This window comes from Cupressus sempervirens, chromosome 10 (assembly GCF_028749045.1).
Source record: "Cupressus sempervirens isolate cs-2001-9-10 chromosome 10, ASM2874904v1, whole genome shotgun sequence".
Taxonomy (NCBI): domain Eukaryota; kingdom Viridiplantae; phylum Streptophyta; class Pinopsida; order Cupressales; family Cupressaceae; genus Cupressus; species Cupressus sempervirens.
This window is the reverse complement of record NC_143127.1, coordinates 715234933-715307021: the sequence shown is the minus strand read 5'-3', so window position 1 is coordinate 715307021 and position 72089 is coordinate 715234933. Positions and strand designations below refer to the sequence as shown.

General features: G+C 34.7%; 2 protein-coding genes and 1 long non-coding RNA gene across 10 annotated transcripts in view; 2 read left to right on the top strand and 1 right to left on the bottom strand.

Moving 5' to 3' along the window:
- The window catches only part of ABCG26 (ABC-2 type transporter family protein), a 6997-nt gene extending 4570 nt beyond the window's left edge, over window positions 1–2427 (bottom strand). For 3 of the 4 annotated variants that reach the window (XM_089807241.1, XM_089807243.1, XM_089807244.1), the window contains exons 1-5: window positions 1731–1944; window positions 1371–1471; window positions 707–993; window positions 446–601; window positions 1–16 (exon numbers count right to left, since the gene is read on the bottom strand). The exon at window positions 1–16 is cut by the window's left edge and continues 168 nt beyond it. In XM_089807241.1, coding sequence (XP_089663367.1) covers window positions 1–16; window positions 446–601; window positions 707–993; window positions 1371–1471; window positions 1731–1884 — 714 coding nt within the window. In that variant the 5' untranslated portion in view covers window positions 1885–1944. Of the gene's footprint in view, window positions 17–445; window positions 602–706; window positions 994–1370; window positions 1472–1730; window positions 1945–2276 lie in introns of those variants that run through there. The other variant, XM_089807242.1, reaches the window with a different exon arrangement.
- On the top strand, window positions 2092–4283 carry LOC149535825 (uncharacterized). Its single transcript, XR_016358017.1, has 3 exons — window positions 2092–2448; window positions 2765–2908; window positions 3311–4283. It is a non-coding gene; the product is annotated as an uncharacterized LOC149535825 (long non-coding RNA).
- A 36019-nt stretch (window positions 4284–40302) lies between these two features.
- LOC149535824 (sesquiterpene synthase Cad-like) lies at window positions 40303–47182 on the top strand. Of its 5 annotated transcripts, XM_089807237.1 has the most exons (9): window positions 40303–40326; window positions 40764–40907; window positions 41097–41275; window positions 41413–41501; window positions 41585–41811; window positions 42343–42441; window positions 42724–42939; window positions 43019–43157; window positions 46415–47182. In XM_089807237.1, the coding sequence occupies exons 2-6, from the start codon at window positions 40773–40775 to the stop codon at window positions 42421–42423; spliced, it is 711 nt and encodes a 236-aa protein (XP_089663363.1). In that variant the 5' UTR covers window positions 40303–40326; window positions 40764–40772; the 3' UTR covers window positions 42424–42441; window positions 42724–42939; window positions 43019–43157; window positions 46415–47182. The 5 variants fall into 5 exon arrangements, with proteins under 5 accessions (XP_089663363.1, XP_089663365.1, XP_089663362.1 ...); XM_089807239.1 differs by having other exon boundaries at window positions 40304–40907; window positions 42724–42792; XM_089807236.1 differs by having other exon boundaries at window positions 40304–40907.
- The last annotated feature ends 24907 nt before the right edge of the window (window positions 47183–72089 follow it).

Sequence of the window (72089 nt, the reverse complement as noted above, 5' to 3'; positions counted from 1 at the left end):
TCTGGTGTGCCGACATCTGATCATTAGCAACAGCCAAAAATGTGTTTTAGGAATAATATCCCCCAATTAATGAAAAAAGCTTCTTAAAAAACCTGTGAACAATTTTATTCATCGACATCCCAACTACACTACAGATAAGGATGCACGTGGAAGATTGCAGATTATTGCTTCCTACATTATAACTCTAATATGCACAAGATATATATATATATACACTAACTCTTTGCTGTGCACAGCTACAAAAAAAAACAGTGTATTCAAGAGTTGTAGGAGCTATAATCTGCAATCTAACACACCCTCATTATTGAGCGTTTGGTACAGTCTGAAATGTTGGTGAATTAAAAAAGATTTGCGTGGTGTTTTCAAGAACCGTTTCAACCAAATTCATTTCTAACACTATCAGAATTTAAATCTTAAGATATCCAAACAAGCAGCCACTGATTACCTCTCGAGACCCAAATCTGCAAGGATAGTCTCTGCTCTTAGAAGTTTTTGTTGGCGACTCATGTTGTTTGGAAGCCTCAGAAGGGCAGCAAAAACTAGTGACTCCTGGACTGTTAGTTGAGGAAACAGTATATCATCTTGAGTAACATATCCAATCCTGGGATGATTTAGGAAAGAATTGGAATTTCATTTCAGTGTCTCATAGATCTTAAAGAAAGGTACAATAGATAGACATAGAAATGGAGAAAAAATATATTTATACCTCCTCTTTAGAGCAGTGTTATATGGAATATCATTGTAAGTTATAGTTCCTTTGACATCTCCCTGCAGTCTCCCACCCACAATTTTGAGAAAAGTAGTCTTTCCACTTCCAGAGGGACCCATCAATGCAAGAATTTGTCCAGGAGCAATGCTTCCAGTGATCCCATTGACAATGCTCTTGTAATCCTGATTCTCATGGCTGTTGCCAGTAATATGACGACCACTTGAAAGTCTATTCCATATTCCTGTGGGCTTCTGGTTTTGCACTCTGTACTCCACGTCCTCAAACTACAAATGTTTTTAAGAAGAGTGAAGAAACATCTAAAACAATGCTCTGTGCAGATTTGATCAAACAAAACTTGATATGAAAACTTTCAGTTTCTGAAAAGACCAGCAATGGTATTTAGGCAGGGTATTTTTATGGACTATTTTAGTAATGTTTTTCCCCAAGAAATCAAAATTTTGCTTTTCAATTGCTATTTTTCAAAATGAACTATTCGCTTGTTTTCTTTGAAAATACATTGTATGAAAAGTAAATTCCATATCTTTCCATTCACCTACAATAGATATGTTTCTTCTCTTCTTTTGATCAGAAAAGAATCAGTTTCCTATTGTTACACTTGTTAAAAGAAGTGATTCGTTCAACTTTTCCCACAGTTAAGTACCTTGAGAAATATTGGAAGGGGAGTTGAGCTTGTGGTTTCAATATCGTAAGAAGAGTGTCTGTGGCCATTGCTTGAGCTATGAAATTGTGTTATATCTGGAACTACAAGAATAAACGTCAACATATCAGTAGTTGTACAGTTTCGACAGAATTAACACAACATTTAAACACATCCAAATCATAAACAATAACCATTTGTTCATAATGGATGACGGCAGGACAGTAAACAACCATAAATTTTAAATTTAAAGCTATCTTTCTTAATTCTCAATCATACAGCTAATATTTCTATTGTCTCTTAGTATTCAATCATAAGGCCAGTGTTTCTATTGATGCTATTTTAGAAGGGTTAAAATGCTACTGCAAGTGAAACTGCTAGTTTCAGGAATATGAAATGCCCCAGGTACGGGGAATGCTGCAGATATAGATGCCTCTTCCCTTTCTTCATCAAATGCTCTAGATTCAAATGTGCTCAATTCTGTTTCGTTGGAATCTCGTGTTTTGATATTTGTCATTTCAGCTATTTTTGCAAAGAATGTGAAAGCAACTAAATAAGAAAAAGCTGGAAGTCTGACAAGCAGAATGCACATTCCCTCACATAAAATATGGTCTTAACGCTCCCATTCCCATCTCGTCAGCAATTTCTCATGTTCATGACTTCTTCCATTTCCAACAACCAAGCAACACAATTTTCAAGTGAGTTCTGCATCCCAAAACTAAACATAACAATTCAATTGTAATTTTTCCGGCAAATTCTGGGGGGTCTTCAAAAAAAAAACTGAATATCTTGCATTTTGCATGTTTGCAACAGTGAAGATAAAATTAGAAAGATAGGGAAAGAATTCAAAAGATGGATTAGGTAATCTATTTTCCATCGACAAAGTTATTTTTAGGTTGATAAACTAACACAATTTTAGCCTCATCTCTCCGCAGTCCATCCAACAAGGTTGGTCTATTTTTATTTTTTTATGAAGGGCTCAGATCTGTGAGGCAACCCAGCGAGGCATGAGGCCTGTGAGCTACAAACCAGCGAAGGCTACCACTTGAAGATTTAGGAACCCGATACGGACCTATTGAAGGTTGGCCTATTGATCAGCATAAATATTTTAAATACATTCATCTAATAGTACAATAAATGCCAATTTTGAACTATTTTGATTGATAATTTCTTTCATTTCATTTTCATTTATTAAGAGTTATAATGTGGAGATATGAGTTTTGAATTTTTTTTATTTGTTTATGAGTTAATTTAATTTAATTTAGTTAAGAATTATTATGTGGAGAGATGTTTCAAAATGGCATTTTGCAAGTTCATGGAATTATATAACAAAAGAAGACTTATTATTTTTAGTTTATATTATTTAAGCTTATTTGTCAAATGGTTTCGCATGGCAGGCAAAGAGCTTCTAGGGTTTTTAGCGACAGAGGAACCAATGATGGCGGTGGGAATGAGGATGACTCAAATGGTTGGAGGGGCTTCTCTTTGCCCTTTCTTCGTTTTGTTGCAGGTTATTGGAGGAGGTTGCTCTGGAGTCTGAGGTTGGTTACACTCTCATTTTGGGGTTTTTTTTGCTTTCGATTCGAAGTGATATCTTTAGAGTCGACGGGGGCGGGTGGGGAGGACTGGTTTTCCCATATGTTCTGTGGTGGGAGATCCTGCTTTGGAGGCGTTGATGTTTACTTTGGGCAATGGGAGCCTTACCTGTCAAGTCCCTCTTTGCTTTTGGATCAAAATTTCCTAGGTTGTGCCTCGATCTGTAGCTTCCGCGGGTGTTTTGCCAAAGGGCTTGTTGGCTTTGGAGGCTATCTATTTCTATCTCGGATGATAGTTATGAGTTCACCCTTTCTGCATATTCTTTGCTCTATGACGCTCTATCTATTTTGCTTTGTCTGAGCCTCCCTGATCTTTCTAACTAGGATATGTTCATCTTTGCTACTCAGGCTTCTACTTGGTCTAGTTGGGACTTCTGTTGCTAATTTGGAGGGCTACGGTGTTATAATGATCTCTTATTGCCATCTTTGTGGCAAAGATGACCCTCGTTTGCCTTGGTGATTTCATAGTTGTGAGTACGTAGAATCATTTAGCTTGAATTCATAAATGGGTTCTTTTATTTTTTGGTTCTCCTTTTGGTTGTCAGGCGGATGCTGAGAGTTTTCCAGGGCTCTCCTTGGCTCCTTGTTGGTTTTGGTTACGTGAAGGTTTATTTTGTTAAGGCTTACCTTTTGCTAGAGTTTGGTGTTTCTTTGTGATCATCTAGTGGCAGACTCTGAGATCTCTTCTATTTCTTTCCCTGAAGACTTCTATAAAGATGAAGTTCCTCCTTTGGCCTCAATGACACCTCGTGGAGGTTTCTAGGCTTGAGGAGTGCTTTTTGTGGCTATTTCTTCTACACTCAGCTCATATTGAGGAGGAGGTATCATCTATTGAGGTGGTGGATAGGGCATGCCCATTCCTTATACCAATGCTTCAAAGGTGGGGAGCTTTTAGAAGTTGTCGTATTTGGGGATTTTCTTCCTCTCCATTTTCCCTATTGAGGTGGGATCCCTTACTATTGAGGTGGAAGGGAGTTTTGATGGGAGGTTGGTTTCTATCTCCTTGATTATCTATGTTGTTCTTTCTTGGTGTGTTTGGGGTTTCTCCTTTAAACCCTTTCATCTAGTTGGGCCTCTATTGTTTAGTTTTCATATGGAGGTAGATGTTGATGAGGCAATTCCTATGGCCTCCATTATAGATGAGAGCACCCCCTTTCTCCCACTCGTGCCTTGGGTATCAAGTTAAACCTCAAGTTTGGTAAGGATAGGTTATCCCTACCTATTGGTTTCAAGATGTGTACTTTCATGAGGTTGTTATCAATTGGTTAACGGTTTCAAAGGAATTCATGTTTTGGGTTGGGGGTTTCTTGCCTTTTTGCCCGATGATCCACCTTGCTATAGCTCGTGTTCTCAACCCATCAACTATTGAGGCAGCTTTTCCAATCCCAAGCTCTCGAGTCTTGGTCTGCTCTTTTGGGCCTCTATGGGAAGTTGATGCTTAGTTTTTTTCCATCTTTCTACTGTTGGCTTTTGATTGGCTTTATTTTATCGATATGTTGTTGAAAATCTTTTTGCAATTTTTCACTCATGTTGGGTTTCTGATCCCTTTCAAAATCAAGGTGCAATGGGTTTTAGGCCCCGTCAAAACCTATTTTCACTTAATAAAAAATGTGTTAATAGCTTGGGAAATACAAAATTTAAATTGTACAAACAAATAAATAAATGATATAACATTTTAAGATTCTCAATTAATCTGATTGATAGACATAAGAATTCAAAGTGCTTTTTCAAGAGATTCTATTGTTTTTAAATAATTAAAATATTAGACAGTCTAATCAAATCAGTAAAGAGTTACTTCAAATGTATACAAATTTAGAGTCTCTATATAGATTTAAAATATATATTATTACATATTACTTTTTAATGTAATTATAAAATAATAATCTAAATAAATAAAATGAAACACGCTTAAACTATAAGTAACACAAAAATGGCTTTTTAAAATAATAAAATGTAATGTGATTTAATTTTGTAGACATTACATAAAAAAAGATTGTTGTTTGTATTTAATTTGTATATTTTGATTTCTTAATGATAGATATTTAATCGACTATAATTGAGTGTTTGTTGATGAACAACCTTACCTTAATTATGTGGGATAGTCGACCTAATGTCATATTTTCATCTAGAGGAAGGAAGATTTATAATAGGGTCATTTTGTGTAAAGACCCTTAGTTGGCTCTTAACTCAATTGGTAAAATATTGATAATTTTCTTTGTTCTTTTAGTTTTGAATTTATTTAATTTTTTGATCGGTAAATGACCAAAGCCTAGAGTATATATCAATGGATATTAATTATTATTATGTGTTAAGTTTGAGACTTGAATCCAAGACATCCCATTTGAGAGGCTCACACTTTATCCTTGTGTTGTAGGCTCTTTCCTAATTCTTTTAGTTTTGAATTAAAATATGTATAACTTTGAATTTTTTTCTCTAGTAAATATACAATGCCAAAGGATAGAATAGAAATGACACACAAACTTATCTATGCTAAAATTGATAATTGTTTCACAATTCAAGGTTGCAACTTTCGACACAATAGAAATGTGCAAACACAGTAGTTTCATTGTTCACCTGATATTTGCACACTAGATAACAATTGAACTTGGAATATCAATCTCTTGTTTATCTAATTGTGATTTTTGCACAATGACAATGCTAACAAGGTAGATATAGCCAGTATATGAAACTTGAACAACCTGTAAATTAATAATGTTATGACATGCCCAATCCAACTCCCAGCTGGCCAAGTGACATCAATTGCCCTCTCCAAGCATGTGAGGCAAATTGAATACAACTCCCTCTTAGTTAGATCACAACCCTCAAATAATGTTGCTAAAGCCACAAATAGTAACTTGCCTTCCTAAAAACAATCACAAACCTCCAATAATTTTAATGCAGGGTCTCCCTAACATCAACACATGCCTCAATGAGTACTTGTAGGCCCCAAAAGATACAATCCATGTCTTCAATTTTTTATTGTTTCTTGTCTAGGAGATAAAATGCTACCTTAACAGTTATGACAACCAATGAAAACACCAAATTTTGCCCAGTACATAGGACAATAACTCACCCAATCATAGACCAAATCCCAATCAGTAATGTGGGTGTTGATAAGACAATAACAGTCCATCTTGACACATCGAAGCCTCGATAGTGAATTAAAGAAATCATCAACCACTCTAGATTTGCTACCAAATTATTGACTCATTAGTCATAGTGAAAATAATTGGAGAAGCCACCGACAAATACCCATAATACTCAAACTCCAATCTCCACTATACTTGAACAATGGAGAAATGCCTCAAATCAAACCCTTATACCTCAACAAGGGAATGAGATTGAAAAATTAGAAAACTTTTTCAAGAAAGCAACAAAGAAAATTAGACAATTGGATGATTTTTCTCTCACAATGGGCTCATATTCATAACACCAAACGACACTTAGCTTCTTCGTCACACCTTTCACTTAAGAAGCTTATCAACACAATACCATTTTATAACATTAAGTATTATAAAGTGTCATTATAATAATGAAACTTTGATTATTAATTATTAATATATACCCATCCAATAAATAGCTTCATCTAATGCAAGTGATGACCAACTACACTACCAAATATGACAATTGTCCAGAATATAATTACTATAAATAGAAAGTCCATAATAGAGACCCTCAAATCTCATTGTCAACTCGCGAAGGTCATTGTGTTGAACTAGATCAATTGTCTATAGACACACAAAATAGGGACATTACAGTCCTCCCTCCCCAAGATTGCTCATCCTTAAGCAATTTAGCAACACACCAAAATCTCAACCTATCCCCCATATGAAGAAACATGTGACATCCTTGTCATCACTGAACCAACTATATGTTAATAACATCATTAGATTCAACAACATAATCTAAAGCATAGACCTAGAACTTGTGTTGATGATGTAGCAATCAAGGTATCACCATAAAACAATTCCATAGGAGACCTGAACATACCCTCCTACACTATATCCTTTCATCTATCCTGCCAACAATCCAATTTAGCCACACAAAAAAACTACACCCAATGCAAATCATCAACATGTGAGTAAGATATAAGACTATAAACACTCATCATTGTATATACTTGATGCAGGAGCATCTTGGGTACATTGGCAATCTTGTATCAACCAAAGAGATTTCCTTTCATTATTCTTGTTTGTTGTTTCAAGAATGGTTATTGTTGTTTGTGTTTTCTAATGAAGGGTTATCCCCTTAATACCATGACAAAAAACAACCACAAATGTGGAATTACAAATTTACAATATGCAAACCCACGTGGGTGCCTTCCTTGCAATAATTTGCAAGATAGAGCTATGACTATCACCCAAAATTGCCCTAGACAACCTACGGGCCTTCCTTATATATGCATATTTTACCACATGAGGAGGTTCTAGACACTAAGCTCTAACCCTTGAGGTTGATCAACCTAATATTATATCATGTCATCACACTTTATTACATAAGATCGACTCAAGACAATTTATGAATTACATTTTTGGATGGGTCCACTTCTAGAGACCATAACTAGAAAATTGTTGACCTGATGGGCTATTATAACCCCACTCTAGAATCATCAACAATGATCTACATCATTTAGCTATGCAAGCATCCATCATTTGAGGTTTCCCTTTGTTTCGGAGCCATTTAGGCCTTCATCGCTAGATCGAAAGTTTGGATAGCCAAAATTCATACCAAAAATCTGCACTAACTGCATCAATACATATGATATAACAATAAAACTCATCTAGCAAGATGATACAAAGATGAACCTCCACATATGAGATTGGAACAATTTGAGCACATAATATCAACTTACTAATATTAGCAAGCTCCCACAAATAGAAACTTTGTACAGGAATAGCCCTTATTAAAAATATTAAAACTAGAAAACTGGAAATAGAAATATTTTTGGGTGATGCAAGATTGTCCTTACACACAAGATGCTCCTACATCAGATACCTAGGGTAATTTGAGAAGTGGCCTTATCACATCTCATGTAATCAAAGGAAAACCAAGACAGTTCACCTCCTTTCATGCTAGCTATGATGAATCCTCTATTGGCTTCTCTTTCCATTTGACCATATACTCTTCATATGTTTTGTTCCTTGTGTTTCTTCCCACATGATTGTCTAATATCTCCTCAACCTCCTTTGTAGCTGAAGTAGATGTCAGAATACTCCACAATGTTTTGCAACTTCATATCCATCACCTCCTTCATAATATTTTGTCAAATCTAAAATGTTAAACAATGGTGAAATATTCAATTCAGCTGGCAACTTTACTTCATAGGCATTTTCAGAAATCATGGTGTTTCACTATCTTGCATGGTCCAAACTTTTTCATTGTTAGCTTGTTATATGTATGCATTAGAAATCTATCCTTCCTCAAATGAACCCTAACTTCATCTCCAATTTGAAATTCCATATACCTCATTTTCACATCTGCCTTGGCCTGATATTATGTATTCATTTTTGTAATGTGCTTCCTCACCACCTCATGGATGTTCTTCAAATGCTCAACAAAATCTTCTGCTTCAACACTACTTGTCTCTCCTTTATCCAACTGCCTCAATTTAGAATCATTTTTGGTACTCCCATATACAATCTAGAATGGTGATTTATCAATACTCTTATTGACAAAATTAGTATATGAAAATTTTGCCTATAGTAAAATCAATTCTTGATCTTTTGGTTTATCTGCAACCAAGCATCTTAGTGAATTCCCCAAACTAAGGTTTACAACTTTTGTTTCTCCATCAATTTATGGATGATGGGATGAATTGAATTTCAAATATATGTTCAATTTCTTCCACAATGTACGCTAGAAATACCCATCAAACCTGGTATCTTGATAAGAAACTATGCTCTTTAGAAGACCATGTAGTCTTACCACTTCTCTAATAAACAACTCCACCACACGAACATCATCACTAGTCTTTTTGCAGGGAATGAAATGTGCCAATTTTGAAAAAAATTCAACCACCACAACTATTGAACCATGCCCTCGCTATGTCCTTGGTAAACCAAGAACAAAATCCATGCTGACATCTTCACATGGCTTCTCAAATACAAGTAATGGATGATACAACCCTATATTTTTCTTCACTCATTTTTCCATCTGACATACTCTATAACTTTGCACAAACTTCTTGACATCTTGTTGCAATTGTGGCCAATAATGATTTCCAACAACTAAAGAAATGGTTTTGTCTCTACCGAAGTGTCAAGCCAATCCTCCACTATGCTTCTCCTTGATGAGATTCTCTCTCATTCAACTTATAGATATGCAAATTGACTTCCCTTGAACAACATACCATCTTGGATTATGAAATCGAACCACTTTGTCTTGTCAAGTGTAACAAGTTCTGCACAAGCTTTCCAAGCCTCACCAAAATTAGGATCCTTCAGATACAAATTCTTGAGTTACTTGAACTCAACCACCTCAATTTTCATTTACATTAGAAAAAGTTGTCTTCTACTAAGAGCATCTATAACTCTATTATACTTCTCACTCCTATGTTTCAAAAAAAAAGTATAACTCTGCAAAAACTCAATCCACTTCAAATGCCTTTCATTCAATTTTCCTTGACTATTCAAATATTGCAAATCTTGATGACCAATATACAAAACAATCTTAAACTATTTCTTATTTCCTCTCATTGTTTCAATGAAAGGTCCACAAATACTGCTAAAACCTTTTATAAACTTTTTGTAAAAACTAACCAGTCCATCAAAAGATCTTACTGTTGTTGCACTGCTTGGAGTTGGTCATTTCTTACCAAAGATCAAAATACCATCTAGGTAAATAATGACAAACTTACCTAGAAACTCCTTCAACACCTCATTTATGTGCCTCATGAAAGTGTTCGGTGCATTGGTTAGTCCAAAAGGCCTGACTAACCACTTGTACAATCATTCTCTTGTCTTCAATGCAATCTTCCACTCATTTGCTTCTCTGATGCAAATTTGATGGTACTCACTCTTCATATCTATCTTTGTGAAATACACAGGTCCACTCAAATAGTCCATAATATCATCCATCCATGACAACAAAAAAATTGATACTTCATTGTAATCTTGTTGATAGCTTATGAATTTGTACACATCCTCTATTCACCATTCTTCTTAGGTGCCAATACTGTTGGTACAACACATGGACCTAGACTCTCTTGAATCAACCCCTTCTATAACAACTCATGAACTTATTTGTTCAAATCTTCACTTTCTGTTGGTGTCATTCAGTGCATTGCCTTGCTTGGCAAATTGACTCTTGGGATCAAGTCCATTGAGTGACTGATCTTCCTTACTTGGGGTAATCCATCACGTACATTATCTAGCACAATATCTACAAACTCTTACAAAAAATTTACAACTTCTACATGTACCTCCTCTACTTCTTCTTTACCAACTTTTGGAATTAGAACAAACCACATATGCTCACACCTCATATCCTTGAGAAACTTCTTTCCATAAAAAAAACATATTCTGGCAGCACTACATACCTTTTCTTTTTTCTCCTTCAAAGGCTTCAACTTATGTTTCACTCCACCCTTTGTTAGAGTGTAGGTATTTGCACGCCCCTCATCTTGGTAGCTTCTAATATTGAACTTCACTAGGAATTTCTCATTGGCGATGACCTTTTGGTCATCTTGCACCCAAATAATATGGTATGAATGTGGGCATTTCTACCTCTAGAGATTTATCTTCATGGCCATATTTTTTGACACTAGATTGTGATTTCTTTCACCATCAATGATCACATCACAATACTTATCTTCACATTTGTACCTTGTGTGAAAAAAATTTCCTCCTTTGATTAGGTTCACTCTCACCACTCAACAAGACTCTTCTATTAACTAGGACTTTTCCTTTTTAAACATCATAAGAATGTGATGATTTGACATCTTCATCAACATGCACTACTTTGGCCTAGCCTTCACTTCTTCTATTAGTCCTTCCTTTGTGTTGGGAAAGCTCAAATGCTTTATGCCCTTCTTCTACGCATTAAAAACATTTTCCACAGAGACCTCCTCTTCCAGATCCTTTCATTCTTCCTCTTCCTCTATGATCTCTATTGTTATCATCATGAAAATGATTGGAGTTATTTCCCCTCTAGTTTTAACTACTTTTGATGACCTCATCATTGTTCTTTTGATCATCATTTTGACCTTCCTAAGATCATCCACCAAATCTTCCACTGTGCGTCTAATATTATTTTTGTTATCAAACTTTGTGTTCATCTTTTCCTCAACTCTTAGGGAAAGCTAACACATTTCCTTAGTACTAGTCATTTGAACCAGGCTCAACTCATCTTGAATGTTTGGCTTCAACCCATTAAGGTAACAGAAAAAGTTCTCCTTATCAGCTTATGCATGGTTAGTTCTAATAAGAATTAAGTAGAACTCCTTAGCATACTCTTGAACAAACTGTTCTGCTTTCTTCAACCCTTGCATATTATTTAGCAGATCATGAAGCTCATAATCCACGAGAATGAATTTTCACTTCAATTTAGCTATCATCTAGTTTCATCTTCTAATTTTGTCCTTCCCTCTTCTAATTATCTCCAATTGAGTCTCCTGCCACCAGATCTTCACATGACCCTTCAGTTTGGCCTTTTCAAATGTGACACTGTCTAGATATTCAATATCTTCATACTCAAAGTATACCTCCAATTAATTGATCCAATCAATCAATTCTTCTAGGTTGAGATTTCACGAAAATGTGGGAACCTCAAACTTAGGTCTTTTTTTAATCTAAGAAATTGCCCTAAAAAGCCTCTCTTCTTATGGATTTAGAATTGTTTCTTCTTCAACACTTGCTTCTTCTTCTCCTTCATTCTCACTTTCCTCTCTTATGGCAATTTTCCTCTGCAATTTTGTTCTTTCAATGTTTGCATTTGTCTCTAGAGGGCTCTAAAAGCCTTAGGTGTAACACCTACGACTCTTCCACGATGCTCTTTTTATTGAAACATTTTTGCACTTTCGTTGAAACCTTAGCACAAATTACCTCACAATTAGCGACTTGTCCATACACTCAACTCAAACTAATGTCCTAGTGTAAACTGCCTCCCAATTGGTGATCTATTTGAGCACTCAGGATCTCCAACTCTGATACCACTTAATCAAGGTTGCTCCACTTAATGCTACAAAAAATAATGAAAATAAAGAACAACACAAATTGAGAGAACAAAATATGAGCTTCTTATTATCGCTACAAATATGAAATTATAGAATTACAATATGTGAACCCACATGGGCATCTTCCTTACAACAATCTGTGAGATAGAGTTGTGACTATCACCCTGAGCTTCCCTAGACAACCTAGGGCCTTCCTTATATAGTCACTTTTTACCATGCGAGAAGGTTCTAGACACTAAGCCCTAACTCTTGAGGTCAAACATCTCATATTATATCATCTCATTACAATTTACTACATAATATCAACTCAAGACGATTTACAAATCACATTTTTGGATGGGTCCACTTCCCGAGCCAATAACTAGCCAACCATTGACTCGATGGGTTATTACAACCCCATTTTGAAATCCTCGGCTAGTGATTTACAATGAATGATTGTGCAAACATCTAGCAATCATGGTTTCACCTTGTTTTGGAGCCATTTAGACCTTCATCGCTAGACCTAAAGTTTGTATAAACAAAATTCATACTAAAAATCTACACTAATTGCATAAATACATATGATATGACAATAAAACTCATTTGACAGGTTGATATGTCAAAGATAAACCTCCACATATGAGACTAGAACAATATGAGAACATAGTATCTGTATATGAGCAATGTTAGTATGCTAATAGAAACCAAATTTAAATAAAGCTTCTACAAACTAAACAAAATTCATAAACTTCAAGATAGACTAAGATGAGCTCTCAATTGAGAATATGAGCCATTAATGGGCTCTCTCAATAAGAATCTCTCTTGTTGAGTGGCTTTGTCTAAATAGATAGGATGTATGCTCAAGCTTATGCTTCAAAAAGGGCTTCAAATGGAGTTGGAATTTGGGTGTGAGTGTATGGTTTTGATGTAAAATGGCTTCTTAAAATGGCATTATGACTTTACTTCATGGATTGTGTTGTTTTGCAAAGGGGAAGGATCCAATTTATAGGCAAGAGGCTTGAGGGATTGAGGGCTAAGATGCAAAAATGGGGAAAAGCTCATGGAGGGCTCAGATTGCATGAGAGGAGAGCACATGGATTGTGCTTCCTTACAGCCAATCAGGGAGTGACACATGTCACAGGGTGAGAGGATGGAGGAAAGGGGAAGGATGAGTCAACAAAGGAGGCTCAAGGGATAAAATCTTCATAAAGACCCTCATAATGGCTTGTAAGAGCAATGAAAGGGCTTGGAAGAGTCATTAATGGCCTAGTGGGCTTCATAAAGTTTTATGGTTGGGATATTTTGAGGGAGATGAGAGAAATTTCAACTTCGGCTTGATTAGGAAGGTTTTAAGCTTGCTTAGGATTGTGCAAATGATTAGAGGATGGATTAGGATGGTTTAGGATTAGTTTAGGGATAGGCAAGTGGATGGCATTTAATGAGGGTGGATGAAGGAGGAGATATTTGTTAACTTTGGCTTGGGTTACTAAGTCTTAACCCATGTTCAGGGAATGTGACAAGGTTAGGAGGGGATTAGGATTAGGTTTTAAAGACATCTTCTAGAAGAGTCTAGACTTTGGATGAGGATAAAGACTTTCTAGAAGAGTCTACAACTTCTTAGGATGATGATGAAGACTTTCTAGAAGAGTCTACAACTTCTTAGGATGAGGATAAATTAGATTTTAGGAAATAAATAAAGTTTTATTTATTTCAAGGGTTTGGGTTGAGGAGATATTTATTAAAAAACATTTAATAAACATGAGGATTAATGTTTAATCTTAATTAAATATTTTGAGTTGGGATTAGGGGTAAGAAATGATGGGATTAGCCTTTAATCAAAATTAAAGAAGGATTAGAAGATTTTGGAAGAGGTTAGTGGTCTTAAGGAAATTGGCCAAGTTTTGGGTAAAAAATAAAATTTTTATTTATTTTGAGTTTTTTGGTCAATTTATTAATTAAATAATTAATAAATAAGGAAATAATGTTTAAATAAGATTTAAACATTTTTGGGAGGGATTCCTTAATTAAATATTTTTAATTAAGATAAAGGGATTTAATGGCATAAAAATAAATTAATTAATTAATAAATAAATGATGATGTCATCAGGAATTTTTTTAGAGAATAAAAATACTTTATTTTCTAAAAGATTTAGGTGTCTACATTTTGCCCCTCTTTGATGTGATGCCGCAAGTGGCATGGCATCAAAGATAAGAAAATAAGATGCCCAAGGCTAGACCAAAAGAGGAGAGAATGGACTGCGAGATGCCCCCTCAAGAAGGCGACGGGGAGAGAAAGCGAGGCTCGATGGCTTCTTGAAAAGTACAAGAATCCGAGATGAGAAAGGAGACTCAAATTGGCTTAAGAGAAGAGGTTTAGTTAGCTCAAACTCTCACTACGGGAGAATGATAAAGGGAGAATCAGAGGCACTTGAGGAAGCAAGCTTAAGATCTCAGGGATTGTAGAGGATGAAGGAGCGGAGCGTTATAAAAAGGAATCCAAGATAGGGAGATGGATGATGGGATGATAAAGCTGATGCAATAGGATTTCAAAGAGTCAGATTGGCAGAAGATGGGTTTCGGATATCCCTAGGACTAGGATTGTGGAGCTCGAAAGATGAGGCTTGGTGGATTGATTGGATTGGTGGATCCCTAAGACTAGGATTGTGGATCCCTAAAGCTAAAAGTGTAGATTGATTCAAAGAGATATTGATGCATAAGCTGGGGTAGGAGAGACAGATGCTACATATGGATGGGGGATAATGGAGATGAAGGGAAACCATTGGAGCTTTTTTTTTTAGCAGGGGGATACTTCAAAGAGAAGTACCACCATGTAGTTGAGCACTAGATTTGCTATAGGACTGTTGGTTAATTGCCAAGGTTACCAAGAACATCAAGGTCTTTTCACGAACTATCCAGAGGACTGACAGACTAACTTGAAACAAACACACAAGGATTGCCCCAACATCACACATGAATCCCAGAGGAAGCAGCGTGGAATTGACACTGGGTAACCCACAAGCAAAAAAGAAAAATAAACAAAAGACCTAATCAAGACCTTACGTTCAGATTGCCCCATTCAGGGTATACCATGATATGGAAGATCGTGGCAACCTTGAGGAGGGAACAAAAAGATTGTTTGGAAAAGATACTTCAAGACCCAAAAGGGAAGATTCCAAATCAAAAGAAAGAAAAAATCCAAAAGAGAACCATTTGCCAACAAGATGGGTGGGACGAGCTACTAACGGACCAAGATCAGACATGAGGAAAGCTATATCCTACAAGGATCTATCAGAGAGCGCCTAAGCTAATGGATCTGGATGAGTGATGTGTCTGGCAAGCTGAACTAAGAAGGATAACACTTTGGTGATAGGAGATCTAGCTAAAGGATGCATTGGAATAGCTAACCCAGGGTTGTGCGATGTGTGCAAGATGCTGACCAAGGAGAAACTGACACGAAAGCTGGATAGATACAATGGTACTTAGCTAAAGAGGATGTACAAGCTGACGGACCAAGATATGTTACAAATGTACAAGGTTTTTTCATGTTTTGGTTTTTGTGAGATGGAAATGTTCGTGAAGGGTGGGATGTCTGCAATAGTTGATAGGAAGATAGGTAGATGGTTTGCGAAAAGCTTAAAGAAAATGGGATTCTTTGTGTGCATGTGATAGGATACAAGCTAGGATACAAGATTTGGCATATAATACAAGTTGGAATATGGTACAAGCTTTGGACAAGATTTGGATATACAAGCTATGATACAAGGGATGATACAAGATTTACAAGCTGGGGTACAAGATTTACAAGCTGAGGTACAAGATTTACAAGGTGTACAGGAGGTATTTACAAGCTTCATTAGATTTTGGATATTTGGTTGGAACACCAAGGGAACAAGAAAGTGTGTTATGGGATGGTGGGTGAATGGATGAGGGATAGGATAGTGATAGATAATGGATTAGTCTTAGTACACAAGGCGCCTAAATTACCAGGTTTTCACCAAAGTACCTATCCAAGGTGCTTGAATTGCCAAGTTTTCACCATTGGACGCTTAATTTCTCTTTACTATTTTTTTTGTATTTTTCAAAAGCTGGGTATACCAAGGATCTTCAAGCATAGAACTTCTTGAGATGAATGATGTTAGTAGGATCATTCAAGAGTTCTCCTTCTGGTGTAGATAGCTGATAGGCTCCAGAGCCAAAGGATGCAGTGACAACATAAGGACCAAGCCATGTAGGTTCAAACTTTCCTTTCTTTTCTCGATCAGCTTGGACTTTCATATTTTCTTTGAGGACCATGTCGCCTGGCTGAAAGTGTCATGGGAGCACCTTCTTGTTGAAATTCCTTTTGAGACGATTTTGATAGACTGTGAGATGATCATAGGCTTGTTGTCTCTTCTCGTCTAAGAGATCTAGCTGGGTGAGCCGAGCTACTCTGTATTCTTCATCTGATATTTGCCCCTGCAAAGATATGCGCAAGGAGGGAAGTTCAACCTCTATGGGTAGTACCGCTTCGGCACCATAGACTAGGGAGTATGGAGTTGTTCCTGTAGATGTATGGAAGGAGGTTTGATAGGCCCATAGGGCTAGATTTATTTGTAGGTGCCAATCACGGCCAAAATTATTGACAACTTTCTTTAGGATTTTGAGGAGGGTTTTGTTAGTTGCCTTTGCCTGGCCATTACCCTGTGGGAAATATGGTCTAGAAAAGTGGTGATGGATGTGGAGGGAAGTGCATAATTCTTCCATGTTGAGATTTTCAAAGTTACCTCCGTGGTCGGTGAAGATGGTGGATGGGATGCCGAAGCGGCAAACAATGTGGTACAAGATGAACTTGGAGACCTGAACTCCTGTAGCTGAGACTAGGGGGACTGCTTCCATCCACTTAGTGAAATAGTCTATAGCTGTTATTATCCATTTATGTCCATCAGATGAGAGAGGTGTGATAGTTCCAACTAGATCAAGGCCCCAACAAGCGAAAGGCCAAGGTGGTGCAATAGGTTGTAGATCCTGTGCTAGAGCATGCATGAGATTTGCGTGCTACTGACATGGGATACACTTTCTGAAAAAGTCACAGGAGTCTTCTTCAATGGTAGGCCAATAGTAGCCTTCTCTAAGGATTTGTCATGCTAGGACAATACCACTCGTGTGGGCATCGCAAAGTCCAAAATGTACTTCTTTTAATGCCATCATGGCCTTATTTTTATCTAAACATCGAGAGAGATAGAGTATCCTAATAACCTCGATGATATAGGGTATTGGCTATGATAACATAGCGGGATGATTTTCGGATGAGGTTCTGGCGTTGGGTACGTGTGAGGTGAGGGGATATGATACCATCGTTAAGGTAAGCGTGAATCTCATGGTACCAAGGGGATTGGGGACCAACCAAGATACAAACACGGTTTGAATCATCATTCACATAGGCAAGTGTGAGGAGATGCTCGACTAAAAACTCATACTGCATAGTCGCTTGGGGAATTTCCAAGAGTGAGCCGATAGTAGCCATAGCATCTGCTGCTTTGTTTTTCATTAGAGGCACTTGTGTAAATTGAAGCTTTGTAAAATGTTGGGTTAGCTGATCAACTAGATCTTTGTAGGGTAATAGCTTTTCATCTTTGGTTTGATATTCATTTAGGGCTTGCTTGATGATGAGCTGAGAATCGCCAAAGATTTGTAACTCAGTGATGTTCCATTCTGTAGCTATCTTTAATCCTGCTATGAGAGCCTCATATTCAGCTATATTGTTGGTGCTAGGGAATTGTAGCTTGAAGGTTTTTGGAATGTAATCTCCTTGAGGTGTGACCAACAATATTCCTGCCCCTGATCCACGAGATGTGTGTGAGCCATCAAAATAAAGTTTCCATGGGGGTTGTTCTTCAATTAGACAGACATGTTCATCTGGAAATTCTGTTATCAAAGGATATGTATCTACTAGAGGTGCATCAACTAGGTGATCTGCTATAGCTTGCCCTTTGATTGCCTTTCTGTCCACATACTGGATGTCAAATTCGCTAAGGAGCATAACCCATTTGGCCAAACGGCCTGTAGTGTTGTTCTAGAGAGCATATACTTGAGAGGGTTGATCTTGGAGACTAGTTGGATGGTATGACTTAGCATGTAGTGGCGAAGCTTTTGAGTTGAGAAAACAACTACCAAACAAACTTTTTCCATAGGAGTATAATTGAGTTCATAACCAACTAGGGTTCTACTGATGTAGTAGATGGCTCTTTCTCTGCCGTAGTCATCGAGCTATGCTAGAAGTGCCCCTAGAGCAGTAAGTGTTGCTGATATGTACAAGATCAAGGGACGTTCAGGAACTAGTGGAACCAAGATAGGGGGATTGGCGAGATACTGCTTGAGCTAATTGAAGCTGCGTTGACATAAAGGATCCCACTTGAAGTTTTCATCCTTCTTCAGTAAATGTGCAAATGGTGTACACTTATCTGCAAGCTGGGAGATGAAGCGTCGAACAGATTGAAGCTTTCCCTAAAGAGAGTGAAGCTGTCACAGTGTCTAGGGAGGAGGCATGTCTAAGATAGCCTTGGCCTTCTTGGGGTCGATCTCTATACCTCGTTTAGAAACTATAAAGCCTAGAAGCTTGCCAGATGTGACCCCAAAAACACATTTCTTGGGATTCAGCATGAGATGATATTTGGCTAACCTATCAAAGACTTTCTCTAGGTCAGAAAGATGATCCATGAAGGTGTGAGATTTAACCAAGATATCATCCACATAATCCTCCAAAATGCTATGAATGAGATCATGAAAAATGGTTGTCATAGCTCTTTGATAGGTAGCCCCAGCATTCTTTAGGCCAAAAGGCATCATGTTGTAACAAAAGGTTCCCCAAGGGGTAGTGAATGTTGTCTTATGTTGATCCTCTTCTGCAATCTTGATTTGATTGTACCTAGAAAATCCATCCATGAGGGACAAAATTTCATGTCTAGCTGTAAGATCTACAATCATATCTATGTTGGGCAAGGGAAAATCATCTTTTGGACAAGCTTTGTTAAGATCTCTAAAATCAGTGCAGATTCTAATGTCACTAGAAGGTTTAGTGATGGGGACCATGTTGGAGATCCACTCTAAGTAGTCGGTAGGTCGGATAACCTTAGCAGCTAACATTCTTTCTAATTCAGCTTTGACCATTAATGCCACCTTGGGGTGCATTTTTCTAAGCTTTTGTCTGACAGGTTTGATCTTTGGATCGACTGCAAGATGATGAACTACAAGCTTTGGATCCAGCCATGGCATGTCCTGATATGACCATGCAAATCGGCCAATGTTCTCTCGTAAGACCTCAAAGAGGAGGTCAGCTTGGTCTTGTGATAGGGATGCAACAATGTGAACAAGTCTGGAGATCTCTGAAGAACTGATGTTGACTTCTCTAGTATCCTCAATTAGAATAGAAGACACCTCTAGTCAATTATCTTGAGGAGGCAATGCTAAATCCTCATGTTCTACTTGTGACTCTAGATTTTCTTGCTGAGGGGCTCTCTTCTCTGCCTTAGCTAGTCTCGAATTTACCCTAGTTCTAGTTTTGGGTCTATTAGAACTAGGTTGGGATTTTCTCCAAAATACCCCTTGGGATCTAGCTTATAGATATATGTTGAGTCTAGCTTTGTTTTCTTGTGAGGAGTTTCGGCTCCCATGAATCTCAGAAGTGCTTCCTCTGATGTGAACTCATCAATGTGTATGACGCTTGGTTGGTCCCAATCTATGAGTTGTGGATGGGCGAGTGGTAGGTCAATGAAATGGATGGATAGTTCTTGGAGAACAGAGTTTTCGAGGAAGATTTGGTCTGGGATATTTTCATAGGCTCTCTTTTCAACTTCCTCAGGAATGTCTTCAATTTTGACAAGGTCACGGTGAATGTTTGAAAAAGTGTGATTGTTAACATTGGTGCCCCTAGTTGTGGGTATGCCAAAGCCAAGACCTGACTTTGATTCCCACTTGTGTGCGTCGATGGGGCACTGCATGCCTCTTTCTTCTGGTCTTAGACAATCACCTTGATAGTTCCATTTGTTAGTGATGAGCTTATGTTCTTGGGGATACTTCTAGCTAAAGTGATCAAGGTGTGCTTGATTTCTTGGAGGTGCATCCTTATGTAACCAATTATTGATATCTAGAGTGAGCTCCTCATGAAGAGGGATTTTTGATGATACAAAGGTTGTTGGGCCAAACTATTTGTATGGAGGAGGTGGAATCTCCTTAGCTTTGTGATATGTCGGTCGTCCATGGGCATGTGGATCAAGTGGGAGTGCCCCGACAGCAAATGCATCTGACAGACTATACTCTCCACAATGTTTGTTATTGATCTTCACAATAGATAGGGTGGAGGCGAGGATGGTTTCTGGGTCATTACAAGTGTGGGATGAGTTGGCAATGGCTGTGCCGATATCAATTCCAGGGCAATGGTTTGCATCTGAAGCTTCAATCGCATTGCAGTAAGCAAAGGGTTCTGGATCGACATGGATGGTTACCTCAGTGCCCTGATGCAGAAATTTGATGCACTGATGGTAAGTGGATGGAACAGCTTTCATGGCATGAATCCATGGGCGACCAAGGAGGATGTTAAATCGTAGGTTTAGATCAATAACATGGCAGAGTGTTTCTTCGATGACTGGCCCAACCTTGATTGGCAACAAAATAGTTCCTTCTGTGGTTCTTTCCAAGTTGTCATAAGCTTTGATGGTGATAACCTCACTGATGATAGCTTCCTCAGTATACCCAGCTTATTTTATGAATTTTAGGGTACAAATATTCAAGGCTGATCCATTATCTATCATTACTCTTTTTACGGAAAAATTGGATACCATAATGGCTATGTGGAGTGGAAGGGTGTGATCTGGCTCGACCATGGGTATGTCATTGGGTTTGAATGATAGGGCACATGAGGATGAAAGGTGTCCAACAAGATTACGAAAATCAGTAGCGTTGATATCTGAAGGGACACAGGATTCTATGAGAGCACTGTCAAGGATGTTCTTGTACATAGGACTAGTGCAGAGAAGGTCTAAAATGGAGATATGGGTTGGCATGTTCCCAAGGTGTTCCAAGATATTGTACTAGCTTTTTGATGGAGCTGATGGTGCTGGTGAAACTGGTGAGCCTATGATGTTAAATTGCGCTCTTCGAGTGGTGACTGCGCACTCATTGTTTGGTCCTTGGATATTGATAACATTGACGGAAGGCTCTTTTTGGGATATACAACCTATGAGGCTACCATAGTCTATATAGGATGAAGTGTGGTCATTGTTCTTCCCATGCTATTGGTTTGGCTGGCAGTTGTTGGTGTTGTTGTTGTTGGTTTGGATAGGTGCTTTTCCAGGATTTTGGTTGTTGTGAGGAAAAGCATTTTGATAAATCTGTAAGCCTACATTAAGAGAGGTTTGGGCACCAACGGTGATTTCTTTCCGATCAATAAGGTCTTGCACATAATCTTTTAGTTTCATGCATCTAAGGGTGGTATGACCTTTTACCCTATGAAATTTGCAGTACTCATTGTCTTTGTACCATGCAGCTTTGGATTGGCTTGGGTCAATTTGTTGGGTAGGAGGAAATTTGATGAGGTTTTCCTTAGTCAATTTCTCAAAAATGACATCCAATGGCTCACCAAGGGGTGTATAATTTCTAGGTGCAGGTTGGAATCTGGGCTTTTGCCCTATAGCTACATTGATGGCATTAGCTTGATTGCTAGATCCTTGGAAGTTGGGTCTTGGATTGTGGTTTTGATAGCTTTGGTTATTCTGTTGTTGGTAGTTGATAGCTTGTTGATTGTTTGGTTGATATGGTGGGTTGGATTGGTTTTGGGAAGGACCAACAATATTCACATGTCTGGTGTCAGTGACGCCATCTGTTACAATGTACTTGTTTTTGTTCCAATACCTAGACTTGTCATTGGAATGTGATTGATTTTGGTTGGCTTCCTTGTAAATCTTGACCACACCATCTTTAATGAGTCCTTGCTCAAGGATCATTCCTTTCTCTTTGATATCTTTGTAGGTCTGCAAACAGTTCATAGTCATGTGGTGAGCCAAGCTAGGATGGGCTTTATCAATAAACATTTTCACCAAATGGCACTCTGGCAAGGTGCAAGATATGTGAGTGGTAAGGGTTTGCCATCTTTGCAGATATTCAAGAAGGCTTTCTCCACCTTTTTGTTTAGTGTGGACAAGATCCACTACTGATAGCTTTGTTTCAACAAGATGGGCATATTGGGCTACAAATGCCTCAAACAATTCAGCAAAGTTTTTAATTGTGCCATATGGTATTCTATAAAACCATTCAAGAGCTGGTCTGACTAAGCTTTTGAGAAAGAGACGCAAGAGGAAGACGTCATCATATGCCACTTCTTGGCAGTGCATGTAAAATTCTTTGATATGTGTGACAGGGTCTCCTTTTCCTCTGAATTTGTCAAACTTGGGTGTCTCAAAGTGTTTGGGAAATGGTGTCATGGTAATGGCTCTGTCAAATGGGTAAGGGCACACATTCTCAAACTTGAAGGTTTTTGGATCATTTCCCTCCTGGATATTCTTCAAAGCTGTCTTCATGGCTTCCCATTCTGAATTAATGGGTGATGGTTGGGGTGCTCCTAATGCAAGAGTGCCCTGAGGTAGGTGTGTGCTAGATGGGGCAATGGAATATGGATGGCTTTGAGGTATGGGCTGGTAGGGATTGTACATGGCTTGGGAAATTGAATGTTGGATGATGGATTGCTGAGGTGGAGGGGGCACATATTATTGCATGTGTTGTGAGGCTTGTTGTTGATATTGGATTTGAGGTTGGGATTGAGGAACATAAATTGGCTATGGGATAAATGGATTGCTTTGTGGAGGTAAGGTATAAGATGGTTGTGAAGCTTGGGGAAAGGATCGAGGAGCTTGTGGAACTTGAATTTGGATTTGAGAGTTTGACCAATATATGTGGGTTGTGCCCCCATTTGGGAAGGTATCTGCATGGCAAAAGAGGCCAAGTAATTGGTGGTTGGTGGTGGTGGATTTCCTCCTAGAAGTGGCATAGAAAAATAGTTAGTAATAGGAGGTAATGGATTAGTTAGTGGTGGAGGTGGTGGGAATTGAAAGCTTGGAAATGGAACTGATGGGGTTTGATAGCTTGGTGGCTAGATTTGAAAGCTTGGTAGAGTGGTGGCAAGAGCTTGGGTCACTTGAGAGCTTGGCAAAACATTGGTAGTAGCTTGTGAGGTTTGATAGGTTTGTGGAGTGAGGGTAGTAGCTTGTGGATTTGTGGATGATGGCACTAAGCTCCAAGGACCTAGTGGAAATGATGGAATTGTGCTCTGAGATGAGGTAAACAAGCTGGGGGTGATGAAAGTTTGATTACTTGACCCCATGGGTGGCATCCTGGTTGTATATTGGTGAGTTTGGCCAAAGATGCTAGCACTAATTTGGGAGATGGGTGGATTTGGAAGGCTGGGTTGGAGAGCAACAACAACAATAGTGAAGGGAGTGAATGATGAGGTGTTTTGGGTAAAGGGGGTTTGAGATGGAGTGGTATGGACCAATGGTGGAGTGGTGGTGGCTGGATTGGCTTGTGGAAGGGAGATTTCAACTTGAGTGGAGGCTAGTATGTTTGGGTCTATTGGATCATATGGGGTGGGTTGAGGCTCTTCTTTTGGTGCATATTGAGGATAATTCAAATCATAAGAGCCTATGGGTGGTGGGAGTTGTCCAAACAACGGGTGAGATGGATCTGATAAGGGAGGAGGTCTTCCAAAGTCGAAGGCTCCTATGTTTTCCCTTCGAAAGTTAGCCATGATTGTTTCTTTGTTCTTGTCTATAATGGCATTCACCAATACTGTATTTCCTTATTGGTTCATGAAAGCTTCAATGTCAGTAGGTGATGGTATAGTGTTCTCTGCACTGAAGGATGGTTGGGTGCTCAAGGGGAGCAAAGTTGTTTGATCCAAATGATAGGGCTCCATTGTTTCCTTCTTCTTCTTGGCTAAACGAGTGACGGGTGGCATGAAAATGCAAAATGTTCCTAGGGATGAGATGCAACAATGCTGATGGATGCAAAGGGTGAAGGCTTTTCTATGCAAATGATTTTCTAGGTTGAGTCAAAGCTATATGAAAAAACCTAAGGAGGATTGGGTTGGGGATTCTAACTTCAAAGATATGTTGCCAAAGCATGAAAGGTCTGTTTTCCTATGTGCAAGCTTGGTGGTGATTGTGTCAACTTAAGGATAGACTGATGATCCTTTAGGAAGAACACGGGATTGATCACTTGTGGATCCCAACCTTTAGCTCAAGGTGATGAGGGATAACAAGTGACAAAGCTAGATTACCCTAGAAAAAGCTCTATCAAAGGGATAACCTTGGTGAGATTGGTGGATTTGGAAGATTTTAGGAATGGCAAACTTTTGGCAAAGTGACAACAATTTTGAAGGCTTGGATGTGAAGATTTTGGATTGCTGGCTAGATGATTTGGTTCTAAATGAGATGGATGAGCTAAAATGCTTAAGGGGAGGACTAAAGATGGCTAGCTTACCTACAAAGATGACTCTAAAGTGAAGCTTATGCAAGAAGATGTGGAGAAACAAGGGGTCTAGTCATAGAAATCATGCCTAGTTGGTAATGCATAAGCAGGGTTAACTCTTGGATGTTGGTTAAGTTGGATAGTGCGATCTAACCAGGCGTCTTAAAGGGCTTCGTCGATAGCTTTGTCCTCTGCTTTGTGGAGTTTGGAAATTCGAGGGCTTGGTGTTATTTCCTTTCTATTGGCTGAAAGTTCTTGGTATGCCTGAGATGGCTTGAGTTTGACTTTGTGAAACTTCTGTTTGGGTTTGGGTTGTTTTGACATAAATTTCTGAATGTGCTTGGCTTAGAGAGATTTTGGTTGTTTTGCTTCAACTCGTTCAACCTCTGGGATAGGCAGTGACTATGCTAAGTGTGCCCTAAGCTAGGATTGACCAAGTTTGGCAAACATTCATTCAACAAGTAAAAAATTAAGCAATAGATAGGAACAACCAGATAGAAGTTTGTGATTCTCAGAATGTGATACTTGCACCACAGAGTGTGTATGTTCTACAAATGTTTCGATCAGCCACTTCAAACACATTAACACCCTAGATGGTTGTCTGCAAGGCTGACAGTTGGTTTAGCTAGGGAGTCCTTGATATACCCAAGGTATGTGAGGCTCGAATCCATAGATGAAACCAAAACAATGTCACACAATCGAGAGGAGCAGTGACCCACTTCTCCTCTTTCACTTCTCAAGGGTATAAAGTTCCTTGAAGCTTAGCCCGAGTGACAAAATCTTGATTCCAAGTGAGGTGTCTTTGGATTCACCTCCCGATCTTTATACTCCGTCAAAATGCTGGAGTTGAGGTCGTCCTAAGGGGTGATGAAATCCTCAAGCAGGCCTCCTAAAACTTAAACAATATTTTGGATCCTAATCTTATGCACCCAAGATGGCCTCGAAAGACGACAAGGGGAGAGAAGACTTGGATGATCTTGGGCTAAAAGACAGAATTCTTTTCCAACTGACGTTTAAGTTTTCTAATCTAGACGTTGCAAACACACATGTTTAGGATGCAAATGTTCAATTCCAACTTGAAGCATTAACAAAAGTAAAATCAATCGAAGAATGAATACACCAAGAAGATTTAGGGTCAACAAAAGTAAACTCGTGCGCTCGGAGGCCCTCCATGTCAAGTATCGATTGATTTTTCTTTAAGGCATTCAAGATTGAGTGTGAGTTTGTTTTAAGCCCAAAACAAAGATGTGTAAAATTCAATTTCAAGCGTGCGCCCAAAGGCCCTCCACATCAAGATTTGTTCAATTTTTTTAATGCCCAAATGAAGTGTTAGTGAGACTAATGTGCTTTCAAGGAATTTTCTAACTTAGAAAAACTAATAAAAACTTAAGTGAGTGGAATTTGATTTTTGTGGAGAACTTAACACCTTCTTAAGTAGACCCATCCCCATATATGGTGCTGATATTGCAACCAATGGTTAGAATGATGGGTGATTAAAGAGGGTGAGTCCAACAACAAATTCACTCAAAGTGTCTATATTTATTTTTATAACTTAGAAAGTTTCTAAAATGTAGATTCTTTTTATGCCCCAAAAGATGAAGTGTGAGATATTGCAATGATTAATTGACCTTTTGCATTCAAGATTGGATTTGTTGTTTTAATCATGCATTCATAAAATAAAAAAACTTGATTTTAATCCATGGCACTCAAGAGTGATTTTAGCAACATGCATTCAAAGACAAGTGATTAAACATTCAAAGTTTTTTTCCTTTGAGCATTCAAGATTGAGATTTTGTGTGTTGTTTTAAGAACTTTGAAGTGCTTTGTTTTAACCTTAGATCATTCAAGATTTTTTTGGATTCAAAAGTGAAAATGACTCTTTGGACTTTGCTTTTCATTCAATATTTTGTGTTCTAGTTTGCATGTTTTAAGCCCAAAAATGATATTCCTAGATTGTTTTGATGCATGAAAAACCTAAGAAACATTTAATATTTTGCAACAAGACATTCGTTTGGAACAAATAACAAAGCTTTTAGGACAATTTTGGCAACCATTTAGGACTCTTAGTTTTCATGAGATTTTTAAAAGAACTTTAAAATATTTGCAAATGAGGTTCATTTTATCCTTGATTGATGCTTTGAGTTTGATTTAGATTTTAGTGTGCACTTAGTGTTGATTTTGAACTTTTTGAAATGGAAATTTGAAGTTCTTTTTAAATTTTCAAAAATGAAGTGTTCCTAACTTTGCATGAATGCATCTAAAACTTTGATGCTGCAAGGATGGAAATGATTGGATTGGTTTAGTTTCACTTGTTAAAAGATTTTTTTTTTTTTGCAAATTTTTAGTTTTTAACGGATTTAAGTATGATTTGGGGGTTCATTTTAAGCACTAAATAGAAGTGTGTATGATTTTGCTTCCTTTAAAAAAAATGGCCAAAATCTCCCACAAGAAGAAGAAGAAGTAGTAGATGGAATAAGAAGAATATAGACAAGAAGAGGAAGAAGAATTCCAAATGTTTTGTCCACCTATAAGCTTGAAAAATCTGCAAACACTATGAGATAGACTATGAGTTCCTTTGTCTTCTTCATGCTCATGTGGACCTACAAAACCAATTTATACAATCTTACCAATCACAAAAACAAGCAAAATTAGCCAAAATTAGCAAATGACATACACAACTTGACTTAAAAAGTTAATGAAGATGACCCATGCGGGGTCCCACCGGGTGTGCCAAAATGTATATGAGCAATGTTAGTATGCTAATAGAAACCAAATTTAAATAAAGCTTTTACAAACTAAACAAAATTCATAAACTTCAAGATAGACTAAGATGAGCTCTCAATTGAGAATATGAGCCATTAATAGGCTCTCTCAATAAGAAGCTCTCTTGTTGAGTGGCTTTGTCTAAATAGATAGGATTTATGCTCAAGCTTATGCTTCAAAAAGGGCTTCAAATGGAGTTGGAATTTGGGTGTGAGTGTATGGTTTTGATGTAAAATGGCTTCTTAAAATGGCATTATGACTTTACTTCATGGATTGTGTTGTTTTGCAAAGGGGAAGGATCCAATTTATAGGCAAGAGGCTTGAGGGATTGAGGGCTAAGATGCAAGGATGGGGAAAAGCTCATGGAGGGCTCAGATTGCATGAGAGGAGAGCACATGGATTGTGCTTCCTTACAGCCAATCAGAGAGTGACACATGTCACAGGGTGAGAGGATGGAGGAATGGGAAAGGATGAGTCAACAAAGGAGGCTCAAGGGATAAAATCTTCATAAAGACCCTCATAATGGCTTGTAAGAGCAATGAAAGGGCTTGGAAGAGTCATTTATGGCCTAGTGGGCTTCATAAAGTTTTATGGTTGGGATATTTTGAGGGAGATGAGAGGAATTTCAACTTTGGCTTGATTATGAAGGTTTTAAGCTTGCTTAGGATTGTGCAAATGATTAGAGGATGGATTAGGATGGTTTAGGATTAGCTAAGGGATAGGCAAGTGGATGGCATTTAATGAGGGTGGGTGAAGGAGGAGATATTTGTTAACTTTGGCTTGGGTTAGTAAGTCTTAACCCATGTTTAAGGAATGTGACAAGGTTAGGAGGGGATTACGATTAGGTTTTAAAGACATCTTCTAGAAGAGTCTAGACTTTGGATGAGGATAAAGACTTTCTAGAAGAGTCTACAACTTATTAGGATGAGGATGAAGACTTTCTAGAAGAGTCTACAACTTCTTAGGATGAGGATAAATTAGATTTTAGGAAATAAATAAAGTTTTATTTATTTCAAGGGTTTGGGTTGAGGAGATATTTATTAAAACTTTTTTTAATAAACATGAGTATTAATATTTAATCTTAATTAAATATTTTGAGTTGGGATTAGGGGTAAGAAATGATGGGATTAGCCTTTAATCAAAATTAAAGAAGGATTAGAAGATTTTGGAAGAGGTTAGTGGTCTTAAGGAAACTGGCCAAGTTTTGGGCAATTTTTTTTTTTTTGGTTTTTTGGTCAATTTATTAATTAAATAATTAATAAATAAGAAAATAATGTTTAAATAAGATTTAAACATTTTTGGGAGGGATTCCTTAATTAAATATTTTTAATTAAGATAAAGGGATTTAATGGCATAAAAATTAATTAATTAATTAATGATGATGTTATCAGAAATTTTTTCAGAAAATAAAAATACTTTATTTTCTAAAGGATTTAGGTGTCTGCAGTATCAACTTACTAAAATGAGAAAGCTCCCAAAAATAGAAACTCTCTATAGGAATATCCCTTATTAAAAATACATAAATTGAAAAATTGGAAATAGAAATGTTTTTGGGTGATGTAAGATTGCCTTTACACTCAAGATGCTCTTGCATCATTTTCTCTCTCTATGCAATCAACTCCTTAATGTGGACCTATTGTGGAACCTTTTCCTAAGCTTGTCAAATCTAATTCCATCATTTGCAAGCGTTATCCTTCTCTTTGTTCAAGGCATGCTATTTTCAGGTTAGTTTGAGTATCAAGTAGGATTTGCTTTGGTGAGTGTTAAAATTTTAGTCAATTCATATGTCTTTATCCTGTTTATATGTGTGCTCATCATATATGATATAAGTTTTTATATATATGTATGTATGTATGTATGTATGTATGTATGTATATGATTAAAGTTTATAATTATCTGATTATCAAATAGACATGTCCCATGAAGGGACATGTCTATTCATTGTTTATTCTTAATATATATAAATCTAAGAGGTTGTTGCATTTGAAAAATACATACTGAATAGATTGTAGTGCTATTACATTTTGCAACAATCCTCCAATTTTAACATGGTATTGGAGCCAGGTTCCTTCAGATTAGCATTACAAACTAGAAGGTAGATCTCAAGAGTAGAGTTTAGGAGGAAATGACAGAACACTCTATGGAAGATTGAATATATGCAAAGATGGGAGGATGGGTTTTTTTTCTTCGGTGTAGAATGTTTCTATTGAAAATGGATTGAAGAAGATAATAAAAGAAGATCACTGTCGAGAGATATTGTTGAACAAGACTATGTGTTTCAATCATTGTTTTGTCTCTGATGTCAAACCTACTAAACCTACTATTTGTTGGTAAGACAATTGCTTATAAGATTCAAGTACTATCACTTAGTTGATTGATGAAGAGGATTTGATCAAAAGATGTAACAACAACACCTAGAGGAAAGGTTGAGTTATGCTTATGTAATGAAGTACAAAGATTAGTTAAGACAATGGTAACATGATGCATTGATAATCTACTTAAGGTTACAAATTTTGGCTACACTAAGAAAGATTAGAAGAACATGAGATACAAAGTTTGTCTGCTAAGATTGACCGAGTGGATAGTAGGTGCCGAGAAAAGTTAGTGCAAGCCAAGTAGAAAATCAGTTGGAGCTGAGTAAATGAAAATTCTAGTGGATGTCAAGCAAGATAGTTGATGCCAAGTATAGTTTAGTTGATGTCGAGCACCAATAAACTTTAGAGGATGCCAAGTAACATAGTGTGTGTCGAGCATCAAAAGATTGATAATGCCGAGCTAGTTGCATTATTTTAAAGATTGTGGATTTGATGAATTTGAGCTAACAAGTTTGTTTTCTTGGATTTTGTGAACCAGGTGGAAGATAAGGATGATGAGATGGTGGCACAAAATTATAGGTAAACCATTTTGAGGTGAGTTCAAAGTGGATTCTAGAGGAAGTTTCTAGAATAGATATGGAATATGGGATAGATACATTGTATCCTACCTAATCTGTCTAAACCCTAAATTGGACAACGGAGAATGAGTGGAAAAAGATCTTAATTTCCTACTTCTAGGAATGGATGGTCATGAAGAAAGGTTGTCATGTGTGAGAACCTGAGGGAGACAAGAAGTCAAAGGGTTTTGCTTCATCAAGTGACCTAAGAAAAGAGTCTACAATGGCATGTTAAGCATGAAGGCTTGAGGATATATATGCTTGAAGGGTGAACAAGCTATCAGAGCTATAATGAGTGAAAGCCAAATAGAATGGAGGATTGAACAAAGATCTATAATTTGCAAATGAATTTGTGAGTTGTATCAGATCAAGCCTTACTATTACTCTCTAACAATTGTATTGGTCTAGGGTAAATCTTTTGGATAAAGGTTGACCTAATAGTCATTTGTAAATCCTTTAACCGAGTGACATTCCAAGTGAATGGTCTAAAGTCCTCTAACAAGGCTCACTTCTAATAGGGTGATTGAAATCCTTTAATAGGATCACATTTAACACTATGTATTGTAACCTCTAACAGGGTTGGCCTTTCACAAGGCATCACTTCAAAAGAGTGAAAAGAGTAGCATGTTACTAGTGGTTTTTCCCAAATTGGGTTTCCACAGAAATCATTGTGTTATGTGTATTGATGAATTTGTTATGTTTCATGCTTTACATTTCTGCAAGTTGATTTAACAGTAACCTACAAGTTTGAAGTGATTGCATAATCTAATGGATGTATGCATGAGTATAGATGTTTTATGGGTTCGCTAAGTTGTGAAAAGTTTTATTTATGCATCCGAACATTGGATAACTGATTCAACCCCCTCTTAGTTATTCTAAAATAATTCCAATAGTTTCCACTAGCTACACATGAACTAGTCAGAGTTAACCATAAGAAATTGATAAGATGGCAACACTACCTTTCTTTCCAGTAAGGATAAATATTTTTTGTTGGAATCTAGATCATGGGGAACTAGGTAGGCATTTAAGCAATTAAGTTATCATTAAATCAAAGATTCACGAGAGATCAGTCTAAGAAGGAAATCATCGTCAAGTATTACATCATTTGTGCATGGCCTTGGAGCTAATCCAATCAGGGGTGCAAGAGGGAATGAAAAGCAAGTAAAGTTGAATGATAGATCATAGAAGATAGGAATGACATTATTCCTACACACATAGAGAAATTTATAGATGAACTCATATTTGGAGAATTCTTAGACTATCATTCTTCTTCTAGCAAGTAGAATCAAAGAGAATAAATCTATACAGTAGGCATCATTTGAAGGGAATAATTCACAAGCCAGACTCTGTGTCAGCCAAGTCTGACAATTTTTGTGGTAGCCTTTAAGTTAAAGACCTCGAAACATTAATAGTACTAGATTCAAGTCAACGAAAAGGACCAATTTATAAGGAGCAAGATCACACTACTATATTTGGGCCCGAATTGTGATGGCCACTCATCGCCCAAGTGATAGTAGCACAAATTGGCTCCCATCAAATAAGCGTCAGACTTTTGTTGTTGCAAATTGTGACAGATAAAACTATTGTAACTTGGAAGAACACAATGGTAAGAGTTCATCTTCATATCATCCCAATTGCATAGTAGACCATTGCAATTATGACGACTTAAAATTTTAGTCTTTCATTGCAAGTGTGACGGGTATGCGACAGCTGTGCTGTGGGAGTAGTGACTATCCATCAGAACAAGTCGTTGCAAGTGCGATAGGTATGTTACAACTGTACTGTGAGAGAGACAGCTATCCGTTGGAACTAGTCATTGCAATTGCGACAGGTATTCGAATTATTTTTTTAAAAACTATTGCTCGTTCAATGAGGTCCTTTTATCACTAAGAAGATTATCAGTTCTTTTTTGCAGTAGTGAAGATTAGTTATACGTGACCAACCTGTAAATTCAGTGGGAAAATGTTCTATGTACAAAATACATGGGACATTGGAGTCTAATTTGTTTTATACAATCATATTATTGATGATATATATGAAAGTATAATAATGAGTGGCTTACTCCTTTTTTGGTAGTTGGTTCTATGAACAAGATTTGAGTGTTCATATGCTTTTGAATACCATAGGCAAAAGGAGCCAAATATGTGTTTAGCTTTAGGTTGTCTTGAGAGAGGACTCATTTGAAACAAATTTTGGAGGTTACATGACCAAGTTTGACATGCAAAGCTCAATAATATAAGAAATGTTATACAAGGGACAGAGATTTGACATGCCTTACAAATGTCTATAAATGGTTGTTTGTAATCATTTGTCATACAAGTGCCAATTGATATTAGTGTATCCTTTATAGTTGTGGCATCTGTGTGGATGCATATTTTTGTTATCAAAATATTCTATTTTGGTTATTATTCACATATAATTGTGTATAGGGTTCTTTTCTCAAAACTTTAAAGCCATTTGAATTACAGTAGCATTTACATGACAATGATGCAATAAATATGAAGTGTAAATGGAATTCATTTGGATAGTTTAAAATGAAAAGAAAACATAACACATTAAGAATAATTGAGATATAAACATAGAAATAAAATTCTTACTGTTATTTTGATGTCAAATAAAGTAAAAAGAGAAGCACGACTCAAATGTCAATTATAAGACATAAAGATTCCATTTTGTCAATTAATCTTGTATTGTCCTTTCAAATTTTAGTTGTAGGAGTACATATTTTCATGGACAAAATATAATTGGAGCATAGAGATAGTTTATAAGATAGTGGTTAAGCTTATGCCCTGGCATCTATTTTCTCTACACAGGCATGACTGTGGCCATTCAAAACTTCATTGAGAATAGCCAAATATCCCATCAATGAAAGACCTCTAACAAAATTGCAAACTTATTGAGTTTTTTCAGCTCCACCTGATGTTGTATACATATGAATTGAGATTTCTTATTGAACTATGGTGTCCTTCTGCATTGCTTGAAACTAATAGATTCAGACAATTAGTTGACATACAATCATAGGTTAATATTGAGCTTCACTTGGTTTTGAGAATAGTTTAATATACTCTACTAATCAGGGCCAACCACATGAAGGTGGAAGCTCATTTGCCCCCTCCCTTCCCCCCCACCCCAAGATCTAAATTCCCAATTAACATCTAAAATCTTTAAGAAAGGATCAATCTTTAAAGTACAAAAAAGGCTCTAGACTTGAAAAAGTGACATCATTTTCCTATCTTCTGGTACATGTCATTTATCCATCGCATCCAAAATAAGATTATGCTACTCTAAATCGAGAATGCACATGCAGTTGTGTTCAAATGCATCGACAATAGGCAAAGCTGAAAAAACACAACATGGTTACATTTATTTAATAAGTCTATTAAGTTTTTTAAATTATAGACCATCATGAACAATGTTTGTGATGGTCTCTAACTTAAAATACCTAATCAAATACTTTTAACAAAAATGCAAAAGTGTTGCATTTTTCAGCTCCACCTGATGTCATATGCATATGAATTGAGATTTCATATTGAACTATGGCTTCCTTCTGGATTTCCTGAAACTAAGAGATTCACATAGTTAGTTTTCATGCAATCATAGGTTAATGTTGAGCTTCACTTGGTTTCAAGAATAGTTTAATATTCTCTACTAATCAGGGCCAACCATGTGCAGGTGGAAGCTCATTTGTGCCCCCACCCCCCCAACATCTAAATTCCCCATTAACATCTAAAATCTTTAAGAAAGGATCAATCTTTAAAGTACCTGAATGTCCTCATCACCTCCTGCTACTCTCAACGGAAGTCCATCGTCATTGCTCACAAGCAATTCGTCACATGGTTACATCCAGGTCCTCATCACGTCCTGCATAAAATGAATCCAATATTACAAAATGCCCCCTAAGAAATAATAGTTCAAGTGAAATAAACACATGAAAAATGAGAGAGAAAAAGAGGAATATACTTACCAATAGGTGTTGCCATCGCATCTCTGGCCATGGTACATGTTGAGTGAGCTTTATTATTTTCTTTTTGTGCCAAGATCTCTTTGTTTACATACATACATACATACAAGGGCATGCCAACAAAATCCTAGATCTCCACTGATCTCCACAATCCACAAGATCTCTCTGTATACATACATACATACATATACATACATACATACATACATGTACATACATACATCCTTTGCATGGTTTAGAGGTAATTTCATACCTCTCTTGTTTTCCTCTCCTTTCTCTTTCACTTTCTCCTTTCTCTTTTGTCTCCCCCTCCCTTGTTTTCCTCTTCTTTCCCTCTTACTACTTGCTTGCTCCCTTGTCTTTCTCCCCTCAACCCTGCCCCTTCCCCCTTGCCCCTTGCTATGGGTGCTTTCCTTCCTCCACCTTTGTTCCATTCCCTCTTACCATTTTTCATTGGTTGCCTCTCCCTCTCCACCCTAGGTCATCTTTTCTTGTCAACTCTCCCCTTCTCTTTGGCCTTATTTCTCATGGTCAGGGGATGGTTGTCTTTGTGGCTTCCTTGTGCTTTCCTGTATTCCCCCCTCTTGGCCTTGTTGGGTTTTTAGTTTATTTATAGGTTTTGTTATGTTCCTTTTGGCTCTTACTTTTATTTTTAATTTTTAATGTGTGCCTTAGTTGCACACACACACACACACACACACACATATGTATATATACATTTATTTTTATATTTATTCTCTTATTTTCTTTTATATGTGTGTGGATTAAAGTTTTTTCTTTGTTTAGGTTTCATTTTTTATTTTTTTGACTTCATTTATTTATTATTGTTATTACTTTATTTATTTTATTTTAACCTCTTTTATCTTCTTTGTGGGTGGGTGCATAATAGCTTATTTATTTTTGGGTAATTTTTAGCTATTTTTTTGTTTTTTTTTTTGGCTTTGTTTTCTTTATTTATCATTACTCTTGTGCGTGCACACACACACACACACACACACACACACACACACACACACACACACACACATATATTTATATAGGTTTTCTTAATTATGGTTTTATAGAGCATATTTCTTTGTTTATTTGTGTGTTTTATGTAATTGTTGCTATCTCCCCTCATTTTTACTTCCCCCTCTATGTGTGTGTGTGTGTGTGTGTGTGTGTGTGTGTGTGTGTGTGTGTGTGTGTGTGTGTGTGTGTGTGTGTGTGTGTGTGTGTGTGTGTGTGTGTGTGTGTAGACACACACATATGTAGTGGCAGAAGTAAAAACAAGGGGAGACAACACATACATATATATACACCTACATACACACATACATACATATGTATAATTGTCTCTTTCTAGTTTGATGGTTTCAGTTTTTGAGGCATATTTTGTTCTTTACTTTTAAGTCCTCTTTGTAGGTGCCTTTTTATTTATTTTCCTCTTATTACTTTTTGTACTCTCTTTATTTTCTCTCTTCCCTCTTTCTTGGTTGACTTATTCATTTTCTCTTAGCTCTAATTTCATTTTCACCCTCAATTTATTTCATTTTATTATTATTTTATTATTTACTTTTATTTTGAATTTATTTTTAGGTCTTTTTTTTCCCATCGTAATTCTTTCTTTTCTTCCTTGGTTGTTCAATGTTCCTTCTTTATTTATTTATTTATTTCATTTCATTTTTCTTTATTTATTTATCTTTTTCTTGAATTCTTCTTTTCTTAGATTGCTTCTTTCTTTTATTCTTGTGGTTGGCCTTCCTTTTTCTTTTTGACTTCCTCTCTAGTTGCATGTTCCCCCTTTTTTGTCCATCCTCTCTCTTCTTTTTATAGATTTTTTTGTCTATAATCTACTCTATTTTGCATTCTTACACTCTCTCATCTTGATGATAGATCATAGAATATGTCAGAAACATCAATAGTTAAAAATTTACACACAATCTTAACCAATATATCAACTACAATAAAATTACCTAAAAACAAAAAATTGAAAATAACAATAATTTATGGGACTAATGATAAGGTTATTAAGCTCTGGCTAACAAAGGATTTGTATGAACAACAAAAATGTTTTCAAGAGGAATGGTCAGAATTGTGTAGTCGGGAGGAAGAATACTAGAGGCAAAAGTCCAGAGAGTTATGACAGCTAGAAGGAGATAAAAATACTTCTTATTTCCCCTCTTTTGCTAAGAAAAAGAGAGTTGCAACCACAATTTTCTCAATATTGGACAATAAATCTAGAAATAAATTTGAGAGTGTAGCTGGAATTGAGGAAGAAGGGGTGAAGTTTTTTTAAAAATTATTATTTGAGCTTCCTTTTCATATGTTGATAATGAAGATAATTTGAATGAGATTCTTAAAGCAATCCCATCTTTGGTTTCAAATCAGGATAATGATAAATTAATGGCCCCATTCTCTATATTGAAATTGCAAAAAGTAGTGTTTTCTCTTCCACTAGATAAAGATCTAGGGTCGGATGGATTTAGAACACTTTTTTTTTAATCAGAAGTGTCAAGATGTTTTGTGTGGTGATCTTCTCCTAGAAATTGAGGGGTCCAGAAGGAATAGATCAATTCTAAGAAACTTTAATACCACCAACATTGAGGTTATTCCAAAAACACAAAATTTGATTACATTTGTTGATTTCAGACCCATATCTCTTTGTAATACTGTATATAAGATCATCACAAAGGATATTTATCTTAGACTTCAGACTATTATCCCACACATTATTTCTCAAGAGCAAGGTGGTTTCGTACCAAGAAGGAAGACAATGGAAGGTGTATTGGTAGCACACAAGACACTTCACTCTATATGTGAGAAATGGTTGGATGGATTATGACATGTTTATCAGAGGCGTGGTTCTTAGTTATCATCAATGGTTCTTTTATAGGTTTTTTTAAGTCATCACAGGGAGTAAGGAAAGGTAATCCCCTTTCTCCTTGTTTATTCATTATTATGGCTGAGGCCTTAAGTAGAACGATGCAACACAACAATAGACTTGGTCTTTGGAAGGGGGTGCAAATTATGGGAGATTCAATTTCATTCACAGACTCTCTATTTGCTGATGACACCTTAATGTTTGGGGTTGCCTCTTTTTAGGAGGCAAAACAAATCAGATTGGTTTTGGATTTGTACATAGTTGTCTCTGATCAGAGGATCAACTCACAAAAATAAAAATAAAACTTCTTGTTTAATATGGATGAAAAGATTGCTAGTAGAATTGTCAAGATGCTTGGTTTTCCAATAGAACAATTGCCTTCTTCATATCTTGGGTTTCCCTTTTTTATGGGAAACAAAAAAATCTATTATTGGACTTCTATTATAGATTAGATTAAGAGAAGAATCCTTGCATGGAAAGTCAAATGGCTATCTTTGGCGGGCATAATTCTCTTGATTAAGGTGGTCCTTTCGACAATTCCTAACTATTACATATTTATCCTTAAAGCTCCTCCTTGAGTGACTCGGCAAATTGAAAATCTTATCAAATACTTCTTATGGAAAGGAAATATGTCCCAAGAATTCCACTAGTATCCTTGCATGACATGGCACAATCGAAGGCTTTAGGTGGAGCAAAGATTCATAATTTGGATATAAGAAATAAAGCTTTTAGAGGTAAACTTGTTTGGCAAATGTTTGTGTAGCTAGAGAAGAAATGGTGTAAAAGTTTGAAGCAAAAGCGTTTAGATAATGATGATCCAAAATGTGTCTTAACCATCTTGGATCCTCTATAGGGGTCTACAATATGGAATTTCATGTTAAGTGCTAGGTATTTGATCCAAAAATATATATCTTGGGAAGTTCATAATGGCCAAAATGTGAATTTTTGGGGAGACTCATAGAGTGGCGCCCCTCCTTTGAAGATGATGCAACACCTTGATGAAGTAATAGAACTTACTAATTGTGTACTACCTAATGTTTTTTTCATTTTTCTGGAATAAGGATGCACTACCTAAGACAGGGTGCTTTGCTTGGCTGGCCTTGAAAAATAGAATTTTGACTAGTGACCGGTTATCAAAGTTTGTCATTGCACAACCTTTTAAGTGTGTTCTTTGTAATGATTATGAGAAAATCGTTGATCATCTATTGTTAAATTGTTCCTATGCTTATGAGTGTTGTTTATTTGTGCTTGGTAAATTGGGTTTCAGTATGCCACTTCCTAACAAATTTTGGGACTTGTTTCAATTATGGCCAATGTTGTATAGGAGTGCATTATTTGCATTTTTATGGAGGTGCATTATGGCCTTGATAGTGTGGGCTATTTGGTGGGAGAGGAATAAGATAATCTTTCAAAAAGAAAGTAAGAAGATTAAGAAGGTTTGCGAGGGTATTGAAAAGGAAATGCTTGAATGTGTAAAGGCTAGTCTATCAAATTGTAAAGGGCTGATTTATGTCACATCTTGGGATGGAAAAATGTAACTAAACTCATGGAAAGGCATCAAAGTGCCTTTTGTGTCGGTTTCACAATGGAAAATTGGGCAAGGCATATACTGAAGAAAAGTTAAGTGGTCCCCTCCCTAGCAAAACTTTGTTAAAATTGATTTTGATGGTTCTTCAAGGGGGAACCCGAGTAAGTCAGATGGTGTGATATGCTTGCGAGATTATCAAGGCAGTCTCATAGTAGCTAAATATTGTCATATTCCCTCTGGTACGAATAATACAATAGAGGTGACTGCATTACTATAGGGTCTAGTTCTAGCCAAAAGAAAAGAGTGCAAATTGATACATATAGAAGGTGACTCTATGGTAATTGTTAATGCACGTGTTAAGAGATCCTCCATCAATTGGAAGTTATCTTATACTTTGAATCGATTTGGTAGCTAATTGATTCATTCCAAGTCTGCAAGGTGTCACATATCTTTCGTGAGGGGAACAAAATTGTCGATTACTTAGCAAATTGGGGTTTGATGATAATTATCTAGAAGCCCTTTATATGGATGATGTGTCCCATGTTCTCCCTCAATTTTGGGATATCATTTAGCATGAGTCTCAGCCCAATAGTTAACTTTCAGCTCTAGTCATTAATGTGCAACATGCCCATGTTCTTTGACATATTTTTTATTGCCATTATCATGAAGATTGCTTAAGGAGGATTGACTTGGAGGGGCCTGATTGGACTAGCACCATTTGGGTTTTCTTTTCTTGTACATGAGTTGGGAATCAGAGTTTTCTTTCTAGTTCTTTCTCCGAAGAGCCCCTTGAACTAGTTTATACTAATAAAATATTCAAGTACTCCATCACTTTTTGGTTAAATAATAATAATAATAATTTAAAACAAACAATATATTGTACTTTCTAAAATTAATCTATACATCCCTTACAATATAAATAAATTTTAACTATTGCTTAATTTGTCCACAATTTCGAAAATATACGAGTTGACTTTAACAACACTTAGTTTACTAATTTTATTTGAACTCTTTTAACTTTCACAAGCCTTTGAAAGAAGTCAGATGCAACTATCCTCCCTACAAATGCACCGTTGACCAAATTTAAAAAAATCAAAAACACGGTGAATTTTTTTCAATTTTTTTTTTGAAATTTTCAGCATTTGATCTTCATGATCTTCATATTTTGTGATCGAAAACAACAAAAACTTTGAGAAAAAATCGCTGTATTTTCATGAAACTGGAAAAAGAAACGTTTGACTTTTTTTTGTCTTTAGTACAATTTGTCTGAAAATTAGCCACCCCAAAGAAGTCGCCTACTTTGAACATTTCCTTATATTTCAACGTGGATTATATCACTCACTCCAACCTTATATTTCAACGTGGATGTTGGAGTAGTTGTAAGATGCTATACGTAATCAATAATAATAATTTACAATCCCATTTGTCCACGGCTTTCTAAAACTTCTAAAACATCAAAATCTATTACTCAATTAGTCGGCAAAACCAACTGAAAATCTAACTCTTTGAAGGTTGTGAGATAAATAAGGTCCACACATTATTTTGGCACTCATAAAACGTGTTTCCAACTTTAAAATACTTATCGCAAGTCTCTGAAACTCTCTATAAATACTTCTCTTCAACCTTCTCGTATTAAGAAAAAAAAAAAATCACTTGCTTCAAGCTTTCAAGGTACTTTGCTATTTCGATTGAATGGCCATCTCCTTAACTTTTTAGTCAGCCTTAGGTTTGCTTTTGCATAACATCTGTGTAGAGAATATAAACGTTTATGAAACCAAAGATTATTTATATGTGAACTTTGGTTATCTTGGTCTGGAGAATAAACATCTTCAAGTCAAGTGCTTATAGAATTGGGAAGAATTATAAACATTGGTATTGAGTTAAAAGTTTACCCATTTTAAAAGACCAATCCATAAAGCAAGTATTTTTGTTTTTCTTTCTTGACTTAGACATAAGTAAAGTAGAGAGAAAAGAAAATATAACTTTATGTATCATAGATTGTTTGAGCATGGAGTTGTTTGAGATTTCTCTTGCTAAATATTTAACATCTTAAATGCAAATGTTAGATCAATGGAGGGCTATTAAGTGTATTTTGGTGCTTGTCATAGATATCTATCATGGCGGAAAATATTGCAAATTCTAGCAATGGTGGAAATTGTGGCATGCACAAGTCCACTATTTGTTGTAATAGAAATCATCATCCTAATGTTTGGTCTGATGATTTCATTCAGTCTCTTACTTCTCTATATGGGGTATGACACTTTCATATTTTGTTTCACACACATTTATGTTATTTTCTATTATGAGAAACTGATTTACACTAATTTATCTTGTTTTTAATTTTTGATGTAATTTTTTTGGATTTGTAAGTTAATTTAAAGTAGTCATATTTTCATTAAATAAAAACTGATGCAAAAGGTCGGTTTTATCTTTGTAATAAGGATTTCTCATACTATGAGCAAAAGGAAACACTAATCAAGGAGCTTCATGCTATGTTTTCTAATGGAGAAGAAGAGTTTAGTCTACTTGAAAGGATTTTGATTGTTGATGTTATGCAACGTTTGGGAGTAGATCGATATTTCAAACAGGAAATCAAACTGGCTCTTGACTATATCTATAAGTACGTATTGTTCTCATAAAATGTTTTCATTGTACATATTTTTGTATCTAATTTTAAATAAGTACAGAGGTATCAAATGCTACACATGAGATATTAGATTTATGAAGTTTGCGACAAAATAACATTATCATTAATAGGTATTGGAGTCGCAATACAATTGACAATCTCAACACCACGGCTCTAGGATTTGGGATACTACGATTGAATAGATACAATGTTTCTTCAGGTAATGAATTGTTCATTTGTTTTGGATTATATAATTATAGCTAAGTTTTTAAAATAACTACAATATTATGAATGTGTGAGCAGATGTTTTCCAAAAATTCAAAGGTGGAGATGGACAATTCTTTGGCTTTGAATCTAGCAACAGAGACACATCATTAACAATTATGTTGAATTTATATAAAGCTTCAAAGATGGATTTTCAGAGTGAAAATATCCTAAAAGAAGCTAGAGTTTTTGCATTTACATACCTTCAAAAGGCCATGAAGGAATATAATGACATAAAAGAAATAGAAAATTCACTTTTGATGGAGGTAAGTACTTTTTCATGAAAGGGATTATGGTTCAAGTTACTCTTTAATATTGAAGGAAAAATAATATTCAATCAAAGGGGAGCTTTCCTATGAAATACTTATAAATTTTTTAACTACAATATCAACTTCAACCAAGTATTCCCATTTTTTAAAATTTAGAAATTTACACATCTTATAAGGTTGATATTTCAAAAGGCTTATGTACATAGTGCTAATTTTATATATACATATTTTTTTAAATAACATGATATCTTTTTTCTGATTGAGTATGCTTTGAAATATCCTTGGAGAACTAGGATTCCAAGATGGGAGGCTTGGAACTTTATTCAAATATTGAGATAATAAAATTTCAATAGATTGTTTGCCAACAATATTTATAAGTAAGATATAATTTTGCATAGGATTGTTTCTACATTCCCTTCCCTTAAAACAAATACTATAAAATAAAAATTTGAATCTACTATGTTTTTTTGAGTTAATAGCACGTAACAAAAATTTAACTCTAATAATTTGTGTCTATAATTCTTTCAGGATTCCAAAGACATATACCCAAAAGCTATTAGAATTAGCAATATTGGACTTCAATATTTTACAAGCTCAACATCAATCTGAAATGAAATTAATATCCACGTAAGTATTACTCAAATTGAGTACACTACTTCAAAAAATGCTATTGGGCAAGATAAATTATGAAATATTTCAATTATTTAGTTTTGAGTCTTATTGTATTAAAATAACATATAATAATTACATGTTTAATTATATTAGGAATTTCTAAGAGTAGATTAATTTGACGTTGAGAAAAGTAAATCAAATGTCAAAATTGATCAATATTATTAAGAATAGAATATCTAGTTGATCTAAGAAAATGGGCACATGTAATCATAATAATTTGTAATTTATTTTTGCTAGGTGGTGGAAACATTCAGGCATAACTCATTTTGATTTCTTTCAACATCGCCACATTGAATATTATTTTTGGTGGGCTTGCTCATTATTTGAACCTGAGTTTAGTGCAAGTAGAATTGGTTTTGCAAAATTAGTCACTACTCTTTCCCTTCTTGATGATATCTATGACACATATGGAACTATTGATGAATTGAGGCCATTCACAACAGCATTAATAAGGTATTCAAATTAATTGTAATCCTAGATTTTTTGAGTGTATACTTCATTTTCTAAATCTATTTGTTTATTTCTATTTTAGATGGGATGCTTCCATGATTGATGATCTTCCAGACTACATGAAATTGGTTTTCAAATTGTCATGCTCGATACACAAAGAAATTGCAAGTGAAGCTGAAAGAAAGCATGGTCCCTTTGTTCAAAAATACATTCAATCATGTGTAAATACAATTTTATTTATTATTTGACCTTGAATTTTTTTTTATAGATAATTGGCTAAAGCCTAGGTTTTATTATTATTATTATTTGACATTAATTATTATTATGTTTTAAACTCAAGTAGATTCGAACCCAAGACCTCCCATATTGTAAGGACCCTCCTTGTGCGTACTTATTAATTATGAATCCTCTATTAAAACTGTTATGGAAAATTGTATCGAAAATAAAGTAATGTGTTATGTTGCAAATGTCTTAAAGAAACTAAGATTAGCTAATTTATTCATGTTTTAGATATTTAGTGATTCGAGAACTACTACATTATCCTGACTGTTAAAACATTAAAATTTCACTAATGATGGTATGAGGCATTTTCACCTGATGATAAGGGTGTTGATTTTTTTTGGTATTCTAATGATAGTTTTAATCTTCAAATAGTTCGAAATTCTTTAATTGGTGTTGTTATGATGATTAGGTGTATGCATGCCTAACGATGATTATTCTAGTACTTTAATCTAAATTAACGAATGAGTTATGTGGTATTGTTTATGTGATTTGGATGATTAAATGTGGGTAGAAATGAATTAAATAGTTGATTTTATGAAAGATTCATGTTTTGAATTATGTAACTATACAAATAAGTTTTGAATATATGTATGTGATTTTCTTGAGCTACTGATGTGTGCAATGAGAGTGCAGGATATTTTAGCTGAGAAACCTGACGAAGGAACGAAACTTATCCCTATGTGTCATTTGTGGAAACCATGTTGTTCGTAACTTAATTATTTTGTGAGATGTATGAATGTATCTTTCCGTGATCAATAAATGTTAATGTTCGTAACTATGTTCTTATAGTGTCACTTGGCACTTGTGAATTGTTTATGCTCTTCAGCGTGCTAGTCAGCATTAGTTGTGTAACCCTTGGACCTAAGTCGGATTAAGTTAGTATATTTTGCTAATTTGGTTCTTAATCAAGTTTAGTCACCCTTAATCCGAATTAGTGCTTAATCTGCATTTCTAGAGTTTTTAGATGGTCCTAATTATTTCCTAGCTTTTGTTTGGTTCCAAACCTACTCCTAAGGCTTTAAAACATGAAATATTTATACCTAAGGGGTATGGGTATGGGTTGGGGGTCTTTTCCAATCCCTAAGCCCCTTTTATTGACTTTTGAGATCACTCAAAAAGTCTCTTTTTGCCTTTGTGCAAAAATTGACTATGGCTACCATGAGTTGCCTCACCCCACCTCCACTTAGTGGTTAACCATAGTTTGGGTTGAGTTAGGAACTTCTAGATTTGTGGGTGGGTGGGAGAAGTTATTGCTCTTTTTGGTGGTTGAGTTTGAGGCTTATTTGGAGGCCCTTCTTGGACTAGTTAAGCTGGTTACCCAATCTCTACATTTAGAGAGGAGTCTTGGAAGATTGAAGCAAGGAAGGGAAAATCTCTACTCAAACTTGTTCATTTGCCATTACCTCTTTGTGCATTTAGGAATTCTCATCTCCCTTGTTCAGATTTTTGTGTTTATTTCATGCTTATGCTACCTTGTTGTTGTTTGATTGCTTATATGTATGTGGGTATGTTGGGAAGGATTGAAAACCATGTTCTTGAATGCTTTTCTTCCATGTTTCTATTTGAATTTTGAAGTTTTCTTGTATGGGTGTTTTGGCATTACTCACCCTTGGAGAGGGCAGAAGTGGCCAATTTCGGGAAAGGTCCTTTTAGTTGGACTCCAACAGTGTAGAGTCTCTTCTCAGGATGAGAAGAGGGAGAGAGGGTAGGGTGTTATGGGCCCCTTCCTGTCAGCACAAACCACGTATGAGTTATGGCATGTAAGAATGGAAGAACAGAAGTTCTTGATTTATAGCCTCGATTGGGCACCTAGTTTGGTGTTGTGTTTGACATCTCCTGTTGGAAAAATCCACCTTTCCCTAGTTTTTATTCATTGTGAATCTTGTTGTGAAAACTTAGTATGAATATGAATGTTTGATTTTGTCTCTTGTTATGTTTGTTTGTCACCTGGTCAGTTTTCGTTCTCTCCACAATTTCAGTGATGGATTACAGAAAATGAAATGGGTCCCTTATTAAGGGCCATGAAAGAAATTTAAACTGATTGTTGAAATTTAGTTATGTTCGAGATTGAAATCCTGTGTAAATTGTATTTAAACTTTTTGTTGTAGTGGCGACGATGGTGGGTTTTCTTCCTGGTTCTTTCCCGATGGAGCCCTTGAATCAAGTGGTTCAATAAAATGAATGAGAAATGACTGAACCACATTTGTTTATAAAAATTGAGTTATATTCTTGCTTATGATATTTCTGGTATTTCAGTTATGCATATGTTTCTCGAAATTAGAAGTAATGATGTTTCACCTTCCTACGACATTTGTATGTTTTGAAATCAAATTCATTTGATTGAAGTTAAATATATATCAAGTTATGAAAATTAAGTTAAAATATGTTAAGTAAATTTGCATTTGATTTGTACTTAAATTTTGTAATTATACATGGGAGTGAGGAAAAATTAAGTAATTTTGTTCAAATACTTATGTATTACATTTAATCCGATTATTATTTGTTTTAAAAAAAAGGTTGTTATTGTGTTTATGCCCTGTATTTTGGGCATGACACATATAATACCTTTATGTTATAGGCTCTTGCCTATTTGATCTTGAAATTTTACTAAATCCTATATTTACCAATATTAATTCTTATGATTACATGTTCTTATCACATGATTCATTTTGAGTACATTAATTTCTATAGAATTAGGTAGTTTGTCTACAACATTAAACATACGCTCAGAATAGCTTACTATTATTACAAATAAGCTAATAATATTTTTTATCATTTCTTTTTGAGAGGATATATAAAATATATCATATTATTCTTTCTTTTTTACTATTGAAATATAAATTGATAATTATCATTTGCACCATATTAATCTCTAGATCAAAAAAGTTAAAGAATATATTTCAAAATAATAATAATATTGATAATCAATTAGATCATTTATTTAAAAATTTATGTAAATACATTATTTTTTAAGTCAATGCTTGAATTTTTTATCATCTATTTTCTAAGTGATCAAAACACTATTTTTTCTATTATTTCAATGATAATATCTAATATTCATTACTTTTTTATTTTATAGATCATCTTTTCTTGAAAAGTAAAATTTATTTAAATTATTTATACTCAAGTGTTTATTATACATTATATTTTCAATATTTAATTTCTTTTAAATCAATCTCTACTTGTATTGTTTCAGTGGGAGAGTTACATTTTGTCTTATATGAAAGAAGCAGAATGGATAGCTTCTAATTACACACCAGGTTTTGATGAATATTTAACCAATGGAGAGTTAAGTAGTGGTATGAGAATTGTAATGGTTCTTTCGTTATTACTAGTAGATGCTCCTCTATCTAATTAGATTATGGAGCAACTTGACAACCCATCATCAAAGTTGTGAGTTCTTGTATCATTGCTGACATGAGTAGTGGATGATGTTAGAGATTTTGAGATAAGTGATTTAAATGTTAAATAAGTAGGTATATGATTTATTTTAGCAATTGAAAATTAATTGAATTAAATTAAAATTATGCATTAATATATTTCTAATAATTATAAAGGATGAGAAAGATTCTGGAGAGACGACTTCAAGCATTGAGTGCCACATAAAAGACAACCATGGTTCTACAAGGGAAAATGCTTTAAATTATCTCACCAATCTTATTGAGGGTTGGACACGAGATAAATAAGGAATTTCTCAAATCTTCACATGTGCCAGATTATTGTAGGAACCTATATTTCAATGCTGGTATGCGAGGTATATTCTTCTTATAGAAGGATATTGATGGCATTACAAATTCCCATAAAAAAGTGATCAAAGATGCAATAACAAAAATTCTCATTGAACCAATCATGTCATAGACTAAAGTTTGGATTATAGAGTATCACTAGTTTCATTTTCATAAAAATGTTTCTTAGTTTAACACTTTAAATAAAGTGGGTTATGCCCATTGTAATTTTTATATAAGCATGGATTGAGAGATTATTGTTATATTATGAATGGTAATATAAGTTTCATATAGCAGTCCTAGTTGATGTGTTTATCATTCTGTATGATTAAAAAGGTTAAATATAAAATTTATTTGTCATATATATATAATTGATATGTAGTATGGAAATTGTTTTTAGATAATAATGTAACTTAACTAATAAAATGTCTTCGATTTTAATTTCATTATGGTTGTATACATCATATATAGTCTAGTATTATGTACCTTTAGGTAAATTGGTACTAATTAATATATGTATACATAAATATTAACATGTTCATTCAATTACTTACTCTCATTATTTACAATTAATACAAAAAATCATTTCTTAAATTAGCTAAATAGAAAAAACTAATACATTAGAGAAACAAAGAAAAATATAGATATATAACCTAAATTCAAGACACAACTACTATTAGCCTATGTAGTAGTACAAAAATGATCATAAAAAATATGTTTGGATTTGTTTTAATCATGATTATGTATACTATGTGATTGCAAAGTTATGTATGATTGTATTTTAAACTAATTTTAATGTATGGAAAATACTATATATATAATTTTAATCACTTTGAATGACCCATTATTTTGATTTATTGTTCATAATTTAAACTAATTTTTAATTTAAATTGTATAAATATAATGTGGCCATTATTGGAAGAGTACAAACACTTTTTCATTTTCGTAGTATGATATCACAATAGAAGAATGCATTTGCCTCAATGATTGTTTATAATAGATGACTTAAATTTTAATGACAAATGATACTTGGAGTACATTATATAGAATTTTTTTTTATGGTCTAATGAATTTTTATCATTGAATCTAATTGTTCATCCTAGGATATCTAACATTAGGTAACAAGTCCATTTATGGACATATAAGGGGATCTATATTATGGAGGATTTTTATTGTTTGTACTCTTATAAAGGACTTTTGCAAAGTGTCCATCTCTTATAGTTTCCTTAGGAATAATGCTATTAAGGGATCATAAATCAGTGTTTAATGATCTAAGTTGAATATTTTAAATTATTCTTTTTTTTTAAAAAAATGTAAATGAAAATAAATTAATTTCTAGAATGTAAACTTTGTTGAAGGCTCTAACATACAAATTTTAGAATTAATAAAAGAAAAGAAATACAATATATTCTTTTGTTCCCAACCTATATATCTCTAGCCGAGAACCCTAATTAGAGAAACTAATGAAGGAAGCAATAGATAATTAAAACACAAATAAAACATTTTATTACCTTATCTCAAATGCTAGCCAACCATACTTATGGAGGGTTGAAAATCCTTGTCTTATCATCCTTTGTAGAGAAATTAAAATAAAATACAATTTGGTTTCACCCCTTAGAGACATGCACTTTATCTTTAAAATGTAAATTAATTAAGTGTAAATTATAACTTATGTATATTAATCTATTGAGTTGATAAGTTGTGTTTGATGGAGAGGTACTTGTTGGAAGGTATAAATAGGAATATATTAGGATTTGTTTGAGGCATCAAAACACTACAATATTATTACAATCTTAAGTGGAGAGAATAAATACTACAACAAATAGCTAGGCAATGATATATAATATAAAGAATGATAAACTTTTAAATAAAGTGATTCCTTTAATAAGTCATGGATTATCATACGAGGGATTATGTTTAATTATATGCAATAATTTTCAAGTAGAAGAAAGTGATTATAATGACTATTAAACAATGATCAAGGGTTTAATACACCTAAAAGGGTAATAAATATAATTAAAAGATAGAGAAGAAGAGTTGTAATCATTTCAAAGGAGGATAAGTTGTGGGGTAATAGAGCTATAATCTATTAGTCAACCTAGGAGGAGATTTTGTTTAACCAAGGCTAGAGTGCAAATTATAGAAACTTATAAAGGAGAATCACTATTTAGATCTATAATCATTGAGTAAGAGTAGAGGAAACATTGATATTTTCCCATTTATCCTTTACGTGATAGAAATTTAGTTCTTAAAAGCCTTCCTAGAATGAAATTTTGGAATCCATTTCATAACTTTCTTTAATTTTGTGGTCCCTAACATCTAAAAAGAGGTGAAAACATAGATTCTCTAATTTTTAATTATGTCAAAGAATGAAAATACCATATAGAAAACACTAAATGTGACACTCTTTGTAGTAAATATGTTAGTTTTTAAAAATTAGTGAAATGAACTTGACTAAAATGTGCTAAACAATATTTTGGATTTTATTTTTATATGATAAAATTTGAGGTGAATGTGACACACTGTCTCAATTGAAATTTTGCACTAACTTGAAAGAATAATTTTTAATAATGTTGATATATATTACATCTAACACAAAGACACAAAATGAAATGTGATAGTGTTAATGGAAAAGATGACTACTTAAATGGAAAATACAATTGTATTAAAGAAAATAGAATAGAAAATGATGCAAATGAAATGATATTTATAGTGGATGTGTTCTATTTTATTTTTTACTAATCAAACATCAAAGCTTGAAACTTCTAATATTAATATATTAAAAGACAATACAATTTGGACTCTATTCAATGTGGGTGCCAATAGGAAAGAGTAAAGGAAACCTCTAGTCTAGCATAAGACTTATTAGTCAAGAATATCAAATTCTATATTGAATGATCCCACCTCAACAAGGATTTGTAAATTAATGAAACCTGAAAGGTTCTTATTTACATGTTGAGATTATGAATATACATTTTTTATATTTTTATTTATAAGTGCACTACCTTCTTAGGCAGGGATAAGAATTAAAATAAAATAAATAAGTACACACACACACACAAAAAAAAAAAAAAAAGATAAATATTTTCATATATGCAAAGCTAACTCAAACCACCATAGACAAGAAAATAGCCAAAGCATGAACTCACCACCAACCTTTTCGAGCATTTAAAAGTTTACAATAACAAATTGAGGGAAATTGTTAAAACATAACACAAGGGAAAGGGCTAGTTGGAAAGAAGGTATGCTAGGTAGAAAAAATAAATAATCCAATTAAAAGGCAATAAATGGTGAAAGGAAATTAGGTGAAAACAAGGGAGATAGACCCAACACTTCCCATAATAGCCTCTCCACAAGAAACTGTCAAACCACTTCTGCATAATCATGAGGCCAATAATCCTTACAAAAAGAGAAGAATTTGATTGTTGTAATGTGAAATCTACACCTCTTACCAAGGAGTATATATACTTATTCATGACCTATCCCAAGTTATAAAATCTAAAAAAGTAGGATGGTACTCTACTGCCATTTTACAATGAACGATTGATTATAGGATTAGAAGTAAAAAGGAAAGAGAACTTGTTATGAGTAAAATTTCTTTTTGTGTACTAAGTACTTATATTTAATTTTTTCTAGATTTATAATTAGGAAACATAGCTTGGATAATAAAGCTCAGCTTTTAGACAATATACCTTGTCTCCTATACTTGATTCCCCTATTTTATCAACAATACCATCATCGGGACCAATATTTACCAATATTTTCTATATCATATTACTTTTTGTGTAAATATGCTAAAGCTTTATTTCTTTGAAATAACCTAAAAGGTTTCAAGATCTTTCTCTATGGGTATTTAATTTCCAATCAGAATTTTTTAATGACCTTAGAGAATTTATCACAATTTGTGAGTCCCCTTAGATTTTGAGTTTTCTTAGCCCTAAATCTTTACAAAAGAGAAAACCTTATTTTAAAGATTCTACTTTTACTAATTTATCTATATTCAAAATACAAGGCATGAACAACTTTCCATAAATTTGACCCTCCCATGTATGTATTATGATCCTAATTCTAGGTATCCCTGGGTCAATTCTAGATGCCCCATAAAAGTTAAGTTTGTGTCAACCATACTGAGGGATGTGCGATCAGCATACTTCCCTCACCTTCTAACTCCTTTTTCCATGTTTCATCAATTGTGGGGGAAAACCAATTTATTCCTTTCTTATAAAACCATCCCAACTTGAGAAGATTCCCTCGATATGATTTTTTCCCCAATTCTATTATTTACCATTTCTACTATGATAGACTTTACTTTGTTCTCAAGGATTTTTCATTTTATTTTCATGTCTTCCAGAATGTCCTCTTATTTCTTCTTTCTACATTTCCCAAACTATAATTGAGGGTGATTATTTCCATATTATATTATATAAAATTTTATAATGAGAAATAGGTCATTCTATTATATGGTCTAATAGGCTACTAAGAAGAGCTATTACCCAATTTAGTTTTCTACATATCTATTCCCAGCATTTTTATGCAAAAAGGTAATTTAGAAGAATGTGGTTGATTATCTCTTCTTCTTTATTTTAAAGGATACATCTTGAAGGACCATTGAATCCAATTCGTATTCATTATTCTATATCAATTAGTGTCCTTTTTAGAGCTACCCATAAGAAGATTCTTGCCTTTAGTAAACATACCTTGTCCCAAGAGAGTATAAGAGGATGTCCTGATTTTTCCTTTTGTTGGGATATCATAGGTAGTCACATGTTTTTGAACTTGCCCATACCAAATTATCCATTCAATCCTTGATTATAGTATTCCACTCATCTGCGATGTCCAAAAATAGGTATTTCTCTTTTTAGTTAAAGGACTTTCTATTAAGGATTTCCATTTTGATCCTAGATTTGGATCTTGAGAGGGAACTCTAATGTAAATTTTGAATTCTTTACCCCATAACTTGTATAAGACCTCTCATTGCCTTTTAACCTATAGTTATCTATTAAGGAGGGAACATCCCCCTAAGGGTTCTTCCCAAAATAAGGCCTTCCCCCCTCTCCCCCCCTCTCTAAATCCCAAGTAAGATTATTCTTTATGAAATTTCTACACTCTAAAAAAAATCCATTCTTTGGATCCTTTAGAAGGGTAATATATTCTCAATATGTAGATTATATCTTGATTATGTAAGTATTTATTAACCAATATCTTAATCAATTTACAATATGGATTTTTATGAATTTTCCAAACTTGTTTGGCCCCAAGAGCTTTATTTTGTCTCTTGACTTTTTTATGCCTAGGCCTCCCTCTTGTAGATGTGATAACCTTCTCCCATTTGATCAAATCATTTTTTTTGTTATTCAAGGTACCTTTCAATACAAAGGCTCTTAAACTCTTATCCAATTTGAGTTTATCATTTTGAGTTAGGGGGAGGCATGCAATCTGATATGTCAAAATAGTCGTCATAACTTATATGAGAATGATAAATCTCCTTGCATTAGTCAACCATTTTTCCTTCTATCACCATTTAATGATATAGTTTAATACCAATTGGGCCCCATAGGTTGTTCATTCTAAGGTCTTTGTCGAATACCATCCTTAAATATTTTCTTAGGAATTCCCTTTTTCTCAAACCAAGAATCTTACATATTTCTATTTTTGTTATGCTATTTGCGTTGAGGAGGAAAGTTGATGACTTATTTGCAATCACTTTTTTGGCCTAAGGCTATCATATATTGATCTGATTTCTTTTTGATGTTTTGTCTTAAAGAGCCATACATTTACCTTGTAAATGGTTTCATCAATGAAATATTCGTGTGTTATGTTATGGACTCCATAAATAAATTTAATGTCTTTGATTATACCTTCCTATTGTGATTTCATGGAAAACCTACCAAGAGATTCAACCATTATAATAAAGAGGAAAGGTGAAATCGGGTCATCTTGCCTTAGACCCATAGAAATGTTGAAAGAAACTTTAGGTGTTCCATTAAAGAAGAGAGATATTTTGGGAGTAGATATGTAACTAAATATTAGGTTGATCCATTTACAAGAAAAATTGAATTTTTCCAAACATTTACATATAAAACTCCATTCTACTTTGGCATAAACTTTCTAACTAGCTAGTTTAATAATGAGGAATAGTTCTTTAATAATTATAATTCCATATAAAAAAGATCTACCTAGGAAAAATTACATTTGATTTTCTAATATTATTTGTGGTAAAAAATAAATAAATTTGCTAATGCCTTAGACAATATTTTGTAAATGGTATTACATAAAGAGATGGGTTTGAAATCACCCAATCCTCTAATTTTTTAATTAATATAATAAAGGTATCATTTGTTTCTATCAAAAAATAAGAAAAATGAGAAGAAAGTTAGCCACGATATTGTTGGAAGTATTAATGGGAAACAAGATATTGAGAGGGCGGGGGGGGGTTGGGGGGTGAGTGGTGGTGGGGGTGAATTAGGATCTTCAACTTTTACTAGTAAAACCAAATTTACAAATTTTCACACCTAATGCATCTCATATCTTAACTGAAAAACATAAAACTATACTACTAAAACATAATCATTCATGAAAACTTCAACACATAACACGATGATTTGGTAACCCAAAAACACTTCAATGTGAAGGTAAAACTGGGGTGGGGATGAAACCCACAAATCTTCACCATTTCAACAATAAATTTAACCTGTTAGGGTTACAATATTTGATCATAAGATATGATCTACTCTATGAGGGGTCTTCCCTATTAAAAGCTTTAGAAACTATTAGGTCTCACCTTGTTAAAGGATTTTACACTTACAATGAAGTAAGGACTCTGTTAGGAGGTTTACAAAGATATGTTATGACCACTCTATTAAGAGATTTACCTTGATTCAATTAACTAGAATTGATTCAGTACCAATCCTCGGTTTGCTCTATAAGCTAGTTTTGGGTCTCCTTTTTACAATGTCTTTGATTTGATCTCCTAATCTAATATCTCTATTCAGTCCTTCATTGCTTTGATTTCCCTCATCTGAACTAATGCTAGGCTTAGTCTTTCTTCTCTATTGTTTCTTTTGTTTTCTCCTACACTTGTGTATTCATACACTCTTTCTTGCTTGCACACTCACACACCCTATGATTCTAGGGTTAGAAACCTCTTTAAATAGATGTTCTCTAAAGGTTCTAGAAAATGGTTTACAATCCATCTCCTTATGTCATTTCCATCTGATTGGTTGGCATTCCTTGAGATCATTACCCTATGTAATGGCATGTAACCATCATCTAGCTAGCTCTATAATTATTAAATGTCATATAGAGGTTGGCCAAACTAAGTTATGTATGTGTTTATGCCATTACAAAATCAAATGAAAGAACTAAATTTCTCAGCATCTAAATGCTCTGATGCTCAATCATAGTGAATCATTCATACTGTCACTCAGCTTCTAAATACCTATTTTCTTACCAACCATTAACTAATCATTGTACTCAATTCCAACTATATTTCTTAGCTCATACATGTTCTTAGTCTCACTTGAATACTTAGAAAGCACTAACATACTTGGTATGAGCTTTGTATACTCAACCTTTACTAGATAACTCAATTGTTGTGATGATGGTGTAATCTTTCCTAGTAAATGACTAAGTGTTTGGAGACTAATAGACAACATAGGCTTAGAGATCAACAATCTCTCCCTTTGACATTAGTGGAAAAACACTTTATAATTACTTTCAAAATAAATGGTCCTTTTGAGACCATAGCTCGGATGCTCATCTAATCATTTGATGTCTTCTTATTCTCCATTGTTCCTTAGATGAATTATTGTCCCCGTTATTATCAATTCACAATATTTCCCCCTTATTTTTATAATGATTAGCTTGGGGCTAATGGGGATAATTTGTGCTTATCAAAGCATTGTTGATGAATTGCCACAATGTTGACATAGCCATTATTCCATCTCTCCTTAACCTGTTTGAAAATTTGAAATAGAATTTCTAGCACGACAGCTAGATCATTGAATCTTACAATATGTGAAAAATGTGGATCTTTCTTCAAAATGTTCTTGGTAGTAGATAGCTCCTTTTGAATGATTTCCAAGTAAGGCAGTAACTAAAGTTGAATCAATGTTAACTTATTCCTAATTTCTATTTTTTTAGCCATGAGCTTGGCTAACCTCTTTTGACCAAATGTCAATTCATTATATGAGGATGAGATTGAACTTGCATTCTTGCCCAATGAAATTACTCATGCTCTCATGTCTCCATGTAGAATTTATAATAAATGTTGAGTATCAAGTGTAAAGAAATCAATATTACACAATTTCATATGCAATGAATGAATATTTTACAAAATTGCTTCAAGTAGTGTGACTAATGTAGAGAGCTCGACTTGACTATGTACAAGTTCATTTGAGAATTTCTCTAACAATTTATGCTTAAATATTCTTTCAGACCATTGTAACAATTTATCATTAGTCTCTATATTTTCTGTCTAAATCTTGTCAACTATGTACACCAACCAATCCAAAATTGGATGTTGATTATTCAAATCTATAATCCCAAATGCATCTACAAAAATATGTTTTATAGTATGTAAGAAATGTTTCTTCTTTTTCCCTCTTCTTAGTTGTTATTTCTTTCCCTTGTGGCTCAACAAAGTTTGTAGCTCTTACATTTTCTCAAGGGTCAAGTTATTCAAATCATACATTGGTAATGTGATTACCTCATCAAGACTAACTGACTCATTGACCTCCTCTGATTGAGTCAAGACTTGAGATCATGGGGGTGTATCACTAGATCATGATAGTTGTAATTGTTTCCCTTTGTCACTAGATCTTGGTCTCTATTGTTGATCTTGGGTAAGGATCACCTGTTGTATAGGTGTCTCAGTTACTAGTTCTATAGCTTTTTCACACAATAATTGAATAAGAGCTTGAGTAGCCTCTTTCCCTTTTGGTGTTACTTCTTTTGTTTCCGAATCCATGCATTTATTCTCTACAACATTTTCCTTTTCTTGTAAAATGGGCATACAAGTAAATTGTAAAAACAAAACTAAAGCCTTACCAAGGTCCTCAACACTTATATCCTCTATAACTAATGTCACATCAAAATCATCAATCTTATTACTGCCAAGCTTTGGATAATATACAATTTGTAACAAATTTTGATTAATATAGGGCTTGCTTGGATCTGACATTAAATTTTAAATATTTGTTTCTATCATTATATTTGTATTTGGTACTGGAGGGGTATCAATGTCATGTTCTATTGTGATAATCTCTTTCTATTCACACTGACTAACTAATTGTTGAATTTCCTCAGTTAGCTTGGCAACTTCTTTCTTATAGGCATCTTCAAACTCTATTGCATCTCTACCTTCCCTCACTTTCACAAATGGAGTACAAGCAATCCAAATTCCTCTTTCCATATCCAAATGTTATCTTTCTCAACTTCATGAGCTTTATTCTTCAAAATATTATATGCCCTATCCCTCAACATAAAATTATTTACAAAAAATTTAAGGACAATAGACATACGAGTCTTCCCCAAATCTAGGATAGGTTGTGCCAATGTTGTCTCTCTTATTTGTTTTTTGCTAGCTAGTGCCCACTTCCATTTTGCATTAACTTTTTTGTACAAACCTACTGGGAATCCATATCCCAATTCCAAGGGTGTATGACTAAACTTGATCATCATGTCAATCATAGCTTCTCCAAGATTATCTTGATCACTATTATTCAAAGAATCATAATTAATATCTTTAAATCCTATAAAAAAAAATTGATTCTCTTAACTTTTCACATTCGTAATCTATAGTCATTGGAGGCACTCTTTTTATAATTTAAAATTTTCTCGGTTCATCTGACTCGATCTTTTCATCATCTTCCTCCTCCTCTTGTGCTACGATCAATTTTATCCTTGGTTTCTCTGGTGCTATTTTCTTTGGTATTCCATCTAGTTTCCTCTTCTTCGATGGACTTCCTTTGACTTTCTTGACAGGGGGCTGAGATTTCTGTGAACCAGTGATAATCACCTTACCCGTTGCCTTATGATGTGTTACCATCTTTTGGGCATCTTTCTTCAGGTCAACTTTTACCTTAGGCTCAATAATAACAATCTTTTTCTAATTTATTGCTCTAGGATTTGCAATGGCTAGCTCCTTTTCTTTTCCTTCCTCAGCCTCTTTAGGTTGACATGAACATTCTCCTTCTTCTTTATTATCACCCGAGTGACACTCTTCCTTTTTCATTTCTTCTCTACCTTGGTTGTGCTAGATTCAGTAGTCAACTTGACAATTACTATTTCATATGTGCTAAATTTCTCAACACCTATATCTATCTCCCCAGCTAATAGTGTATTCATTGTTGTAGTAAACTCATCTATATTTACTTCATATGCATCGGCCTTAGCCATGTTATCATCGGTAAAACTACTTGCACATGCATAAAACATGTATCTACAATAAAACATATCTCATCATAATACTTGTCCACAACTGACTTAGGAATTCTCATCTGGTTCCTCATCTTTATTTTGAGCTTTTCAAAATAGTTATCCATTATTGCTTCAAAATTTTCTCCTAGCCTATTGATTAAATTGTTTATCTGCTCCATGGTAGGTTGGTTCCTATCCCATGCAATTATTATGATAGTAGGAAAAGAATTATGAACATATAAAAATATACAAACTATTAAAGATCCAAACTTACAAGAGGTGTTCTTTTCTTTTCTTGTTGCCTTTAAATTCTCTATAAGTTGATGTAGTTGTATCTAAACAAGGTCACAAGTATGATCCTTCTTTACAATCTTGTAGCCCAAATTGATAAAACTTGTGTGCATTCATACAAACAACAAATTCAACTAATGGGTCCTTAATTCTATCAATTGACATTCCTCAACCATTCCACTTTTCCTTGGTCATATTTTCAATTTTGTTCTTCGTTTCACACCTTATACTCTTTGGTTATTCTAGGGTAGGGTACCTAGTTACCCAATGGATGATGATTGTTTTAATCTTAATCAGTCCACCTGCTAACCATAATTTCATGTCATGAATGTAGTTGAGCACGATTTTTATCCATTCTACCTTAAAAACCTTTGGAAAACCTAGGGCACAAATAAGCTCTTTCTTGACAATGATTTTTTGTTCATCCTTCAAAATTCCATTAACACGGCTTCTCATAAGCTGCCCTAAGCTGCCCTAATCTCAAAGTCTTTTATCTCTCAAAGTTTACAAAGGTAATAGGATCTTACATCCTGAATAGTCGATAGCTTGGTCAGAATTGATGATAAAGCTCCAATATCATCTTCAATCTTTTCACAGTTTGAAAATTTTCTAAAATTTGGTGGAGGGATTTGATCATTCCTTACAATTTGTGCATTGTTGTCCTTCAAGTTTTTGCTTCCTACTGCCATTTTGAACTAGGTTTTTGTAGTGACAAATCCTTTTTACAATATCTCTATTGAACAAATAACTCAACACTAAGAGTAACACTTACTTTCTTTGACAATTTTAGTAATTCTTGGCTATGATTCTCTGGCTCTGATCACTGAAATTGCTTTAAATGTCCTTAAATCTCTCATGAGCACTATAATTGCTTGGTGAATACAAATGAATGCCCAAATTTGATAATTACCCTCAAGTTTTTGTTTTAGTCTACAATTAATGTCTTCATACTTGGTAGGTTTATGATGGTTGGCTCGATCTTCATACATGCTCGGTCAAGGTTACCTTGCTCGACCAACAATAATTCATCCATTTAATACATCAACTTCCTTGATCACTTAGTCTATACTACAAAGCTCAATCAATATAGACTATATCACTGATGCTTGGTACTCTATGTAATAAATGATTCTCTTTTCATTTTTCTTTTTATGAATCTATTTTTAATGCATCTTTACTTATGCAGATATGAACCCTTATCACTTCTATTCTAGGAACTAATGTAAAATATATCATTGAATATACAATTCCTACATACCTTCTTGATTTAGTTAGATGTGGTGTGATCACCTAATCCATTGGATTGGGTGATATCTACTTTGTTGGTTCCATTGCTTCCAACTCTCACTATCACTATCCATGTTTTATTTACCTCAATGTTTTCAGTTCCTTTGTCATTTCCATTTGTTGGTGTTGGTGCTTTGGTTTTGCAGTTCTTACTGATATGTCCAATCTCGTGATAGCTAAAACATATTACTTCTCCATTTAGTGACTTCTTGTAATTTCCTCTGAAATGTGTATTGATGCAATTCTCTGGAATGTGTCCATGTTCTCCACAATAGTGATAACTATACCATGTATTGTAATCTCAACTATAGGAATTTCCTTTTCTTGGTGCATGAACATGCTTCTTAGATGTCCACTTAGGTTTTGTCATGTAATTGCACTCATGAGCTCTATGCCTATATTTTTGACAGATGTAACAATGACCTTATAATTAGGTACATTTTTGGTTGAGTCATTGTTCTTTGATCTACGTTCATATGTTTGATGTCCTTCTTTCTTGAAATTAAAAAAATTACTAGTAAATTTAGGTTTAGGAGTTTGCACACCATTTTTGTTCTTGAAAATGTTGGTTGTATGATCGAGTTTTCCACAGTGATGACATGTAGGCTTGGATTTTACATTTTTTTGTTTTCGACCCTTTGATGATTCTCCTTCTTTAATAGATGAAGAATGTTTTCTGTATCCTAGTCTAGAAGTGTCTTTTATTGATCTTGGTGATCTCATTAATTCTTCAAAGTATTTTGTAGCTTCATTTGGTTTGTTCATTATTTCTAGGAGTTCCTTCTCAATTTTCAACTCATTTCTCAATTGTTCATTGTGCAGCCTTAGATTTGTGCTCTCCATGTTATTTCTATTTGTTTCCTAAGTTGCAATTATCAGTTGGTTTATCATGTCCAACTAGTGGTTTGTGAGCTTTTGTACTTCAAATGTTCTTTCCTCATGTCTAATAGCCATTTGTCTTTTATTTTCTTTGGCCATGAGTTTTTATTCCATTGCTTTCTTCTTTTTCTCTATTGCCTCACATGGTACAACTGATTGAGTTTCTTGATCTCTTTTGAGATCTTTTATTTCTTTTCTTATGGCACTATTCTTCTCCAGTAATTCTATTAGTGCTTCATTTTTGTTGGTAGTCTTTCCACTGTTAAGCATTCCTTCTATGTGAACTTCATTGTATTGTGTGTCATTTTTCTAAATAGCTATCTCTTTCCTTCTTTCTAGGGACTTCCTTAACTCTTCTTTTTTTCCTTTCAATTATTGCAATATGATTGGATTTCAACCATCTAGTTCTCAATGATTTTTCCCATCTTTGTGATCTGATCCTCTCAAGTTGTTAGGCTTCCTGTAAGAGAATTGAGCTTTGATAACAATTGTTGGAAGGATTAATGGGAAAAAAGATACTAAGAGGGGGGTTGAATTAGGATCTTAAACTTTTACTGATAAAACCAAATTACTAATTTCACAGCTAATACATCTCATATCTTAACTGAAAATAATAAAAATGTACTGCTAAAACATAATCATCCATGAAAACTTCAATACATAACACAATGATTTGGTAACCCAAAAACACTTTAATGTGAACGTAAAACTAAGGTGGGGATGAAACCCACAAATCTTCACTATTACAACAATAAAGTTAACCTGTTATGGTTACAATGTTTGATCATAAGGTATGATCTACCCTATGAGGGTTCTACCTTGTTAAAATCTTTAGAGACTGTTAGGTCTCACCTTGTTAAAGGATTTTACACTTATAATGAAGTAAGGACTCTATTAGGAGGTTTACATAGATCTATTAAGATCACTCTATTAAGAGTTTTATCTTGATTCAATTAATTGGAACTGATTTAGTACTCAATCCTCAATTTTCTCTATAAGCTATTTTTGGGTCTCCTCTCTACAATGTCTTTGATATGATCTCCTAATATGATATCTATGTTCAGTCCTTCACTCATCTAATTTCCCTCATCCAAATTGAATCCATACTTAGCCTTCCTTCTTTTTTATTTCCTTTGTTTTCTCCTACACTTGCTCATTCATACACTCTTTCTTGCTTGCATGCAAACACATCCTATGATTCTAGGGTTAGAATTCTCTTTACATAGATATTCTCTGAAAGTTCTAGAGAATAGTTTACAATCCATCTCCTTATATTATTTCCATCTGATTGGTTGATTTGCATTCCTCAAGATTATTACCTTTTTTAATGGCGTGTAACCATCATCTTAGTTGGCTCTACAATAATTAAATGTCATATAAATGTCAGCCAAAATGAGTTACATATGTGTTTGTGCCATTACAAACTCATATGAAAAAACTAAATTTTTCGACATCTAAATGCTTTGATGCTTAGTCATAGTGAATCATTCATACTATCACTCAAATTCTATATGCGTATTTCTTTTAAGGCCAAGTAAACAAAGCTCATACCAAAGATGTTAGCGATAGTCAAGTATTCAGTTGAGACCAAGAACATGTACGAGCTAAGCAATACATTTGGGATTTAGTACAATGATAAGTTAATGGTTGCTATGAGCTGAGCAATACAGTTGGAATTGAGTATAATGATAAATTAATGGTTTCTAATCATCAGCCATTAACTTATCATTATACTCAATCCCAACTGTATTGCTCGACTTGTACATATTCTTAGTCTCAACTAAATACTTGGAAATTGCTAACATGCTCGATATGAGCTTTGTTTGCTCAGCCTTTACTAGATAACTTGGTCGCAGTGATGACTGTGTAATCTTTCCTAGTAAATGACTAAGTGTTTGGACACTAATAGACAAGATAGGCTTAGAGGTCAACATACACAACCCATGTGTCTTCTAGCTTCACAATGAAAATGGTGGATTTTACCTCTAAATTTGTCCCTTCTCCAGGGAAACAAAATGATAATTCTTTGATGATGACTACTTCCCCTTTGTGTGTGGAGAAATAATATAAGAATTTTGTTTCCACTAACCCTATGGTGATATAGGTGCAAATAAATGGAGAATGTGAAAGGGAATTGTGTTGGTTGCTAGGAGTTATCTGAGTTGGTCAAGGATATAAAGTAGGAGATGGTGGCACTTAGTGATCAATTCAATGCTCTAGATGAGATCTTCACAACTCTCTCCAAGTTTTCTCTAAAAGTTAGTCATGTTTTTGCCACCACTCTCCATTTATTGCAGAAAGATAATGAAGAGGATATTCTTGGTGTGAAGGGTACTACAAAACTTTATGGGCTCCTACCTAATCACTAGGTTAAAACATTGTTGCACAAGAAGGGAAAAGACATGGCCAAAGTTTAGGCCTTTTTTCTATTTTCTAGTTTTCTTATGAACCTCTATTGTTAGTTTTATCCAACTTTTAATTTTCTAATTTGGTTGATGGGACTTAAATATTGTACGCTATTTTGGTTTAAATATTTTATTAGATACACTAGTAGTTTCTCTAGTAGTATATATTATATGTTTATGAACTGGAAGAACGTGATGTCATATGGTAGAAACTCTGCTATGCATAGTTGGGATATTATGTTGTCTATTAGTAATTTTGTGTTTGTTACTAGTGGATGTCTTAACCTATTTACTAGTATATGGTTTTGTTTTTCTACATTGGGTATTTATTTTATTAAGGGAAAGGCAGTTAATGTGCTAGAAATAAAGTGTTGTTAATGTGTTTTTTGTATAATATATCCATGTGATGTATTAAGGGCTAACCCCCTTGTTTTGGTAGCTTTTAATATCAAAAATAAATTGCCTTCTTTCCTTGTATTCTCAATTAATACACATAGACCATTCGCAAGAAAATGCCAACATTTTTAAAAGAAACTTGTTGGAATTCCATATGGTCTTAGGGCTTGTTTAGGACTTTAGTAAAATAGAGTGAATTCATTTCCTTCCAAAGTCAATTCTTTGACTAAACTCTTACTATCTTCTTTTGTTATTAACTTTGGTATATTGTTGAAAAATAGTTGTTGTTATATAAGATTTGAGCTTTCCCAGTTATTTAAATATTTTAATAAAAAATTCCAAATTATTTTGATAATTTTGAAGCTTTCTCTATAAGGTTATCATTGCTAATTCTTCTTTTAAAGATTCTATTTATATTTATTCTTTTTTTAGCACTATTATAATATTTTTTGTATTTTTGTCCCTATTCTCTATTTAGCACTATTATAAATAAAAAATCATATTTTTATCCCCTTTTGAAAGCCAATTCTTCCTAGATTTCTATTTTCAAATAATTTCTTATCTTGTTAATATTTCTTCATATTTTAGATCTAAGTTCTTCTATTTTAAGTAGATGTCATTATCATCCCTACATCTATTACTTTTTCATTTAAATTTTTTTTATCGTATTTCTATTTCTTTTGTGAAGATATTTTTAAAATATTCTTTATTCCATTTCAAATTTTTATTTTTCAAAAATTTAAATTTTGATATACAAAAAAAACAACTTGGATCCCTCTTTCCACCATTTTTCTAACAAGTTAAAGAACTTATCATCTTTGTACCACATGTTTTCAAATTTGAAGTGGTAATGATTTTCCTTTTTCCATGATATTTAATTTCTCTAGAGAATGATTTGAACCTGAGACCATCATAATGGATGTAGAAAAGATGAAATTGAGTATTCTTATATCTCCTATGAGCATAAATTTATCCATCCTTTCAGTGATGTCACTAAAACCTGTTGCTCCATTTGAAGGTACAATTATTTGTTTTAATATCAAAGATTTCATTCTTAGTTGTCCATTCTCTAAAATCTATGACAGATTGTGACTCTCATATTATCATTCCACTTTTATCACTTATTTCTATAATTGTGTTGATGTCACCACCGATGATGTAATTCAAAGTCTTTCTATTATTTTGGAATGATTCTATCTCTTTCTAGAGTTTTCTTTTTTATGTACTTGTTTTTTATTAAGGAAAATAGGCTTTAAAAGGGCCCTAAAACCCCGAACATAGAAAAGAAAGTCAACAGTTAAAATGAAAAAGGCCACCAAGAGCCTGAAAGTAAAATAGCAGCTCCCTAAAACTTAAAGCAAGAAAAAGCCAGGGAAGAGCACCAAAAACTAGGGCAGGCCACCAAAGTCCAAGGCAGATCAACCAATGTCTTTGAGCATCTTCGCGACATTGATCTCAAGCTCGGACAGCTTGCCTGTCTCCTCCTTCTTTTCCATAGTGTCCTGCTCAGGGGCGATGGTGTCTTTCTTTCTGGTGCTAGCCTTGGTTCTTTTCTAAACACCTTCCTCTAGGGGCTTGTCTTTTTTATTTATACCTTGTTCCTTCTCCTTGCCACTTTGAACCTCGCCACGATGGATGAGCCTCTTTATGTTATCATGATCCTTGATGATGTTGAGGTTTTGCTCATATATGCCCTACAAGGTCTTCGCCATATCCGGGAGGTAGTGTTGAAAGCCTCCAACTTCTTGTCCATGTTGAGTTCATCCTCGTTAAGCCTATTCCTAAGGCTGTAGGTCTCCCTTTCCAACTCACTGAGTCTTTGTTTAAGATCGAGGATCTCATGGTAGATCCATTTAGTTGTCATGTAGTTGTCCACAGCACTGTTCTTAGCATTATTTAGTACATCCATCTCTGGGTTGTCCCTAGCAATGTCACTGAGGATGATCAAGGAAAGCTCTTCTTCTATCTGGATCCTGCCCTCCTCATTCTCAAAAAATTGGGTATAGATTATCTCTCTCTTGATCCCCAAATTGGAAGTGGTGTGGTCAAAATTTCTCCAGACCACCTTCTTGTCCTTGTCAATGATGGAGCACCTATTGGTGGAAGTGCCCACATCATCCTAACCCTGGTCGGGTTCCAAGTTGGGTTGTTGCTCAGGCTTGTCCATCATGTTGTCCTCCATCATCGCACTTCCCTTGCCTTGCTTCTCCTTATTGACATCTTCTTTCTTCCTCTTATTCTTGGAAGTCTCCATGGCTTCCTTGTCTCTACTGGAAGGCACTTTGACAATAATCTTCTGCTTGCTCTTCCTGCTATCTTTTCTATTTTAAGCCTTGGTCATCTCCTCACCATCAGCACTATCACCCCCAGTCTCCATGCCATCATCCTATTCATTATACCCTTTGTCTGAAGAGGTATCTCTCCGAGTCTTAGGGGGAGTGGCAACCTCCTTGCTGAAATAGAGAGACTTGTCCATACTGCGCTGAGAGGATTTGTAATCTTCTAAATCTGTGTACAACTCCATCTCCTTAGTCTTAGAGGGGGAGTAAATTTCATCAGTATCAACTAAATCCCTTTTAACCCTTTTGCCCTCTTTATTTTCCTTAATTTGCTTGCTTATTGTTTTAGACTTGAAATATTCATATAACAGTAAGAGCAACCCTTCGTGGAAAGCAGGGTTCCTTTTTTTCTTATCTTGAAATTCTTGGATATTATCATTCATCGATGAATAGAGGTAAAAAAGAATGGATATTTTAACTCTGTACCTAAAGTGGTTTAGCAGCATGAAGTGGTAGGTACAGATGCAATCGAACCTGGTGTCCAGAGTTATGTATTTGATAATAGCTCTCAGCACGAACCTCCAAATGAGCTTGATAGACCTCAGGAGATAGTGGGTTCCACTTTTCACCAGCTTATTCTTCTCCTCCTAGTCTTTGGTGAACTCCATCACCACTTGCCCTGAGATTTTGCGATCTCTGTAAAAAAATTTCCTAGTAATGGGGATGCCAGTTACATGAGAAATAATTTCCTCTGTGATAGTGAAGCCCACCCCATCAATCTCCACATTGCCCTTGTTCCAATGTTTCACCATAGCTTTGGTGATCGAAGGATTCCAGCCATGGAGATGCTCAATGTAATTAGTGATCTCCACTTTCTTCGGGATCTTCCAAACTTTAGTTCTTCTCTTCCATTTCAAGGCCTCATCCTCTGGCTTCCATCTGTGTTGTTTGCCCAACATGACTCTCTTCTTTCCTTTACCTCTGAGAGCCAACTTGCAAAATTTTCCAACTATAGACTCCTCTATTTTTTGTGTTTCTATCACTTTCCTTGTCATAATGGATGCTCATCTTGTGGTAAAAGATTTTAATGACATGGGGAGTACCTGTGAGATTGAACTTTCACTTCATAGATTTGTGCCTTCCCAAAAAGAAAGTAATTACCCTTTTGAGAACACACATGTGTGTATTGAAATCAGCTTGTGGGAAACTAATATTCATTATTATCATTAGTAATACCCAATCTACCTGGGATTTGATCCATATCTATGGTTTCATTAATTTCTAACAGAATTTCACTTACATCCGTCCATCTAGCCACCTCACCATTTTTATCCCCTAGTTCACCAGCCTGTATGCCACCTTGTTGGCTTTGCAAAATTTGTGTGCCACATGAATTTTATCGAAGGTTTGAAGGTCTTCAATGCTCTCCCTGATAATATTTTCTATACTCTAGGTTGGTTTAGTTTTCTCCTTAAGGCAGTTGATAATGTTTTTGGAGTCTCCCTCTAACCAGAGACATTTCACTCCCACATCTTTGGCCAACTTGATAATTTGGTGAGCAGCTAGGGCCTCGATAAAGTGATTGGCTTGTTGCCCAATGGGAACAGTGAAAGCCACAATGCCTTTGCCATGTTCATTCTTGATAATTCCCCCCACTCCAGCCCTTCTTGGGTTGCCTTTAGCAGCCCCATCAAAGTTGGCCTTGAGCCAACCAGTAGGGGGGAAGGACCAACAACAATTCTCTCTATTATTCTTGATCTTGAGAGGGGGAGGGGAGGGGCCCTTGGAAATGGTGTGGTTTTCCATAAGGTCTTGGAAGCATTTTTGGAAAACAACCAGCTCATTCGCCTCTTTGTCCCTAAAGATGTAGTTGTTCCTCTCCTTCCACACCCCCCAAAAAAGATGGGGAAGAGCCCAAATCCATAAAGAATTAGGTTGGGTTCCTTCCAAACCAAACTGTCATTCAACAAAGAGCTCAAGGGTGTATAAGGGAAAGCACCAGGAAAATTTGAAAAAAGATAGGAAGTGGGACCAGATAGCAATAGTGAAGGGGCAATGTAAAAACAGATGATCCACACTCTCACAATGCCTTTTGTAAAGGATGCATCTATTGGGTAACATGTTGCCACATTTGGTGAGATTGTCAATTGTGAGAATGTGATCTTGCAAGAGAGTCCAAAAAAAGAAGTTAATCTTTGGAGTAAGGCCATGAAGCTAGGCTTTTGGTCAGGCTGGGGCTTGGATTTGGGGAAGGAGAGATACATAACCAGAGGCAACTGTGTAGAGGCCATTAGTAGTGTCCCCCCATACAATAGCATCCTTATTATTGGATAAAGAGATGAGTCTCAGCTGGTCCATAAGCGGTCTCAAGTCCTCAAAGACCTAAGTGAGATCTATCCAATAGTCATTGATTCTATAGTCCCTAACCTTGTTGCCAAATCTCTTGGTGCAAGCATTAGCCTAGGGATTGAAGGTCTCACTCTCCCTGAGTGGGCCTAGGCTAAGCCAATCATCCCTCTAGAAATTGATATCGGCATCATTGCCCACTAACCATTTGGCTTTGCTAAAGGCCAGGACCTTGGATCACAAGAGCCCATTCCAAATGAAAGATCCACTGGGGTGGACCTCTTATTTGATGAACTGAAGAAGATTGAGTATGTTAGTGTACTTTGAAATCAAAATATCTCTCCACTCTCCAATATTATTGAAGATTCTCCAAATCTGTTTAGCTTGGAGGGCAGAGTTGAATTGCTTCACCTTTCTAATGCCCAACGCTCCATGATTTGTGGGCTTACATATGGAGTCCCGGGCCACCAGGGGGTATTTTTTGCTATCATCAAGCCCAAACCACATAAAGTTCCTTTGGATGCTTTCCAGATGGGCTGCCACCTTGGAGGGGATGGTAAACAAGCTAAGGGCATAAGTAGGAAGGTTTTGGAGGGTAGACATGATCAAAACAACCTTGCCCACATGAGTCAAAGTGAACCCTTTCCATCCAGCCAATTTTCTGTTGAAACAATCCACTAGCATATCCCAAAAGGATTTTGGGGGTTTAGCTCCAAGAGGGAGACCTAAGTAAGTGGAAGGGAGAATGCCAATCTTGCATCCCAAAATGTTAGCAATCTTCTTCTCCCTCCTGCTCAGGGTGTTAAAGAAGAACACATAACTTTTATCCCAATTGGTCAGCTAACCAAAGGTCTAAGAGTAGGTGTTCAAAATACTTTTAACAGACTTGGATTCCTTAATAGAGGACTCTCCCCCCATGATAGTATCATCGACAAATTGTTGCTGAGTGAACATTGAAGGGCCAGAGGAGGGTTTCAATCCCACTAGGACCCCTTCAAATCTTTTGGAGGAGATGAGCCTCCCCAAACCTTCAGCCAGGATAATGAATAGGATGGGGGACAAAGGGTCACCCTATCTGAGGCCCCTATATGGTTTAAAGAAGTCGGAAGGTGCATCATTCACCAGGACAGCAAAAGATTAAGGAGTGCTAATCAACTGAGAAAAGATCTCCCTCACCTTAGAATTGAATCCAAAAGCCTCAAGAATCCGGTCCAAGAACCTCCAGTCCACTCTGTCATAAGCCTTAGAGAGGTCTAGTTTAAGAAGGAATCCCTCTTGCCTACCAGCATCCAAAGAGTGAATAACCTCATGAACTTCCATAATTGAATCAAGAATTTGCCTACCTGGGACAAACCCTGATTGCTAAGGAGAGATGATAGCCGACAGGATACCTAAAAGGTGGTTGGCCAAGACCTTAGCAAAGAGCTTATAAAAGGAATTACAAAGACTAATAGGCCTAAAAGCACCAAAGGCATCAGCTCTAGCAGTCTTAGGAACAAGAACAAGGAAGGTGGCATTGACTTCTTTTAGGAGATCCCTTGCTCCAAAGAATTCTTGAACAGCATGGACAACATCCTCATGAATAATGTCCTAGAAGGTCTAAAAGAAGAAAGTGGGAAAACCATTTGGACCAAGGGCCTTCTCAGCGGGAAGGCCAAAAACTACCTCTTTAATTTTCTAGTGCTTGGGGATGGCCAACAGGTTCCAGTTCTGGTCCTGTGAAATTAAATTGGGAATAGACCTGACAACCTCATCCTAGTCATCCAAGTTCAAGTTGAGATCCTTAGTGAGAATATCAAAGAAATATTTTATGGCTTCTTCATCTATCAACTGGTCTTCTTTGATGGTCTCATTCCCAATCTTGATTTCACTAATTCTATTAGCAGCACGATGTTTCGGAGTGGACAAGTGGAATAAATGGGTGTTTTTGTCTCCTTCCTTAAGCCAAACTACTCTAGATCTTTGTCTCCAAAACATCTCCTCTTTCTCAACCACATTATGAAGCTCAGAAAGGAATTCCTTCTCAACATTGAAAGAAGCCTCATCATGCATAAGTAGACAAATTTGCAAATTTCTTCTCATACTTTTTACCCAACAAGCCATCGAACTTGTTTTTTTAGTCCTGCCTATTAAGGCAATACTATTGTTTTCAATGCATGTATGTGGTATTAGTTTGCCTACATTCTAAAATATTTTTCATGATTCTATAATGTTTGGTGAGTTCTTTATTTTTATTTGAATTATGTAGAGAATATTTCTTTAATTTGATTGGTTCTTTATATTTTCCCGAGGTAATATCAATTTTTGGATACAAAATTTAAAAAAAAAGTCAAACAAATCTATTGATATTTTCTCGAGGTAATATCAATTAGACAATATGCATAAGTAGACAAATTTGTGCCAATAGTGGCATGTTGTGATGGTTAAGTTGTTGTGTTGTTATCCTTGCCATCAAGGTTCAAATCTCATGGGGATGAGGTCCCCCGTTTGTGGCCTCACTGGTTCATAGCTCCAGGTCAAAGCGTTTACCCCTCTTTAAAAAAAAAAAAAAAGTAGACAAATTTGCAAATTTCTTCTCATACTTTTTACCCAACAAGCCATCGAACTTTTTTTTTAAGTCCCACCTATTAAGGCAATACTATTGTTTTCAATGCATGTATGTGGTATTAGTTTGCCTTCATTCTAAAATATTTTTCATGATTCTATAATGTTTGGTGAGTTCTTTATTTTTATTTGAATTATGTAGAGAATATTTATTTAATTTGATTGGTTCTTTATATTTTCCCGAGGTAATATCAATTTTTGGATACAAAATTCAAAAAAATATGTCAAACAGATCTATTATGTTTATAAAATAATTGACTAGAAACTTCATCAAACAGATTTAAAAAATAATCATCCAAAAATTTCTCGTCATACATGATAGAGTTTTTATCTGCCTCTCTCCTCCATCTAGATCGGGGATTTTTTGACAAAGATCTCAAGTTGTAGATGTTCATGGCATTGCAGATGTTGGACCTAAGCACCTGGGAACTTTTTGGTAAAAAAATTCCCATTCATAATATCTCCCTTAGAGCTTCATCTATTTTCTAGAAATTTAAATTAGGATGTTTCTTTTATTTCCTGTATGCTCTATTGGATGTTTTGTAGGGTAAAACTTAGAGAAGATCATAATTATACTTTTTGAGTTTGTGCCACAAGTTCCAAACAAAATGCAACTTGAATATGCACCGAAACATAACGCATTGTAAATTTGTAATATGAAGAAGGGTAAAATTGAAGTCAAAAAAAAAATTATTGATAGAAGTTTACAATGATATTTTGAGAGAAGAATGTAGCATCTATTAGGCCTTTAAACAAAACAGTTTCTTTTGAATTTTGTTTTTCCCCTTCCTTTTTCCTATTTTTGCTAAGTATTTTCTAATTTATATTTTATAAAAAAATTGGTAAAATAAAACAAATTCCTTATGTACATGGAACTTCACTTCGCATGCATGAGATCATTGTAAATGGAAAGTGTTGGCATTCTTAGAGAGGAAAATATGCTTGTCTTGTGCTTTTACATCTTGAAAAAAAATAGAGCTAATCACTTGGCACTCTTATCATTCAAAATATATTTTTAAAATAATTTTGGAGTTTTGAATTCAAATTTTTTATCTGAGTATAGATTTTAAATTAGTTTTTAAATGTTGCATTTTTTTCATTTGTATCATGGGTGTGCAAAAATTACATCCTCTTCCCAAAATTTGTGTTTTGTTTTACTCTCTTGGTGTTTTTGCTACAAGTTGGAAATAAGGCAACACAAAACAAGCCCCCTAAATGAAGGTTGATCATAGTCCACTAACTAATTAAATTAAATGTTTTCATTTGCTAAATAACAAATTTTCTTTAAAAACTTTGTCCAGCCTTAGCTTTTCAATGATATTTATTTTTAAGGATTTTAATAAGCATTTACATTCAAACCCATTAAATTTATAAAATTGATGATGAGGATAAGAGAATATAAGAATATGGATGATTACATTAGTATTTATATTTATATATTATATCAATGTAAATTAAAAATTTATTAAGAAACAATAGACTAATTAAAAATTTATGTCATATTTTGTATATCTAATTAATATTATATAATAAATGTATGATCGTGTATAATTTGTAATAGTAAATAATTCAAATTCATAAATTTAATATATCTTTTAATAATACAAAAATTAATATTTAATTAAATTGATAACTATAAAATGTAATATATATTAATTATAACTATATAAATTTATATTTAATAATAGAACATAATTTATTATTTATATTTACATTTCTTATATATTATAGTATTAAAGCTTTGAAAACTTTTCAAGCTAAAATAATTTCCAAAAAAAATTATAAATAAATAATGAACTACGTACAAAATTAAACAAATATACATGTTTATATCTTCATATTTTATAATGTTACATATAAATAAAACAAAAAAATTGTTACAATATATATTTCATTATGTTTCTCTTAGTTTAAAACTATTTCTATATGTCTCCTTTTTATCACTATCTTTCCTCCTCTTACTATTACTTACTCGCTTTATCCCCTTTTTTTCTTTTAGACAATGCCAACCACAATTAAATTTATCATTGTTGATTTTGCATTAGGTGGGACTATAGTTGTAATTCAACTCTTGTTCAGAATTGTATTTACCTCTATTTTACTTTGAATCTCTATAACTACTAAACCCCCTCATGCTCTAGCTTATTGTTATCCATGCACTTTCCAAATTCCTATTTTATTTTGAAGTCATGATTATATAGTCTAATTTATTGAATGAGAATTAGCTCAAATTCTAATAG

What these genes read in the sequence shown, in the direction of transcription:
- LOC149535824 (XM_089807237.1), top strand. Translation starts at nt 40,773, where the DNA reads ATGGCGGAAAATATTGCAAATTCTAGCAATGGTGGAAATTGTGGCATG. An exon ending in GCTCTTGACTATATCTATAA is followed by an intron (nt 41,276 to 41,412) that starts GTACGTATTGTT and finishes TATCATTAATAG; the next exon opens with GTATTGGAGTCGCAATACAA. An exon ending in TAGATACAATGTTTCTTCAG is followed by an intron (nt 41,502 to 41,584) that starts GTAATGAATTGT and finishes ATGTGTGAGCAG; the next exon opens with ATGTTTTCCAAAAATTCAAA.